Here is a 72,089-nt window from a genome sequence, read left to right on the forward strand (position 1 = left end):
GAACTCATTGAGTCTTAATCACATGATGATGTGAACTAGTTTAGTGACACTAGTAAACTCTTTGGATGTTGGTCACATGGCGATGTGACCTGTGAGTGTTAATCACATGATGATGTGAACTAGATTATTGACTCTAGTTCAAGAGGGAGACTGTTGGAAATATTCCCTGGAGGCAATAATAAATTAGTTATTATTATATTTCCTTGTTCATGATAATCGTTTATTATCCATGCTAGAATTGTATTGATAGGAAACTCAGATACATGTGTGGATACATAGACAACACCATGTCCCTATTAAGCCTCTAGTTGACTAGCTCGTTGATCAATAGATGGTTACGGTTTCCTGACCATGGACATTGGATGTCGTTGATAACGGGATCACATCATTAGGAGAATGATGTGATGGACAAGACCCAATCCTAAGCCTAGCACACGTGCAGTTTGTATGCTAAAGCTTTTCTAATGTCAAGTATCATTTCCTTAGACCATGAGATTGTGCAACTCCCGGATACCGTAGGAATACTTTGGGTGTGCCAAACATCACAACGTAACTGGGTGGCTATAAAGGTACACTACAGGTATCTCCGAAAGTGTCTGTTGGGTTGGCACGAATCGAGACTGGGATTTGTCACTCCGTGTGACGGAGAGGTATCTTTGGGCCCACTCGGTAGGACATCATCATAATGTGCACAATGTGATCAAGGAGTTGATCACGGGATGATGTGTTATGGAATGAGTAAAGAGACCTGCCGGTAACGAGATTGAACAAGGTATCGGGATACCGACGGTCGAATCTCGGGCAAGTACAATACTGCTAGACAAAGGGAATTGAATACGGATTGATCGAATCCTCGACATCGTGGTTCATCCGATGAGATCATCATGGAACATGTGGGAACCAACATGGGTATCCAGATCCCGCTGTTGGTTATTGACCGGAGAACGTCTCGGTCATGTCTGCATGGTTCCCGAACCCGTAGGGTCTATACACTTAAGGTTCGATGACGCTAGGGTTATAAAGGAAGTTTGTATGTGGTTACCGAATGTTGTTCGGAGTCCCGGATGAGATCTAGGACGTCACAAGGAGTTCCGGAATGGTCCGGAGGTAAAGATTTATATATGGGAAGTCCTGTTTTGGTCACCGGAAAAGTTTCGGGTTTTATCGGTAACGTACCGGGACCACCGGGAGAGTCCCGGGGGTCCACCAAGTGGGGCCACCAGCCCCGGAGGGCTGCATGGGCCAAGTGTGGGAGGGAACCAGTCCCAGGTGGGCTGGTGCGCCCCCCACCAAGGCCCAAGGCGCAAGGGAGAGTGGAAGGGGGCAAACCCTAGGCTCAGATGGGCCTAAGGCCCACCTAGTGGTGCCTCCCTCTCCCCCCCTTGGCCGCCCCCCTAGATGGGATCTAGGGCTGGACGCCACCCCTAGGGGTGGAAACCTAGATGGGGGTGCAGCCCCTCCCCTCCCCCTATATATACTTGAGGTTTTGGGCTGCCAGAGACACGGATTCAATCTCCTTCTTGGCGCAGCCCTACCCCTCTCCCTCCTCATCTCTTGCGGTGCTTGGCAAAGCCCTGCTGGAGTACCACGCTCCTCCACCACCACCACGCCATTGTGCTGCTGCTAGATGGAGTCTTCCTCAACCTCTCCCTCTCTCCTTGCTGGATCAAGGCATGGGAGACGTCACCGGGCTGTACGTGTGTTGAACGCGGAGGTGCCGTCCGTTCGGCACTTGGATCTCCAGTGATTTGGATCACGACGAGTACGACTCCTTCAACCCCGTTCTCTTGAACGCTTCCGCATAGCGATCTACAAGGGTATGTAGATGCACTCTCCTTCCCCTCGTTGCTGGTTTCTCCATAGATAGATCTTGGTGACTCATAGGAAAATTTTGAATTTCTGCTACGTTCCCCAATAGAACTATGGTGAAGCCAGATAGAGTGTGAAGAGTGGTGGAGCGGGAGAGAGGAGGTGGATGGGCTCGGGCTGGCGGCGCGGAGAGGGAGGAGGTGGATGGGCTAGGGTTGGGGGACGCCGGCCAGCTTAAATAGCCGAATTTGTCCTTGGGCGGCGAGACAGACCTGCGCCACGTGGCGTTCACACACCCCCATCGGAGGAGACATCCACCGAACACTCGGGTTTCCGGACGATTCCACGTGGGACCCCATTGCCAGTCCGACGTGGCGGATTGATACGTCTCCAATGTATCTATAATTTTTGATTGTTCCATGCTATTATAGTATCAATGTTGGATGTTTTATATGCAATATTATATCATTTTTGGGACTAACCTATTAACTTAGGGCCAAGTGACAGTTTATTTTTTTGTGCCTATTTTTGGATTTCCAAGATATCAATCAAACAAAATCCAAATGCCACAAAACTTTTTGACGACTTTTTTGGACATAAGAGACCCTAGAAGCTCTGGGAGGAGGCCAGAAGGTGAAGGAGTAGGCCACAAGCTACATGGGCGCACCCAGCCTTGTGGGCCCCTCGTTCCTCCGTTTGACCTAATTCCAACTCTATAAATTCTCTAAAATTGGGAAACCAACAGGAATCCACCCAAAATACTTTTTCCGCCGCCGCAAGCTTATGTTCTTGCGAGATCCCATCTAGAGGCCTTTTTTAGCACTCTGCCGGAGGGGGAATCGATCACGGAGGGCCTCTACATCAACCTTGCTGCCTTTTCGATGATGTGTGAGTAGTTTACCATAGACCTACGGGTCCATAACGAGTAGCTAGATGACTTCTTCTCATTGTTTGATCTTCAATACAATGTTCTCCTCGATGTTCTTGGAGATCTATTCGATGTAATCTTCTTTTGCGGTGTGTTTGTTGGGATCCGTTGAATTGTGGGTTTATGATCAGATTATCTATGAATATTATTTGAGTCTTCTCTAAACTTTTGTATGCATGATTTTCATAGTTTTGTATTTCTCTCTGATCTATTTGGTTGGTTTGGCCAACTAGATTGATTTATCTTGTAATGGGAGAGGTGCTTTATGATGGGTTCGATCATGCGGTACTCAATCACAGTGATAGAAAGGCACATGACACATATTTGCATCATTGCCATTAAGGATAAAACAATGGGGTTTATTCACATTGATTGGTTTACTTTGTCTACATCATGTCATATTGCTTAAGGCGTTACACCATTCTTTATAAACTTAATACCCTAGATGCATGCTAGATAGCGGTTGATGTGTGGAGTAATAGCAGTAGATGTAGGTAGGAGTCGGTCTACTTGTTTCAGACATGATGCCTATATACATGATCATTGCCTTGGATATCGTCATAACTATGCGATTTTCCATCAATTGCCCAACAGTAATTTGTTTACCCATCGTATGCTATGTTCAAGAGAGAAGCCTCTAGTGAAAACTGTTGGCGTTCTAGGACGGGGGGTGCCCATACTTGCCTGCCCACGGGCTTGTGCATGACTCCATCAATGGCCTGGTACGGCCCATCTTCAGCAGCAACCACTCAAGAACCTCACGAGGGGCCAAGCCTCGCGAGGCAGACGACACCAAGACCTCCTCGGGAGCAGCCTCACTAGGCTGGCTCCCGAGGAGCGGAGATCTCTATGCAAGGGGCACCTCACGAGGTTCACGTGACGTGAGCCATGACGACCAAGGCCAGGCGGGTGCCAGCGGGCGCAGTGTACTAGTTTCCTCTTTAGTGCTAAAGAGGCAGGTGCAAGCGAGGAGTCCTGAGGCATCAGGCAAAGGTTTCCATATCGGTGCAACAAGACCAAGACCAGCAGGACGGAGGTCACCACAAAACCCACAACAGCGTCACCACCAGAGCCTTTGGCAGGCGAAGACCACCTTTTGTCAAGACTGCTTGTACTAGTTGTCTCCCTTCAAACTTGGCCGTTGTGGGATCCCTTCCCGCCTAACATTTGGGAAGAGAACCAGGGCCTCTATAAATAGGACTAGCCACCACCATAGGGAGGGATCGACTCATCCTGGATCGGATCCATTCCATCTCACATCCATCAGCTCGCCGAGCTCATGAACACCTCTCCTCCTGAGGGTGTTCACCCATTGTACTAGTTCATCCTTAGCCCGTGAGGCAATCCACCAACACCACACTGGAGTAGGGTATTACACCGCAAGGTGGCCCAAACTAGTATAAACCCTTGTGTCTCTAGTTCCTTGGGTTCGTTGCTACGTCTTGGGCTTGTGTTGGTTTTCCCCAAAGAGGAAGGGATGATGCAGCAGAGTAGCGTAAGTATTTCCCTCAGTTTTTGAGAACCAAGGTATCAATCCAGTAGGAGCCCACGCTCAAGTCCCTCGTACCTGCACAAAGCGATAGCTACTCGCAACCAATGCGATTAGGGGTTGTCAAGCCCTTCACGGTCACTTACGAGAGTGAGATCTGATAGATATAATATTTTTGGTATTTTTGATATAAAGATGCAAAGTAAAAGGTAAAAGCACAATAAATAGCAAAACAATATAAAAGTGATGGAGATTGATATGATGAGAATAGACCCGGGGGCCATAGGTTTCACTAGTGGCTTCTCTTAAGAGCATAAGTATTCTACGGTGGGTGAACAAATTACTATCAAGCAATTGATAGAATTGAGCATAATTATGAGAATATCTAGGCATGATCATGTATATAGGCATCACGTCCGTGACAAGTAGATCGAAACGATTCTGCATCTACTACTATTACTCCACTCATCGACCGCTATCCAGCATGCATCTAGAGTATTAAGTTAAAAACAGAGTAACACCTTAAGCAAGATGACATGATGTAGAGAGATAAATTCATGCAATATGAAATAAACCCCATCTTGTTATCCTCGATGGCAACGATACAATACGTGCCTTGCTGCCCCTTCTGTCACTGGGTAAGGACAACGCAAGATCGAACCCAAAGCTAAGCACTTCTCCCATGGCAAGAACTACCAATCTAGTTGGCCAAACCAAACAAATAATTCGAAGAGACTTGAAAAGATAACCAATCATGCATAAAAGAATTCAGAGAAGATTCAAATATTATTCATAGATAGACTTGATCATAAACCCACAATTCATCGGTCTCAACAAACACATCGCAAAAAGAAGATTACATCGAATAGATCTCCACAAGAGAGGGGGAGAACTTTGTATTGAGATTCAAAGAGAGAGAAGAAGCCATCTAGCTACTAACTATGGACCCAAAGGTCTGAGGTAAACTACTCACACTTCATCGGAGGGGCTAGGATGATGTAGAAGCCCTCCGTGATGACGACCCTCTTCTAGCGGAGCTCCAGAACAGGCCCTAAGATGGGATCTCGTGGATACAGAAAGTTGCGGCGGTGGAATTAGGTTTTTGGCTCCTGTTCTGATCGTTTGGGGGTACGTGTGTATATATAGGAGGAAGGAGTACGTCGGTGGAGCACCGAGGGGCCCATGAGGCAGGGGGCGCGCCCTAGGGGGGGCGCCCCCACCCTCGTGACCACCTCTTTGATCCCTTGCAGTAGGGTCCAAGTCTCCTGGATCACGTTCGGTGAGAAAAGCGCGTTTCCAAAGATTTTATTCCGTTTGGACTCTGTTTGATATTCTGTTTATCCGAAACACAGAAATAGGCAAAAACAACAATTCTGGGCTGGGCCTCCGGTTAATAGGTTAGTCCCAAAAATAATATAAAAGTGGAAAATAAAGCCCAATATAGTCCAAAACAATAGATAATATAGCATGGAGCAATCAAAAATTATAGATACGTTGGAGACGTATCAGGCATCCCCAAGCTTAATTCCTGCTTGTCCTCGAGTAGGTAAATGATAAAAAGAGAATTTTTGATGCGGAGTGCTACTTGGCATAATTTCAATGCAAATCTTCTTAATTGTGGTATGAATATTCAGATTAGAAAGATTCAAGACAAAAGTTTATATTGACATAGAAAATAATAATACTTCAAGCATACTAACAAAGCAATTATGTCTTCTCAAAATAACATGGCCAAAGAAAGTTATCCCTACAAAATCATATAGTCTGGCTATGCTCCATCTTCCCCACACAAAGTATTTAAATCATGCACAACCTCGATGACAAGCCAAGCAATTGTTTCATACTCTAACTTTTTCAAAACTTTTTCAATCTTCACGCAATACATGAGCATGAGCCATGGATATAGCACTATAGGTGGAATAGAATGGTGGTTGTGGAGAAGACAAAAAGGAGAAGATAGTCTCACATCAACTAGGCGTATCAACGAGCTATGGAGATGCCCATCAATAGATATCAATGTGAGTGAGTAGGGATTGCCATGCAACGGATGCACTAGAGCTATAAATGTATGAAAGCTCAACAAAAGAAACTAGCGGGTGTGCATCCAACTTGCTTGCTCACGAAGACCTAGGGCAATTTGAGGAAGCCCATCATTGGAATATACAAGCCAAGTTCTATAACGTAAGATTCCCACTAGTATATGAAAGTGACAACATATGAGACTCTCTATATGAAGAACATGGTGCTACTTTAAAGCACAATATATGAGACTTGCTATATCATGGTGCTACTTTGAAGCACAAGTGTGGAAAAAAGGATAGTAGCATTGCCCCTTTTTTTTGGGCCTTCTTTTTTTCTTTGGCCTGCCCCCCTTTTTTTGGGACAATGCTCTATTGAATGATGATCATCACACTTCTATTTATTTACAACTCAATGATTACAACTCGATACTAAAACAAAGTATGACTCTATATGAATGCCTCCGGCGGTGTACCGGAATATGCAATGAATCACGAGTGACAAGTATGAAAGAATTATGAATGGTGGCTTTGCCACAAATACTATGTCAACTACATGATCATGCTAAGCAATATGACAATGATGGATGTGTCATGATGAACTAGATGGTGGAAAGTTGCATGGCAATATATCTCGGAATGGCTATGGAAATGCCATAATAGGTAGGTATGGTGGCTGTTTTGAGGAAGGTATATAGTAGGTGTATGATACCGGTGAAAGTTGCATGGTATTAGAGAGGCTAGCAAGGGTGGAAGGGTGAGAGTGCGTATAATCCATGGACTCAACATTAGTCATAAAGAACTCATATAGTTATTGCAAAAATTTGTAAGTTATCAAAGCAAAGTATTATGCGCATGCTCCTAGGGGGATAGATTGGTAGGAAAAGACCATCGCTCGTCCCCGACCGCCACTCATAAGGAAGACAATCAATAAATAAATCATGCTCCGACTTCATCACATAACGGTTCACCATACGTGCATGCTACGGGAATCACTACTTCAACACAAGTATTCTTTAAATTCACAACTACTCAACTAGCATGACTTTAATATTATCACCTCCATATCTCAAAACAATTATAATGCTTCAATCTTTTCCTAGTATTCAACACACTCAAAAGAAAGTTTCACAAATCTTGAATACCAAGCATATTATTATTAGGCAAATTACCATGCCATTAAGAGACTCTCAAAATAATTTAAGTGAAGCATGAGAGATCAATAGTTTCTTTAAAACGAATCCACCACCGTGCTCTAAAAGATCTAAGTGAAGCACACAGAGCAAAATAATCTAGCTCAAAATATATAAGTGAAGCACACAGAGCAAAATTATCTAGCTCAAAAGATATAAGTGAAGCACATAGAGCATTCTATCAAATTTTAATTCATGTATGGCTCTCTCAAAAGGTGTGTACAGAAAGGATGATTGTGGCATACTAACAAACAAAGACACAAATAATACAAGATGCTCCAAGCAAAACACATATCATGTCGGTGAATAAAAATATAGCTCCAAGTAAATTACCGATGGAAGTGGACGAAAGAGGGGATGCCTTCCGGGGCATCCCCAAGCTTTGACTTTTTGGTGTCCTTGGATTATCTTGGGGGTTCCATGGGCATCCCCAATCTTAGGCTCTTGCCACTCCTTGTTCCATGATCCATCAAAAGAATTCACCCAAAACTTGAAAACTTGACAACACAAAACTCAAAATAGAAAACTTGTGAGCTCCGTTAGCGAAAGAAAACAAAAGACAACTTCAAGGTACTGTAATGAACTCATTATTTATTTATATTGGTGTTAAACCTACTGTATTCCAACTTCTCTATGGATTATAAACTTTTTTACTAGCCATAGATTCATCAAAATAAGCAAACAACACACGAAAAACAGAATCTGTCAAAAACAGAATAGTCTGTAGTAATCTGTAGCTAGCGCAAGATCTGGAACCCCAAAAATTCTAAAATAAATTTTTGGACGTGAGGAATTTATCTATTAATCATCTGCAAAAATAATTAACTAAATAGAACTCTTCAAGTAAAAATGACAGCAGTTCTCGTGAGCGCTAAAGTTTCTGTTTTTTACAGCAAGTTCAACAAGACTTTCCCCAAGTCTTCCCAACGGTTCTACTTGGCACAAACACTAATTAAACACAAAAAACACAACCAAAACAGAGGCTAAATAATTTTATTTATTTCTAAACAGGAGCAAAAATCAAGAAATAAAAATAAAATTGGGTTGCCTCCCAACAAGCACTATCGTTTAACGCCCCTAGCTAGGCATAAAAGCGAGGATAGATCTAGGTATTGCCATCTTTGGTAGGCAATTATTCAATTAGGTATCTACCATCTTTAGGAATTTCTTTATTTTTATTAATTATCAAACTTTTAGGCACAAGATCGAAAAATTCATTTCTAATAAATGGTTCCTTAATGATAGCAAAAATATTGGGATGAATACTTATAGATTTAAGATCAGCAATTTCCTTACTAGATGATTCACCCTTATTTTTAGGAACATACATGAGCTTGGCAATTTTAGTAGGAGGACTAGGAGTATTCTTTACGGAAGAAAAAGTGGTTCCCAAATTTGTAATGATACCCTCAAGTTTATCAATTCTAGTAGAATCTAAGTTCATCTTCTCATTAACTATGGGTTCCTTTTCCTTAATATTTTTCAAAGTCATTCCTACCTTAGATCCATATTGAGTGATTTCACTGTGGATCTTTTTATCTAGATTTTCAATTGATTCAATAGTAGCAACTTTATTTTCAATAATTTCAAGTCTTTGCATAACATGCTCCAAAGTTAACATGGTTCCATTAACCAAAAGAGGTGGTGAGCCAAATAAATCTAACATAGCATTATAAGAATCGAAAGTATGGCTACCCAAGAAGTTCCCCCCGGTAATGGTATTGAGGATATATCTATTCCAAGGATTAATACCTACATAAAAATTGTGGAGAAGAACTAAGGTAGATTGTTTCCTAGTAGATCTATTTTGAGCATTGCAAATCCTATACCAAGCATCTTTTAGATTTTCTCCCTCCCTTTGTTTAAAATTTAGAACTTCACTCTCGGGAGACAACGGAGAAGATATGAGACTAGCCATGACGACAAGCAAACAAACTAGCACACGAGCAAACAAAAAATGCAAACAGAGAGGGAGGATAGAGAGAGAGAGGGCGAATAAAACGGCAAGGGTGAATTGGGGGGGGGGAGAGGAAAACGAGAGGCAAATGGCAAATAATGTAATGCGAGAGATAGGGATTGTGATGGGTACTTGGTATATTGACTTTTTGCGTAGACTCCCTGGCAACGGCGCCAGAAATCCTTCTTGCTATGTCTTGAGCTTGTGTTGGTTTTCCCCGAAGAGGAAGGGATGATGCGGCAGAGTAGCATAAGTATTTCCCTTAGTTTTTGAGAACCAAGGTATCAATCCAGTAGGAGCCCACGCTCAAGTCCCTCGTACCTGCACAAAGCGATAGCTACTCGCAACCAACGCGATTAGGGGTTGTCAAGCCCTTCACGGTCACTTACGAGAGTGAGATCTGATAGATATAATATTTTTGGTATTTTTGATATAAAGATGCAAAGTAAAAGGTAAAAGCAAAGTAAATAGCAAAACAATATAAAAGTGATGGAGATTGATATGATGAGAATAGACCCGGGGGCCATAGGTTTCACTAGTGGCTTCTCTCAAGAGCATAAGTATTCTATGGTGGGTGAACAAATTACTGTTGAGCAATTGATAGAATTGAGCATAATTATGAGAATATCTAGGCATGATCATGTATATAGGCATCACGTCCGTGACAAGTAGATCGAAATGATTCTGCATCTACTACTATTACTCCACTCATCGATCGCTATCCAGCATGCATCTAGAGTATCAAGTTAAAAACAGAGTAACACCTTAAGCAAGATGACATGATGTAGAGAGATAAATTCATGCAATATGAAATAAACCCCATCTTGTTATCCTCGATGGCAACGATACAATACGTGCCTTGCTGCCCCTTCTGTCACTGGGTAAGGACACCGCAAGATCGAACCCAAAGCTAAGCACTTCTCCATGGCAAGAACTACCAATCTAGTTGGCCAAACCAAACGGATAATTCGAAGAGACTTGCAAATATAACCAATCATTCATAAAAGAATTCAGAGAATATTCAAATATTATTCATAGATAGACTTGATCATAAACCCACAATTCATCGGTCTCAACAAGCACATCGCAAAAAGAAGATTACATCGAATAGATCTCCACAAGAGAGGGGGAGAACTTTGTATTGAGATTCAAAGAGAGAGAAGAAGCCATCTAGCTACTAACTATGGACCCGAAGGTCTGAGGTAAACTACTCACACTTCATCGGAGGGGCTAGGATGATGTAGAAGCCCTCCGTGATGATGGCCCTCTTCTGGCGGAGCTCCAGAACAGGCCCCAAGATGGGATCTCGTGGATACATAAAGTGGCGGCGGTCGAATTAGGTTTTTGGATCATGTTTTGATCGTTTGGGGGTACGTGTGTATATATAGGAGGAAGGAGTACGTCGGTGTTGGGTTTCGTAGTAATTTCAAAAAATTTCCTACGCACACGCAAGATCATGGTGATGCATAGCAACGAGAGGGGGAGAGTGTGATCTACGTACCCTTGTAGATCGACAACGGAAGCGTTAACTTGGTTGATGTAGTCGTATGTCTTCACGGCCCGACCGATCAAGCACCGAAACTACGGCACCTCCGAGTTCTAGCACACGTTCAGCACGATGACGATCCCCGGACTCCGATCCAGCAAAGTGTCGGGGAAGAGTTCCGTCAGCACGACGGCGTGGTGACGATCTTGATGTACTACTATCGCAGGGCTTCGCCTAAGCACCGCTACAATATTATCGAGGACTATGGTGGAAGGGGGCACCGCACACGGCTAAGAATATGATCACGTGGATCAACTTGTGTGTCTAGGGGTGCCCCTTGCCTCCGTATATAAAGGATCCAAGGGGGGGGGTGCGGCCGGCCCTAGTAGGAGGCGCGCAGGAGGAGTCCTACTCCTACCGGGAGTAGGACTCCCCTCCCTTTCCTTGTCCAAGTAGGAGAGGGGGAAGGAGAGAAGGAAAAAGGGGGGGGGGGCGCCGCCCCTCCCTCCTTGTCCAATTCGGACTTAGGGGGAGAGGGGGAACGCGGCCTGCCCTGGCAGCCCCTCCTCTTCTCCACTTTAGGGCCATGAGGCCCATTAACCCCCCGGGGGGTTCCGGTAACCCCCCGGTGCTTCGGTTTTATTTGAAACTTCCCTGGAACACTTCCGTGTCTGAATATAGCCGTCCAATATATCAATCTTTATGTCTCGACCATTTCGAGACTCCTCGTCATGTCCATGATCGCATCCGGGACTCCGAACTAACTTCGGTACATCAAAACTCATAAACTCATAATATAACTGTCATCGAAACCTTAAGCATGCGGACCCTACGGGTTCGAGAACAATGTAGACATGACCGAGACACGTCTCCGGTCAATAACCAATAGCGGAACCTGGATGCTCATATTGGCTCCTACATATTCTACGAAGATCTTTTATCGGTCAGACCGCATAACAACATACGTTGTTCCCTTTGTCATCGGTATGTTACTTGCCCGAGATTCGATCGTCGGTATCCCATACCTAGTTCAATCTCGTTACTGGCAAGTCCCTTTACTCGTTCCGTAATACATCATCTCACAACTAACTCATTAGTTGCAATGCTTGCAAGGCTTATGTGATGTGTATTACCGAGAGGGCCCAGAGATACCTCTCCGACAATCGGAGTGACAAATCCTAATCTCGAAATACGCCAACCCAACATGTACCTTTGGAGACACCTGTAGAGCACCTTTATAATCACCCATTTACGTTGTGACGTTTGGTAGCACACAAAGTGTTCCTCCGGCAAACGGGAGTTGCATAATCTCATAGTCATAGGAACATGTATAAGTCATGAAGAAAGCAATAGCAACATACTAAACGATCGGGTGCTAAGCTAATGGAATGGGTCATGTCAATCAGATCATTCACCTAATGATGTGATCCCGTTTAATCAAATAACAACTCTTTGTTTATGGTTAGGAAACATAACCATCTTTGATTAACGAGCTAGTCAAGTAGAGGCATACTAGTGACACTCTGTTTGTCTATGTATTCACACATGTATTATGTTTCCGGTTAATACAATTCTAGCATGAATAATAAACATTTATCATGATATAAGGAAATAAATAGTAACTTTATTATTGCCTCTAGGGCATATTTCCTTCAGTCGGTGGAGCACCGAGGGGCCCACGAGGCAGGGGGGCGAGCCCTAGGGGGGGGCCACCCTCGTGACCACCTCTTTGATCCCTTGCAGTAGGGTCCAAGTCTCCTGGATCACGTTCGGTGAGAAAATCGCGTTTCCAAAGATTTTATTCCGTTTGGACTCCGTTTGATATTCTGTTTATCCGAAACACTGAAATAGGCAAAAAACAGCAATTCTGGGCTGGGTCTCCGGTTAATAGGTTAGTCCCAAAAATAATATAAAAGTGGAAAATAAAGCCCAATATAGTCCAAAATAGTAGATAATATAGCATGGAGCAATCAAAAATTATAGATACGTTGGAGGCGTATCATTCGTCGAGCTAGGCCATGAGATCATTGAGCGAGTGAACTAGGGAGAGAGTGTTCTTCATGCACACCCCATAGTTCAAACCTCAAGGGATAGCCGGAACCCACAACCCGACATTTGGCACGCTAGGTAGGGGTGCGCCGAAGCTTCGTCTCTCTGCCTGCTTCGTCCTGCTCCCATGGCAGGCGCTAGTCCTCTGACAGGGTCGACGGGCGCACGCGGAGGCAGCGAGGGCCTCCGGGTCCTCACCCCCGCCTTGTGGCAAGTGCGGTGTCCGCACAAGTTCAAGCTAGAGATGCCACCTCGCTATGACGGCGCAGCGGATCCAGCGGCCTTCCTGCTGGTGTACTGCTACCTCTTGAGTACTGTGTTGGTTTCCCCTTGAAGAGGAAAGGGTGATGCAGCAAAGTAGCATAAGTATTTCCCTTAGTTTTTGAGAACCAAGGTATAAATCTAGTAGGAGGCCACACGCAAGTCCCTCGTACCTACACAAACAAATAAGAACCTCGCAAGCAACGCAATAAAGGGGTTGTCAATCCCTTCACGGTCACTTACGACAGTGAGATATAATAGAGATGATAAGATAATATTTTTGGTATTTTTATGATATAAATAGGGAAATAAAGATTGCAAAGTAAAATAGATTGGAAACTTATATGATAAAAGATAGACCCGGGGGCCATAGGTTTCACTAGTGGCTTCTCTCAAGATAGCATAAGTATTACGGTGGGTGAACAAATTACTGTCGAGCAATTGATAGAAAAGCGAATAATTATGAGAATATGTAAGCATGATCATTGATACGTCTCCAATGTATCTATAATTTTTGATTGTTCCATGCTATTATATTATCTATTTTGGATGTTAATGGGCTTATTTTTACGCTTTTATATTATTTTTGGGACTAGCCTATTAACCGGAGGCCCAACCCAAATTGATGTTTTTTTTGCCTATTTTAGTGTTTCGCCGAAAAGGAATATCAAACGGAGTCCAAACGGAATGAAACCTTCGGGAGCGTTATTTTTGGAACAAACATGATCCAGGAGACTTGGAGTGGATGCAAAGAAACAATCGAGGAGGCCACGAGGCAAGGGGGGGGGGCGTCCACCCCCTGGGCGCGCCCTCCACCCTCTTGTGCCCCTCATTGCTCCACCGACCTACTTCTTCCTCCTATATATATCCATATACCCCGCAAACATCCAGGAGCACCACAAAACTCTATTTCCACCGCCACAACCTTCTGTACCCAAGATATCCCATCTTGGGGCCTTTTCCGGAGCTCCCCCGGAGGGGGCATTGATCACGGAGGGCCTCTACATCAACTCCATGGCCTCTCCGATGATGTGTGAGTAGTTTACTTCAGACCTTCGGGTCCATAGCTAGTAGCTAGATGGCTTCTTATCTCTCTTTGGATCTCAATACAAAGATCTCCTCGATTCTCTTGGAGATCTATTCGATGTAATCTTCTTTTGCGGTGTGTTTGTCGAGATCCGATGAATTGTGGGTTTATGATCAAGTTTATCTATGAAAAATATTTGAATCTTCTCTGAATTCTTTTATGTATGATTGGTTTATCTTTGCAAGTCTCTTCAAATTATCAGTTTGGTTTGGCCTACTAGATTAATCTTTCTTGCAATGGGAGAAGTGCTTAGCTTTGGGTTCAATCTTGCGGTGCTCGATCCCAGTGACAGAAAGGGAACCGACACGTATTGTATTGTTGCCATCGAGGATAAAAAGATGGGGTTTACATCATATTGCATGATTTTATCCCTCTACATCATGTAATCTTGCTTAAGGCGTTACTCCGTTCTTACGAACTTAATACTCTAGATGCATGCTGGATAGCGGTCGATGTGTGGAGTAATAGCAGTAGATGCCGAATCGTTTTGGTCTATTTGTCACGGACGTGATGCCTATATACATGATCATACCTAGATATTCTCATAATTATTCGCTTTTCTATCAATTGCTCGACAGTAATTTGTTCACCCACCGTAATACTTATGCTTTCTTGAGAGAAGCCACTAGTGAAACCTATGCCCCCCGGGTCTATTCTCCATCATATAAGTTTCCATCTACTTTATTTTACAATCTTTACTTTCAATCTATATCATAAAAATACCAAAAATACTTATCTTATTATTATCATCTCTATCAGATCTCACTCTTGCAAGTGGCGGTGAAGGGATTGAAAACCCGTTTATCGCGTTGGTTGCGAGGTTCTTATTTGTGTGTGTAGGTACGAGGTGACTCGCGCATGGTCTCCTACTGGATTGATACCTTGGTTCTCAAAAACTGAAGGAAATACTTACGCTGCTCTACTGCATCACCCTTTCCTCTTCAAGGGAAAACCAACGCAGTGCTCAAGAGGTAGCAAGAAGGATTTCTGGCGCCATTGCCGGGGAGATCTACGCCAAGTCAAGACATACCAAGTACCCATCACAACTCTTATCCCCCGCATTACATCATTTGCCATTTGCCTCTCGTTTTCCTCTCCCCCACTTCACCCTTGCCGTTTTATTCGCCCTCTTTTCCTTTCGCTCTATCTTTCCGTTCGCCTCTTTTTCCTTCCTGCCTTCTGTGTGCTCATTCTTTTTGCAATCTGTTGCCATCATGTCTGAAAATCGGGAGGTTATCGTTGATAAGGATAATAATATGGAAAATTTTGATGCTATTGATGATCCTCTTGAAAATCCTACTACTTTACACACTAAAAAGTTTCGGATTGGTAGCGGTAATATTATTGGGAAGGGAGTTATTCAAGATTTCTTTACTTGTGCCGGTGCTTTGCCCACCATGACTGGATCTATCCTTCATAAAACTAGTAGTCTCGCAGATGCTATATCTTCGCTCATAGTTGAACTCGAAAGACAATTTTTGCATATGCATCCTTCCATACAAAGGGTTTTCCTAGAATTTTCTAATATTGAGCATTCTTCTGTTAAGCGAGAAGCAACCATATTTTTAGCTCATGAGTTCATATTTATAATAAAAGAAGCCAATGAAATTTTTGCGCATTATAGGGTGGATGCTGGCCGTCCTCCCATAGAAGCGATCCTTTTCTATCAAGAAGACATTATGCGTTTACGATCTTTATATCATGTTGCTTTTAATGAAAACCTTAGAAAAAAGGTTCCTACTGATGCTCTTGTTAATAGGATCTCTGAACTTAATGATAATTTTTCCATCCAGAACAATGGGCTAGGTTTTTCCCTTGAACAAAGGCTCATGACTTTTTGCCAAAAGAATGCTTATAATGATGAATTGATTGTGCCATTAAATTTAGCCCGAGCTTGATTTTGGGGACTTTTGTCCCATTAAATTTAGCCCTTTTGATTACTTTTGCTTGCCACAAAGAAAGCTTGCTGCTGAAGTAGGGAGTATGAGATGAGCTTTCGCGATACCTTATCATTATCATGGCAATACCTAGATTTATACTCGCTTTTATGCCTAGCTAGGGGCGTTAAACGATAGCGCTTGTTGGGAGGCAACCCAATTTTATTTTTATTCCTTGCTTTTTGCTCCTGTTTAGTAATAAAAAATTTATCTATCCTCTGTTTTGGTTGTGTTTTTTGTGTTTAATTAGTGTTTTTGCCAAGTAGAACCGTTGGGAAGACTTGGGGGAAGTCTTTTTGATCTTGCTGGAAAAAACAGAAACTTTAGCGCTCAGGAGAATTGCTGCCATTTTTTATTGGAGAGTGCTATTTAGTGAATTCTTTTTGCAGATGATTAATAGATAAATTACTCACATACATAAATTTATTTTAGAATTTTTGGGGTTCCATAAGTTTGCGTTAGTTACAGATTACTACAGACTGTTCTGTTCTTGACAGATTCTGTTTTTCATGTGTTGTTTGCTTATTTTGATGAATCTATGGCTAGTAAAAGAGTTTATAAACCATAGAGAAGTTGGAATACAGTAGGTTTAACACCAATATAAATAAAGAATGATTTCATTACAGTACCTTGAAGTGGTGTTTTGTTTTCTTTCGCTAACGGAGCTCACGAGATTTTCTTGTTAATTTTTGTGTTGTGAAGTTTTCAAGTTTTGGGTAAAGATTTGATGGATATGGAACAAGGAGTGGCAAGAGCCTAAGCTTGGGGATGCCCATGGCACCCCAAGGTAAAATACAAGGACACCAAAAAGCCTAAGCTTGGGGATGCCCCGGAAGGCATCCCCTCTTTTGTTTTCGTTCATCGGTAACTTTACTTGGAGCTATATTTTTATTCGCCACATGATATGTGTTTTGCTTGGAGCGTCTTGTATGATTTGAGTCTTTGCTTTTTAGTTTACCACAACCATCCTTGCTGTACACACCTTTTGAGAGAGACACACATGAATTACAATTTATTAGAATACTCTATGTGCTTCACTTATATCTTTTGAGCTATATAGTTTTTGCTCTAGTGCTCCACTTATATCTTTTAGAGCACGGCAGTGGTTCTATTTTATAGAAATAATTGATCTCTCATGATTCAATTATATTATTTTGATAGTCCTTTAGAAAAACATGGCAATTTGCTTTTAGGCATAATAAAAACTTTCATATAAGTGCATCGAATACTAAGAGAAGTTTGATACTTGATGATTGTTTTGAGGTATGGAGATGGTGATATTAGAGTCATGCTAGTTGAGTAGTTGTGAATTTGAGAAATACTTGTGTTGAAGTTTGTGATTCCCGTAGCATGCACGTATGGTGAACCGTTATGTGATGAAGTCGGAGCATGATTTATTTAGTGATTGCCTTCCTTATGAGTGGCGGCCGGGGACGAGCGATGGTCTTTTCCTACCAATCTATCCCCCTAGGAGCATCCGGATAGTACTTTGTTTCGATAACTAATAGATTTTTGCAATAAGTATGTGAGTTCTTTATGAATAATGTTGAGTCCATGGATTGTACGCACCCTCACCCTTCCACATTTGCTAGCCTCTCTAGTACCGCGCAACTTTCACCGGTACCATAAACCCACCATATACCTTCCTCAAAACAGCCACCATACCTACCTGTCGGGGGTTGGGTGCGACATATGCCAATGGATGGCTTATCATGGTGGGAGCGAGTAGAACATCGCCGGTGTCTGGAAACGGGATGAGGCGTAGACACGTACGCCGACGAACTTTACCCAGGTTCGGGGCTTTCCTAGGAGATAACACCCTAGTCCTGCTCTGCGGGGTCTCCGCATGATCACTAAGGCGAAAGTGAGTATAATGGTGCTCCTCGAGCTGTATCTATGGACAAGAGGAGGCTAGGCTAGCTCTCTTCCTTCTCTAAGGTCTGGTTTTGTTCTAATGGGTCCGAACCATTTGCATGGGTGCCCCGGGGGGTTTATATAGGCCTACCCCCGGGGGTACAATGGTAAACCGATTGGACGTAGGGCCCAACTGTCAGTCTCTCCGCCCGCCGGCTTCTTTGCTGACTGCTGGGGCCTGCCGACTGGTCTGGTACGGATCCGACAGGCCGTACCCACCGCTTGCGGGTCTTGCTGGCTGCCGATTACTGTAGCCGTGCCTCTAATGACGCAGGCTTGGTCATGGGGTCGTGGCTACAGCCCTGCTACCTGGCGGGCGATTACTATTGCTGATGTTAGGGATGACACGGCAACAGTGCCTCGCCGGACGGAGATCTCCGCTGGTATGACGCACTGTGGCCTAGCCATCCCATAAAAAGGGGAGGGAGTGGGCTTTATTGTGGCCACTCCCGTCCCATCCCCCCCTATGAGGGCATGGGCTTTGTTGGTGTGGTGGGCCGACTCCCCGTGGCCGGCTTCTCTGGGAGCCGCATGGCGGGAGTCGGCCCGTCTTGACCTCGCCTCTAGGACTCGGCCGCATGCGGGCAGTCGGCTGTTCCTTTAGCCGGCCTCTGGAAGGCGGCTCTCCATCCTGGTGTCTTGAGGGGCGCAGTCAGCCCCGATGTCTTGAAAGGTTCTGGGCCTCGGGTTAGCCTACCCGTGGTCCATTACTCCGACAGTAGTCCCCGAAACTGGTGAGGTGCCGCGGACGATCAGCCGAGGAGCCTCAGCAGTTTCTTTCTCCGAGTGCTTGAGGTGAGACCTCATTTGACTTCTGCCGGGCCGACTGGTAGGAGTCGGAGTCGCCTGACCTTGACTAGTCCAGAAATGCTTTTGAATTCCCCGGCGGGAACTCGGTAGCGTATGAGCTAAGCTTCCCGACCGCCACCCACTCTGTGCCCGCCATGTGGCAACCAATGGCCGGGCCAGCCCGCCTATCCCTCCGCGAGATGGGACATGTCTGCAGGCGCGGCCCGCCACTACCACGCCTCATCGCGCGAGCGGATCTGCTGCGGCCATGGGGGGCGGCTGAGGTTCCCACGGAATTATCGCGCGCAGTAACTTTGCATGAAAGACGTGGGGGCGTGGAGTAGTGGGCGCAGTAAATCCCACTACTGCCCCCTCGGCTTCGCAGCCCACTGGGCTATAAGTAGGGGGAGGAGGGGAAGCGGTGGAGCACGCGCGTCCCACCTCCCCACTGCTTCTTCTCCTTCTTCTCCCTCTCCGTTCCTCGAGCCTCGTCGAACATCGCAGCGGTCCGCTCACGATGAGCTTTTCCTCCACCGTTACGCCCCCGGCGGCGCACTCCAGCACCTGGGATGGTTCGGAGGTCCACGAGGATCACATCGACTTCCTCCGCAAGACGCGTCGACTGCCCGGCGAGGACCTCATGAGGGTCCGCCTCGCACGGAGGGGAGAGATCTCGCCGGCGCCGCAGGAGGGCGAGCGGGTCGTCTTCCGCTCGCACTGCCTGCGCGGCCTGGGCCTGCCGGCGAGCAACTTCTTCCTTGAGTTCTACGGACTCTAGCCTCACCACCTCACCCCCAACACGGTGGTGTTGCTGTCCGCCTTCGTAACCCTGTGCGAGGGCTTCATCGGTGTTCTCCCCACCATGGAGCTCTGGGGGGAGTTCTTCTTCTCCAAGCTCGGCACCCAAGCCGCGGGCGTGCCAGCTCAGTGCGGCACGTTCATCATCGTGCAGAGGTCGGGGGCTGACAACCTGTTTCCCTCCATCAAGCTGATCAAGTCGGTGAAGATGTGGCAGCGATCGTACTTCTACGTGAAGAACGTCTCCGCGGAGGGCGACTGGATCAACCTGATGGCCTTTGTAGCCGGCCCGCCGGCTGGGAGGCAACCCAACCGGGCCCGGACATTGATGCAAGCGGGAGCCGGTGCCGTTGTGCGGCTTCGAGTACTGGCGCAGTCGGAGGGCCTGACCGGGCCGGACTTGCTGGCCGCCTTCATGGCCCGCCAAGTGCTCCCTCTTCAAAGTCGCCCCCACATGATCTGCCAGATGAGCGGGCACCGGGACCCGAGTCGGATGTGCACCAAGGAGATGCCTCGCGAGGAGGTGGCCTATATGGTGAATTATCTGGCGAGCTGCGACCTCCGAGAAGAGTGGCAATTTGGCAAGGAGCCGTATTCACGTGCCGCCCCTCCGCCTCTGATGAGTCGTTTCCTTTTTCTCTTTCTCTCTGACTTCTTCGTTGCCGAGTCCATTTTGTCCGATCTGACCAGCCGACTTTGGCTAGAACCCCCTCCTCCAGCCAGCAGCCGGCACCGCAGGGCCGGACCGCGAATTCCTCCCCGACCGGGCGGAGAGTGATGTTGATGACCCCGACCTGGGGGCGGCGGCCCTGGAGGACGACACCGAGGGAGGAGGCGGTGCAACGGGCGGCCCGAGACTTGGGGCCAGTCTCGAGGACTGGCCCGATGATGACGAGGAGGTCGTCCCACGCCACCAGCCAGGAGCCAGCCAGTCGGGCACGGGCTCGTCAGCTCCGCCGGATGCACAAGGCGGCGGCAAGAAGCGCAGGGCCGGGGCGAGCCTGTTTGGCAGCCGGCCGGAGAAGCCCAAGGGCTCAGCGGCGGCGAACAAGCGGAACGAGGCGGCCACAAAGGCCAACCGCTTCCGCAAGGTGGCGAAGACGCCGCATCTCATTTCACCGTAAGCACCACCTCCCCTCGTATCTTCATATTTCTTTATTGCGTCTGTCTGAAATTTCTTTACTTTGTTTTCTGGCTTTAGGGCCCCTCTCTCTCTTGAGAAGTCGGCCGCCATCTCCGTCGTGAAGTCGGCGAAGACCTCCTCCACCACCCGGCGGGTTGACCCCACCGCCGACCTTCGGGAGGCGACGGAGCGGAACGCGCGGGAGGTGCGTGAGGAGCGGGAAGCCGCCCGCCTGAAGAAGGCGGAAGCCGACAAGGCAGAGGCTGCCTCTCTGAAGAAGCTGGCGGAAACCGAGGCCGCCGATGCGGAGAAGAAGCGCGTGGAAGAAGCCGCGCGCCACCAGTCGACAGTGTTTGTCGTCCTCTTGAACTCTGCACCGCCGCCACCGGAGTTCTCGACGCAGACTGGGGAAGCCAGTGACGAGAACCCGGTCATGGAGAGGGACGCCGACGTCACCGCTATGCCGGAGGTCATTGTGCCGCCACCACCACCCTCCGGACGCACGCCAGGCGGACAACCGGCGGATCCGCCAGTGCCGCCAACTGGAGGCGCAGCGGCGACGGGCCTGGCCCTCGAGGTCGGTACGCCGACGCACCGCTGTCTCGCGAAGGCGGCCTTAGCGCCGCGTCCTCTGGATACAGGCGCTGCGAGCTCCTCGATCCCGGACACCAAGGTGTCGAGCGCCGCGCCCACCGGGTGCGTGCGGGGAGGCGGGACGGGCCCGTTGAACCGGGCGCTCATGGGCGTCCAAGCCAAGCTCCGGGCCGAGGGCGACGCCATCAAGGAGTGCACCAAGGCATACCTGGCGTCACGAACGGCCATCCGGGTACGCATCCTTTCTTTGCTTTGCTTCCTTGTTTTTTTTCTTTGTGGGGGCGCGCCAGCGCACCCACTGGGTGTAGTCCCCGAGTTTCGGGCCGGCTGCTGAGCAGGCGGCTCGAAACTCTAATCGGCGAGTTCCAAGTACTAATGTTTTTTTCTTAAAATTTGATGCAGGATTACCACAATCTTTGTGTGACCTCCTTCAATGCCAATGTTGAGGAGCTGGCCAAGCGGACTGCCGACTTGTCGGACAGCTGGGGTGAGTTTTCTTCTTTCTCTGCGGGGGCGCGCTGGCGCACCCGCGGGTTGTAGTCCCCGAGATTCGGGCCGACTGCCGAGCAGTCGGGCCGGATCTCCCTGGCAACCCTTCTTCTTTGCTGATGACTGACATCCCTCCCCCTCTTTTTTCAGAGGCCAACGCCGCCCTTTAGTAGCAGCTGGGCGAAGTCAAAACCGTGCTCCGCATTAGGGAGGAGGAGTGCGGCCGGCTGGCTACGCAGCTGGCGGAGCAGAAGGAGCTGCTCTAGAGGGCCCAGAAGGAGGCGGAGGACAAGGAGACCGCCCTTCTTGCTGAATTTGCGTCCGAGCGCTCCTCCTGGACCGACAAGGAGGCGACGCTGGTCTCCGGCTTCCAGGCGATCGAAGATCTTGTTGATGGTGAGCTTCCATTTGTTTCCTTTTCCGGGCTGCCGACTGCTAGTCAAGTCGGCCTTAAATTTTTAACTTTGTTTCTTTGCTCTTCTTCCTTAGCAGACTTCTTGCCCGGCCATTCTGACGCCGCCAATCAGGCCATCGAGGCTAATCGTGAAGCACGGACGGCGGATGGCACATAGGTCGCCTCCGACGCCCCCCGAACTCTTAATGAGCAGATTCTGAGCATCGAGGCCCGTCTTCGGCCAGCCCACCGGATGCAGCGCCGGCTTCAACGTGTCGGCACCCAGGAGATTGCCGCCCTGTGGCCGGACATGCAGGCGCCACGCACCCCCAGTCGGACTGCTGACTGGTTGGAGGTGGTAGCCGGCCGTCTTGAGGCCTGGAAGGGCTCTGTAGCCCGGGCTGGAGTCCGCCGGGCCTTGGAGTTCGCCAAGGCATGGTATCCTGGGCTGAGTTTAGCCCAGTTAGCCACGTTCCGGCTGGAAGCTCAGGCGGAGCTGGCAACAGTGGAGGACGATCTCGTCAGGCGCGCCACATCGATCGCTGAGTACACCGAGACCAGTGTCTTCGTCCCAGAGCGGGCTAAGAATGGCGAGGAGGCGCCGCCGGAGTGGTTCAGGCTGAACCCGGACGATGGCGAGGACTCGGCGGAGGTGATCGACTCTAGTGGCGAAGAGGAAGGCGAGGAGGAGGAAGGAGACGAGGAGGAGGCGCCAGAGGTCGAGGCAGACGGCCAACCCCAGCCCGACTGCGCCTCCAGCAATGAGCCGCGCACAACTGAGCCAGCTATCGCTAGGGGTGATCAAGCGGAGACCAACCAGCCGACTGCCCCGCCAACTGGCACCGCTAACCCCTCTGGTCCTCCGAGTCCGTCCGCGGCTTCCTAGGCTGCCACTTAATCTTTGTTTTTCCTGCTTAGTAGTCTCAACAAACTTGTTATTTTGCACAATTCCACCCACTGGGTGTGGGTGTATCTTGAACTCCTATTTGATGATTCGGCCCAGGGCCTTTCTTTGTAAATATTTATCCGCGTTCTATCTCTTCTTGCTTATTGCTCTTTGGCTTTTTCCTTTGCTGCCTTCGCTTGGTTGCCGTTTGACTAGTCGGACAGCCGCTCTGCGGACTGCCTCTAGATCAAATATTTGGCTTCATTGGAAGGCAAGTACTTAGCCATTTAGAGTTTTTAGCAAGTTAATTTAGAAAACGGCGAGACGGCTGCTCGAGAGTCGGTTGCAAAAGGGTTGGAAACCGGCTTAAGCTATGTGCATGCTTTGAGTCCTTAGCCATTTTTCATATGGACACCCATTCTACCTTACTCCTGCTTGCCAGTCAGTTGCTCTACGATCTGCGGCTTCTAACAGGAGACGGCTTGAGTGCCACACACTACTTGTCCGGCTGCAGGAAGTCATTTCATAGCTCAAGACGGCAAGTCCCCAGGCCGACTAGTCGAAGCCGGTGCCAAGCGATAAAGAATAACATACTCATAGGCATAACTCATTATCATAAAGATAAAAGAAGGCAGTCCCCGAGATCTTCTCGAGGGGCCCGAAGTCTTCGTACTTTAATACAAAAGGTAGCGTGATACATACTGCATTAACTGTAAAATCTTCGGAGGAGATTTGCATTCCATGGTCGCTCCGTCTCCTTGCCGGAGTAGTCTCTTTTGCGTGCTCAAGGCTTCTGAGCGTCGATCAGGTAGTAGGAGTCACTGCCCAACACCTTGCTGATGATGAAGGGGCCTTCCCAAGGTGCCGAGAGCTTGTGCTGGCCAGCTGTTCGCTGAATCAGCTGAAGCACAAGGTCTCCTTCTTGGAAAGATCGCAACTTGACCTTCCGATTGTAGTATCGGTGTAGGCTCTGCTGGTAGATGCTGGACCGGCTGAGTGCCAACAGCCGGCCCTCTTCCAGCAGTTCGACGCCGTCTTGACATGCTTCCTCTGCTTCCTCCTCGGTGTACATGGTGACTCGAGGGGAGTCGAACTCTATGTCCGTTGGAATGACGGCTTCGGCACCGTAGACGAGGAAGAAGGGCGTGAAGCCGGTTGACTTGTTTGGAGTCGTGCGCAGGCTCCAGAGGACGGCTGGCAACTCATCAAGCCAGCAGCCTGCCGAGCGCTCCAGAGGCTCAACCAGCCGGGGCTTGATGCCGGATAGGATTAGGCCATTTGCTTGCTCTACTTGGCCGTTGGACTGCGGATGGGCAACATACGCTAAGTCCAGTCGGATGCCCTGCGTTGCGCAGAAACGAGCCAAGGCACCCTTGGCAAAGTTTGTGCCGTTGTCGGTGATGATGCTGTGTGGTATGCCATGCCGAATTGTGATGTCAGAGATGAAGGTCACAGCAGTCGGACCATTCAAACTCTTGATTGGCTTTGCTTCTATCCATTTGGTGAACTTGTCCACTGCAACAAGTAAATGAGTCAAACGACCTTGCGCCGTCTTGAATGGTCCGACCATGTCCAGGCCCCAAACAGCAAAGGGCCAGGCAATAGGAATAGTTTTGAGTGCTGAAGCCGGCTGATGAGGCTTAGAGCGGAACTTCTGGCACCCCTTGCATTTTTGGACTAGAGACTTGGCGTCCTCAAGAGCAGTCGGCCAGAAGAAGCCATGGCGGAAAGCTTTGGCGACGAGTGCTCTTGAAGGCGCGTGATGGCCACATTCGCCTTGATGGATGTCTTTGAGGATTGCTTGGCCTTTCTCTGGCTCCACACATCGCTGGTGAATACCAGTGACGCTGCGCCTTACGAGCTCTCTATTGATGATGGTGTACGCTGCCGCCCGGCATTGCACTTGCCGAGCCGAGATCTCATCGGCTGGCAGCTCTTTGTTCGCCAAGAATTTGAGGATGGGTTGGGCCCATGAAGGTGCTGTAATTTCTGCAACCGCCAAGACTGCGACTTGAACGAGGGTGGGTGGGCCGGGAGGTGGCGGGTTGGAGTCAGCAGCCGCTTGCTGCGTCGTTGAAGTCCCCGGGCAGATTGGCGCAGTCTCCGGGCCGGGTTCTGAAGTCTCCGGGCTGGCTGCCACAGTCCCTGGGCCGGGTGCGACTGCCACGATCCCCGCGCCGTCTGCCGGAACACTCACGCTGTCTGCGGGGGCTCTTGAGTCGGATCCGACTACTTCAGGAGGCGGCGGCATGAAAATGGAGTCTGACTCCGGTGATGGCTTGATGGACGGCTTGAGGAGGCGCTGAAGGGCGACGCCGGACGGTATCGCCTGATGGGTGGAGCCAATTTGCGCCAGGGCATCTGCTTGGTCGTTGTCGTTTCTTGGTACGTGGAGAAACTCGCATCCCTCGAAATACCCACTGAGTTGCTGTACGAGGAAGTGGTAGCTTGCCATGTTTGCGTCCTTGGTGTCCCAATCGCCTGACGACTGCTGGACCACCAAGTCGGAGTCACCATAACACAGGATCCGGCGAATGCCAAGCTCTTTGGCTAGCCGGAGCCCATGGATGAGTGCCTCGTACTCGGCGACATTGTTGGAGGCGGCAAAATGGATTTGCAGCACATACTTGAGCTTGTCTCCCTTGGGAGAGGTGAGGACGATGCTGGCTCCCAAGCCGGCGCACATTTTGGAGCCATCGAAGTGCATTCGCCAATGGGTGGAGTCGGGTGCTGGTGGTAGATACTGGGTTTCGGCCCAGTCGACGAGGAAGTCGGCCAGCGCTTGTGAATTGATGGCAGTGCGAGGTTGGTAGTAGATGGTGTAGGGGGCCAAATCTATGGCCCACTTGGCCACTCGTCCTGAAGCGTCTCGGCTGTCGATGATTGTCGGTGTCAAAACCGGCGGATCTCGGGTAGTGGGTCCCGAACTGTGCGTCTAGGCCGGATGGTAACATGAGGCAGGGAACACGATGTTTTACCCAGGTTCGGGCCCTCTTGATGGAGGTAAAACCCTACGTCCTGCTTGATTAATATCGATGATATGGGTAGTACAAGAGTAGATCTACCACGAGATCAAGGAGGCTAAACCCTAGAAGCTAGCCTATGGTATGATTGTTGTATATGGAGTTGATTGCCTACGGACTACAACCCTCTAGTTTATATAGACACCAGATAGGGTTAGGGTTACATAGAGTCGGTTACAATGGTAGGAGATCTTGAATATCCGCATCGCCAAGCTTGCCTTCCACGCCAAGGAAAGTCCCATCCGGACACGGGACGAAGTCTTCAATCTTGTATCTTCATAGTCCAGGAGTCCGGCTGAAGGTATAGTCCGGCTACCCGAACACCCCCTAATCCAGGACTCCCTGAGTAGCCCCTGAACCAGGCTTCAATGACGATGAGTCTGGCGCGCAAATTGTCTTCGGCATTGCAAGGCGGGTTCCTCCTCCAAGTCCTTCATAGAAGATTGTAAACACCAAGAGTAGTGTCCGGCTCTGCAAAATAAGCCTCCACATATTGCCATAGAGAGAATGATATTAACACAAATCAAATCTGCTGACGTATTCCGCAGTGCGTCATCACACTACAGCCAAGTCCTTTACTCGAATCGTTTTCACTTTTCCACCTCAGCGTGTTTTGTGGGGCGGTTTCCTTGGCACGTCTTGTCAAAGCAGAGATCGTGTGCCCCTGTTTTACGGGATTGTCATCAATACGGATGTGGGTAACCCAATCGTGCCCGTTAGCATGTTTTCTTGATTAAAGGCGAGTCCCAATCGGTTACGGGGAGGGCTCCTGGTATTCAACCTCTTATAAAGAGACCAGGGCCTTACTCCTTTTCTCCAATCCCAAAACAAGCTCGCCCATCGCCTCGAGTTCCAACACCCTAGGCTCCAGATTCCGGGCACCTTAGACCTTCAACAATGTCCGGTTCCGACCTTCAAGGCCGATGGGTGCCCTCCTCCGTCACGGAGGAGGACGTGCTAAAGTTGAGAGAGGCTAAGTTCTTGACCGCCGAAATTTCGCACAGGTTGCCTGCTCAAAGGCAGGCTATCCCCAGTCCCCAGCCCGGTGAGAGCGTAGTGTTCGTGTCTCACTTCCTTCGGGGGTTAGGCTTCCCGATGGACCCCTTTGTGAGGGGACTGCTATTTTATTACGGGCTGGAATTCCATGACTTAGCTCCGGAGTCCATCCTCCATATCTCCTCGTTTATCGTTGTATGCGAAGCATTCCTTCGTGTTACCCCTCACTTCGGAATATGGATCAAGACTTTCAAAGTGGAGCCGAAGATGATCAAGGGACGACATGCAGAGTGCGGAGGCGCTGTTATAAGCAAAAATGCTGATGCTCCATGGCCCGAGGGCTCTTTTCAAGAGGAGCTAGGCTTGTGGCAACGAGAGTGGTTTTATATCACCACTCCCCGGAGCACCAAGTGGGTGGCGCTTCCTGCCTTTCGCTCAGGTCCCCCACCACGGCTAGCGTCATGGGTTAACAGAGGGTTAGATTGGGGTTTGCCCAAAGACATGCCCTTGTTACAGGGCCGACTTAAGGATATCTTGGAAGGAGACCTCAGCTTGGTCAAGGTGACGCAGGTCATGCTGATTCGCCGAATATTGCCCGGCAAACGTCGCCCCCTTCGCATGTGGGAGTTTAATCCAGAGGGACCGCGAGCTCTCCAGAACTTTATGGGCACAACGCCTGCGGAGATGTATAGACTGTTCTTCGGATCACAAGAGATGTGTCCGGATTTAACCGAGGACGCAGGCCTAAGCTGCAATCGCCCAGATACTCAAGTAAGCAACCTTGTGCCCGGACCTTCTATCCGTATAATTGTCATAAACTTGCCCCTAAAAGAGCCATCCTTTTAAACAGGAGTGGATAGCGAAGGCAAAGCTGATCAGGTGTCCGGCTCCCCTTCCTGAAACCAGGCCGGATCCCGTGCTGGTCAGGATGCTAGAGATAATGCCTTTGGAGGGGGAGGACAAGGAAGCTATGGCCTCCTCGAAGGAGGCTGCTCCGAAGGGAGGAACCGACAATTCCTCTCCTAAGGGGAAGAAGAGAGCCGCCTCTGACGACCCGGAAACCATGGCCTCGAAGCGGGGGAGAAAATCCTCGTCAAAGGGTCCGACAGCAGGGAGTTCCTCGGCCGGACTACGCCCTCAAGGGGATCAGCCCTCCAGCGAGCCGTAAGTGGAGAAAAGATTTTCCTTTTGAGGGATGAGGGAAATCCTTGATTTATATCTGAGAAGATTAACTAAACCTTTACCTTGTAGCTCGGACCTCAGCCCTTCTCAGCAGAGCTCGTCTTCGGGGGATCTCCTTCCGGAGATGATGGAGAGCAGGACGCCTCCCCCTGTCGTGCCGCCTAGCGAGGCGGGCGACCCTGAGGTGTCGTCGCGGAGGGTTTCTCCAAATCCGGCAGGGGCGGAAGGTGGCTATGCGGCCCCCTGAGGTTCTCCGCGTGCGCCTTCGAAAGAGGTCATGGGACGAGCCCGACACCGTCTGGTGCTCGGCCGGAGGAGCTAAAGATTCTGCTGGGGCGAGCTTCTATCTCAGAGGAGCACCGTGCATTGATGGGCACGGTGATTGAAAGGATTTCATCCGTAGAGAGTGGATTATATGAGGCCGCCAAAAGTTTACTGACGGGTTTCGAGGTACATTAGATAATGTATACTTTTGTCAGTTGCGCATGAATAAGATGCGCCCTGTGTAGATAGTAGCCCCTAAGACTCTGCGCATCGTCAAGAAATGACAGCACACGGAGGATCATAATCCCAGGTCTAAGATGTTGCCTTCGAATGTAGGCGGCAGGGTGTCCAGAATCGAGCCGAACTGACGATTTTGCCGAACTAAAGCGGCAACTGGACGTGGCAGATGCCGACATCATGCTTGTCAATAAGCAGCTTGATGAGGCTCAAGGTATGTAATTCCTCGGGCGGCATCAGGTAAGAACAGTTTTATGCCTATGTCTTACGATGTGTGTGCTTGACGCAGATGGTGCGGCCGCCGTGGAGAGTCTTAGGGCAGAACTTGCCCGAGTTAAAGAACAAGCCAGCAAAAGTGATGCGGCCACCAGGGAAGCCCTTGAAGAGCTGAGAGCCGAACAGGCTGCTCATTGCCGAAGCAAGGAAGAGATGGCCGAGATGGCCTAAAAGTTAAAAAGCGCTACAGACCATTGCAGACTTCTTGAAAAAGAAGACCAGGCGAAATAGACAGACTTGGAGAAGGCCGTTGCCAATGCCAAGGACGCGCGCTCTGCAATGAGAGCTACGAAGGAGGAGCTGCGTCAGGCCGAACAGATTGCGGCTGGAAAGCCCTTTATGCTGCGAAGGAAATTTTGTGATCCGAAGTTTGCTCCGTTGGACCGGATGTGGAGTGCGGAGGATACCTATCTGGACTTGGCAGCGAGTGCTGCTAATGCGACCGAACACTTTCAAGATCAGAAAGATCGCGAAGTGGAAAAGCTTTTCTGGTCGCAGTTTCACAATCCAGGGCGTCCACTGGCAGTGGATGATCGTTTGGCTCAATGGGCCGAACTGAATAGGTTGTCTGGACTCGCCATGAAGTACGTCATGGGTCACCTGTGGCCGGGGAGATCGGAGCCGAAGAGTTATTTCAGCTTAGTGCAGCAATTCCTTGACGCGGTGCCGCGTATAAATGCAATGAAGAGGTCAACATGCATAGAGGACGCTAGGATGGCTCTTGCCCGTTTTAAGACATACTGGGCAGAGATGGAGACCACCGTTGTTGCGTCCCGAGATTCGGACAAAAGCCGAGTACCCTCCGAGCACTATTTTCAGGAAGTTCTTGAAGGCGCTCGTGTAATAGAGACGTAGTGCCCGAAAGATGCTATGTTATGATAGCATATGTAATTATAAAGTAATATTTTGATAAACTGTAGTGGCCTTTTTTTATACTTGTGCCTCCAAGTATTGGGAACACCTCCTGTGTGGCCGTTTTAAGATATATATATATATATATACATATATATATATATATATATACAAAATCTAAAAGATGGCAGTCGTTGGCTTCAGCCCCCACGCACATAGTGCGGGGGTGCTCGCAGAAGACGCATTTTCACACTTAACCCAACGTCTTGGTCCTACAAAGGAGGTGATAGCGTAGTGGGCCAGGCAACCGGACTATAATGCTTTAACACTTTCACTTAGCCATAGGAGTTTGACAATGAGACTATTTAGGTAGCCCCTTGGTGGCAACTGCGCTCGTCCGAGTTCGGGGCGCGTATGTGCCTGACCGGGAAGCGGCCCTCCGTTAAAGCGGAGGAATCCGATAGATTCCGATAGGTCATCGAGTGGCTGACCAGTCTCACACTACATCATGACAGTCAGTTTTCGGCTTTCTCTACTGAGGTGCTCGCCCGGCCGAACCGGGGCACAATCGCAGTAGTTCTCCTGGTGCTACCTTAGCCGATAGAGCGGAACATAAGGTAGCCGAACTCAGGAGTCGGGCAACCCAACATTTGACCAAAGACATGATTCGGAGCTGATGCATATAATGCCAAAACTCGCGACGCCGAACACTCCCTAAGGTGTTTGGTCTTTATGAGTGCGTGCGAAACAACACTCTTTATTAAAAAAGCCCCTAGTGTCCAGGTACGTGCAAAAATTCTGACGTGGCCACATGCTAAGACGCCAGCCTCCTCCTTGGTTATATCAGAAAAAACCAGGGGATGTGTAGCAACAAGAGACAGTAAAAAAGGTTTACGCAGGGTCTTAATCTAAAAAGAATCCTTTAGGACGGGTCCCTACTGCACGTCTGCACCTTTGTCTCCATTGTGCCGTATCCTGGACGGGCGCCGCACGACGTTCATCTGCAAAAGAGAGGAACTGAGTTGAAAACGGGTCGTGCCAAAAAGGTTTAAAATAAACAAAGTATAAAGTAAAATATATAAGATTGAGCTTTATTGTCTCTTATTGTATATGTGTGGAGCCCCTAGTGCGGGGGTATATGGCCACTAGGCCTGCATCAATGATGATTTTGCACCGAACTCGTCTATCCGCGTCCGTGGTCTTGAATGACCTATTTCGAAGTTTTCTGGCCGGTGAGGCCATTTTGCTGTGGGGCTGTCAAAGCAGCCGCACAGTCCTCCGCTTGGGGAGGCGCACTTTAGTGCTTCCCCTTCAAAGAGATGATGCCTCATGGACCGGGCATCTTAAGCGTAAGAGATGCATAGTGCGGTATTGTGTTAAAGCGAGCAAAAGCTTCGCATCCCAGTAGTGCTTGATAGCGACTTGAGAACGGGACGATATGGAAGGTCAGCTTTTCACGGCGGAAGTTATCGGCAGAGCCAAATATGACTTTGAGCTGGAGAAAACCCATACAATGGGTGTCCGGACCAGGTATTACCCCTTGAAAGGAGGTTTTGCTGCGGCGGATTCTTGCTGGGTTTATCCCCATGTGCTGGATTGTATCCTGATATATCAGGTTTAGTCCACTGTCGCCGTCCATAAGGACATTTGAAAACTGGAGTCCGCCAATTATTGGATCGAGTATCAAGGCAGTCCAGCCTACATTCTTGATATTTCTAGAATAATCTAGCTGATCGAAGATGATCGGTTTTGACAACCAGTGGCAGGACCCTTTGGGGATGGGCCATGTGGTGTGTACCTTTACGGGCGCCGCACGTTTCGTTATGTGAAGTGAGTTCACTGTTTTTACTTCTTGTGGGAAGTTCTTTTGTTTCCTGGTGCTCTGCTTTTGGGGTTCGTCCTCGTCTTCGCTTGGTGTGTCGAGCCCCTTGTGTTCGGCATTGAGTCTGCCGGATTGTTTGAAAACCCAACAGTCTCTGTGGGTATGGTTAGCAGGCTTCCCGGGAGTACTATGTATCTGACATATCCCGTCCAGGATTTTATTTAGGTTGGATGGATCACCCTGTTATCCTGGGGGGGGCGATTTTGCCTGATTTTGTCGTGAGCCTTTGAATCCGGCATTGACTGTCGTGCTCTTCGGACTTTTGTCCTTAGTCTAGCGACGGTCCTTGTTGCGTCGCTATTTTCCGTTTCCATCCCTAATTTCGGATGTACTTGGGTCGCTGGGGCTGCACCTTGCCAACCAGCTGTCCTCCCCTGCACAAAAGCGGGTCATGAGGCTTGTTAGTGCGGCCATTGTTCTTGGCTTTTCTTGGCCGAGGTGTCTGGCGAGCCATTCGTCTCGGACGTTATGCCTGAAAGCTGCTAAGGCTTCAGCGTCCGGACAGTCGACTATCTGATTCTTTTTAGTGAGGAATCTATTCCAGAACTGCCGAGCTGATTCTCCGGGTTGTTGAGTTATGTGACTAAGATCGTCTGCATCCGGAGGGCGGACATAGGTCCCTTGAAAGTTTGCTCGGAAAGCATCCTCGAGCTCTTCCCAGCTTCCAATTGTGTTTTCGGGAAGTCTTTTAAGACAATGCCGGGCTGGCCCTTTAAGCTTAAGGGGTAAATATTTTATGGCGTGGAGATCATCTCCTCTAGCCATGTGTATGTGGAGGATATAATCCTCGATCCAAACTCCAGGGTCTGTTGTTCCATCATATGCCTCTATGTTTACGGGTTTGAATCCCTCTAGAAATTCATAGTCCAGGACCTCATCGGTGAAACATAGGGGGTGTGCGGCGCCCCTGTATTTGGGTGTGCCGGATTCTGATGATGCCTTCATAGTGTTGCTTATGAGAGCTTGCTTTCTTGGCCCATAAATGGACCTGACTGGGCCATGATGCGAATCCTTAAGTGGGTCGCATGCCGATTTAGGTGCGGCGCCGCTTGCTGCTTTATGGGGGCGTCTATCCGACCGTGTGGCTTTCTCATTTTTTGAATGCGAGGGCTCTAGGGCCTCTTCGTCGAATTCAGGCAGTAGTTTTCTTTTCGGATAGCTTTTAGTGCGGCGACTGTCGCTGTATTTATCTGCGGTATTGATTACTTTGCTCCATCTAATCCAGAGTGCATCTTCCGCTGTTTTTAGCTTCCGCTTCTGCTTTTTTAGGCTGCGTGCAGTTGCAATGAGCCTCTCGTGGAGATTCTTCTACTCCATAGGTTTATCCGGCGTGAGGTCGTCCGGAATGCCGTTTTCGCCGGAGGAGGGATGTTCAGTTTCTCTATCCGTGTTGCCCTGTTCGGACGATTGCTCTAAGGCCTGCTTGTCGTCTACCGGCTCGTCCTGCTCTATGGCTGGGTTTTTGTTGAGGCGGGGCTTGGGTCGGCGTTTACGCCGATGCTTTAATTGCTTTTCGGGGGGTCGATCTCCCGTCCCATCCCCTTTTTACTCGTTGTTGCTTCCTTTAGGGGTATCCACCGTGTACACATCGTGAGATGAGGTGGCTGTCCAATGCCCTATGGGCGTTGGTTCGTCGGTATCTCCTGCATCGTCATCCATGCTGTCCATGTCTCCGGAGTCGAAGTTGAGCACGTCGTTTAAATTGTCGACAGTGGCTACCAAGTGGGTGGTGGGTGGGCTTTGAATTTCTTCATCGTCCGTATCCCATCCTCGCTGACCGTAGTTCGGCCAGGGCTCTCCTGATAAGGAGAGAGACTTGAGAGAGTTCAGGATATCGCCAAAAGGCGAGTGCTGAAAGATGTCTGCGGCGGTGAACTCCATTATTGGCGCCCAATTGGATTCGATTGGCAGGGGCGCGGGGGGTTCGGAGTCTGGGGAGGAGTCCGGATCCTCGGAGTCACGGGTCGTGCAGAGTGCGGGGCTAGCGTTCGGCTTGATTGCTTTCGGGATCGCAACCCCCGAGGTGACGTCCAACCGCTCATCCTCGATTGTCGCAATAGGCTCCGAGTTAGGGGTCGGAACCGATGCATGTGCGGCCTCCAGGACACTGTCCGGGGGCAGAGCTAGATCATGCCCCTCGAGATAGTGCGGCGCGCTTGGCCGTGGCTCGAGCCCGTCGAAGATCAAGTCTCTGCGGATGTCAGCCATGTAGTTTAAGCTTCCAAACCTGACTTGATGGCCAGGGGCGTAGCTTTCGATCTGCTCCAAGTGGCCGAGCAAATTGGCCCGCAGAGCGAAGCCGCCGAAGACGAAGATCTGTCCGGGGAGAAAAGTCTCACCCTGGACCGTATCGTTGTTGATGATCAAAGGAGCCATCGGGCCTAAAGGCGACGACACAGAGGAACTCTCGATGAAAGCACCAATGTCGGTGTCAAAACCGGCGGATCTCGGGTAGTGGGTCCCGAACTGTGCGTCTAGGCCGGATGGTAACAGGAGGCAGGGAACACGATGTTTTACCCAGGTTCGGGCCCTCTTGATGGAGGTAAAACCCTACGTCCTGCTTGATTAATATCGATGATATGGGTAGTACAAGAGTAGATCTACCACGAGATCAAGGAGGCTAAACCCTACAAGCTAGCCTATGGTATGATTGTTGTATATGGAGTTGATTGCCTACGGACTACAACCCTCTGGTTTATATAGACACCGGATAGGGTTAGGGTTACATAGAGTCGGTTACAATGGTAGGAGATCTTTAATATCTGCATCGCCAAGCTTGCCTTCCATGCCAAGGAAAGTCCCATCCGGACACGGGACGAAGTCTTCAATCCTGTATCTTCATAGTCCAGGAGTCCGGCTGAAGGTATAGTCCGGCTACCCGAACACCCCCTAATCCAGGACTCCCTCAATGATCTCAGCCAGAGGAGCCGTGCAGACCACCGTGATTGGATGCTCTTGGAAGTAGGGCTTCAATTTTTTGGCAGCAAAATGCACACCATAGCACATCTTCTGGTAGTGGGGGTAGTTTTGCTTGGCGGTCGACATTACTTCACTCAAGTAATATACCGGTCTCTGAACTGGTAATGCTTTGCCTTCCTCCTTGCACTCTACTACAATGACCGTGCCGACCACTCGGCTGGTGGCGGCGATGTAGAGGAGCATGGGCTCCTTAGGAGTCGGAGCCGCCAGAACAGGTGGAGTCGCCAGCATCTTATTTAGTTGGACAAATGCTTCGCCCGCCTTGTGGTTCCACTCGAAAAAACTGGTCTTCTTCATGAGTTGGTACAGGGGAAGGGCCTTCTCGCCCAGCCGACTGATGAATCGGCTGACGGACGCCAAATAGCCGGTGAATTTTTGTACGTCCAACAGCCGGCTGGGTACCTCCATCCTTTCAATCGCCTTGATCTTCACAGGGTTGCATTCTATGCCGTGTTCGGAGACCAGGAAACCAAGGAGCTGGCCGGCTGGTACTCCGAAGACGCATTTCTCCGGGTTGAGCTTGATCTGGAATCGGCGCAAGTTGTCGAAGGTCTCCTTGAGGTCTTCCAGCAGTGTTCCACGCTTCTCCGTCTTTACCACCACATCATCCATGTAGACGTGAGCATTTCTGCCGAGCTGCTTGAGGAGACACTTCTGCATGCATCGTTGGAAGGTGGCGCCGGCGTTCCTCAAGCCGAATGTCATGGTTAGGTAGCAGAAAGCTCCAAACGGCGTGATGAAGGCAGTCTTCAGCCTGTCGGCTGGGTTTAACTTGATCTGGTGATACCCTGAATATGCATCCAAGAAACTCAACAACTCGCATCCGGCTGTGGAGTCTATCACTTGGTCGATCCTTGGCAAGGCGAACGGGTCCTTGGGGCATGCTTTGTTGAGGCTTGTGTAGTCAATACACATTCGCCATTGCTTGTTCTTCTTCAGTACCAAGACCGGGTTGGCCAGCCATTCTGGGAAGAATACTTCCATGATGAAGCTGGCTGCGAGTAGCCGGGCTATCTCTTCTCCAACAACTCTCCTCTTCTCTTCTGACAAGCGGCGTAAAGGCTGTCTGACTAGTTTGGCATCAGGTCGGATGTGTAATTTGTGCTCGGCGAATTCCGTCGGGAGACCTGGCATGTCCTTGGGGGACCATGCAAAGATGTCTCGATTCTCAAGGAGGAAACGACGAGCTCGCCTTCCTATTTACTGCCGAGGTTGGCGCCTACGACAGTGTACCTCTCTGGGTGCTCCGGGTCCAAAGGTATCTTCTTTGTTTCCTTGGCCGGCTTGAACGAACCCTCAGCTTCTGACTCTTTGGGATCAGGCAACATTTCTGGCTGCTTGCCTGCCATCGCCACAACTCGATCTAGCAGCCGCTTCCCAGCTGCGATCATGAGGGACCCGGCCAGCCGACTGCTCTCTGATGCGCAGGCAGATGACTTCTTGTAGTTGCAAGTTATGGTCAAAATCCCTTTGGAACTCGGCATCTTCATCTTGAGGTAGGCATAGTGGGGGACGGCCATGAACTTGGCCAGGGCTGGCCGGCCAAGCAGTGCATGGTATGGGCTTTCTAGGTCCACCACCTCGAACCATATTGACTCACGGCGGAAATGATCTTTGTCTCCGAAGAGGACGTCGATCAAGATCTTGCCGATTGGCGAGCAGGAAAGGCCAGGGACTATGCCGTGGAACACCGTCCGGCTGGACTGCATTTGCCTCTGCCTGATTCCCAACTTCTCCATGGTGTCTTTGTACAAGATGTTGATGCTGCTGCCGCCGTCTACCAGGACTCTGGAAAAACGAGCAGCTCGCTTGTCCATGGCAAAGGTGGCGTCCAAAACCAAAGCATTGGAGCCGGGTCTGGGCATTACTTCGGGGTGGTCAGCTCGACTCCAGCTGATGGGCTTCTCAGACTAGTGCATGAACTCAGGTGTGTTAGAAGCTACTGTATTCACCTCCTGCTGCTGCAGCCGTCTGCTGCGTTGATCGTCGGCCACACTGGTGAACACGACGTATGCTCCCTGCTCTTCTGGGTACTCGTCTTGCACTGTGCCGACGGATCTGACTGCTGGCTGTTTGGGCGGAGGGGGAGGCGGCTGCCCAGCAGGTGGGGGAGGCATAAGGCCGTCTCCCTTGGAGATCCTGGTGAGCCAGTGGCATTTCTGAGTGGTGTGGTTGGACGGCTTCGCACCACTGTGGAACTTGCAAGGTCCATCCAGAGTCTGCTCATATGAGAAAGCCGGCTGCTAGTTGGACTTGCCTCCCTTTTGACGTCTGAGTGGAGGCTGCCCTTCCGGCTGTTGGTCTTCAACTGTTGCCACCTGCCGACTGGTGGAAGTCGGCGAGGGGGGGGGGGCTTTATGCCTGTGGTCATTCTGCTGCTGACGCCGACTAGTGTCCTCGGCTGGGGTTCGGGGAGCCTGAGGAGCCACCTTGCCGGTTGCGCTGACTTGAATCTCCATCTTCATGGAGGAATCGGCCGTGGCGTATTTGTCTGCTATGATCAGCAGCTCGTCGAGGGTTTCCGGCTCATCGCAGAGAAGCTTGTGCTTGAGGAGGGTGCCCTCTTGGCATCCTGCAGTGAAGTACTCATTACCTGCACCTCGTGCACGCCCTCGCAAGAGTTGCGGAGCTTGGCCCAGCGCGTGAGGTAGTCGCGAGTTGACTCGCTGGGGCCTTGCACGCACAAGGAGAGCTGGTGGGGTTTGGGAGGTCGCTTGTACGTGCTGGTGAAGTTGCGGACGGAGGCGTCGGTGAAGTCGACCTAACTGTTGATGCTGCGGGGCCTTAAGCTGTTCAGCCATGTCCGGGCCGTGCCCTGGAGCATGAGTGGAACGTACTTCACAGCAACACGCTTGTTGCCGTTTGCTATGCTGACGGCCGTGGAGTAGTCGACCAGCCAGTCCTCCGGCTTCACGGAGCCGGTGTACTTGGGTGTGTCTCTGGGGAGCGTGAACTCTTTGGGGAAAGGCTCATCTCGGATGCGGGGGCCAAAACACGGCGGACCCAACTCATCTTCTTCCTCAAGCGCCAGGGATCGGTGGAGACGATCGATCCAATGGCGGGCATCGTTCTCACCGACTCCCTCTCGGCGGCCAAGGTGGTCGCCGAGTGTCGGGTGATCAACAGGCGGCGGGGAGACTCTCCTTTCCCTCCGAGGGGGAGGAGGCGGGCACTCGTCCCGTCGTTCCACTATTCTTGGGCGGCCGTCTCGGTCGCACTCTATGGTGATGCGAGTCCGCCTGCGACTGGCAGCCGGCTCCTTGTCTTTCCTTCCGCAGACGCCGCCAGTGGGCATCCGAGACTCCACGCATTGGTCTCGGTGCGGAAGCAGGTTGTCATTCCGTCGGCGTGGCGCATCAGTGTGGCAGCCGGCCTCGTTCTGCTCAGCAGCCGCGTCAAGGAGTCGCTGCACGCGCTCCGTCATCAAGGATGGTCTTCGCCCTTGAACTTGTCTAGCTCGTCCGCCGCCACCTGGGCGGCTCGAATATTCTCCGCAGATGTGGCATAGACGGGGCGATTCACCCCGAACAGATCGCCGATAGCCGCACCGCACTGCTGGACAGTGCCAAGGCGGCTAGGCCCAGCTGGAGCCGGCGTGCCGCCCACCGTGCGGTCCATCTCGCGTAGGTAGGCTTCTGACAGGCGTCTCATGTTGGCAAACTTTTTGGCGCCTTCGACTAGCTGAAGGGGGCGTGCCTCCAGCGTCTCGGTGTCGGCATCTTCAGGGATGGGCCATGCCAGGTCTTGCAGCGCCGCATGGAGCAGGTCGTGATCACCCCCGTCGGAGTGCTCACCATGATCGATGACAAGCACTTCCGTGACGGTGCTTCCGTCACTCTCCGCGCGAGGAAGCGGCTCGTCGTAGACCACCACATTGGTGGGGAACATGTCAAGCAACACTGTGTTGGAGTCGACCAACATCGAATCAGTGGAGCCTACGGACTCCAAGTCCCCAGCTAGCTCGTTGGCAACGTGAAGTTCAGCGCCATGCAGCGCGTCGGTGCAGACTCCGTCTGGCGTGCCGGGCTGGCTGCGCTCTCTAGGGAGGAAAAGGGTTCCCGTCCAGAACAGGTCTCCGGACGACGGTGCACCAGGCCCCACGGTGGGCACCAAATGTCGGGGGTTGGGTGCGACATGTGCCAATGGATGGCTTATCATGGTGGGGGCGAGTAGAACGTCGCCGGTGCCTGGAAACGGGATGAGGCGTAGACACGTATGCCGGCAAACTTTACCCAGGTTCGGGGCTCTCCTAGGAGATAACACCCCTAGTCCTGCTCTGCGGGGTCTCCGCATGATCACTAAGGCGAAAGTGAGTACAATGGTGCTCCTCGAGCTGTATCTGTGGACAGGAGGAGGCTAGGCCAGCTCTCTTCCTTCTCTAAGGTCTGGTTTTGTTCTAATGGGTCCGAACCCTTTGCATGGGTGCCCCGGGGGGTTTATATAGGCCTACCCCCCGGGGGTACGATGGTAAACCGACTAGGCGCAGGGCCCAGCCGTCAGTCTCTCCGCCCGCCGGCTTCTTTGCCGACTGCTGGGGCCCGCCGACTGGTCTGGTACGGAGCCGACAGGCCATACCCGCCGCTTGCGGGTCTTGCCGGCTGCCGATTACTGTAGCCGTGCCTCTAATGACGCAGGATTGATCATGGGGTCATGGCTACAGCCCTGCTACCTGGCGGGCGATTACTGTAGCCACTTCCCGTCTCGTCTGGTTAATGGTGCGTGGGACCCGTGGGAGGGGCAGGCCGACTTCCGGGGGCCAGCTCCCTTCGGGTCCGGCTGGTGGCGCTCTTTCCGTCTTCTGGACTCTCGCTGACCGGTAGGGCCCATCATCTGTAGACCGTACCGACAGGCCGTCGTGGGTGCAGGACTCTGCCTACTATTGCTGATGTCAGGGATGGCACGACAACAATGCCTCACCGGACGGAGATCTCCGCTGGTACGGCGCACTGTGGCCTAGCCATCCCATAAAAAGGGGAGGGAGTGGGCTTTACTGTGGCCACTCCCGTCCCATCCCCCCTTATGAGGGCATGGGCTTTGTTGGTGTGGTGGGCTGACTCCCCGTGGCCGGCTTCTCTGGGAGCCGCCTGGCAGGAGTCGGCCCGTCTTGACCTCGCCTCCAGGACTTGGCCGCATGCGGGTAGTCGGCTGTTCCTTTAGCCGGCCTCTGGAAGGCGGCTCTCCATCCTGGTGTCTTGAGGGGCGCAGTCAGCCCCAATGTCTTGAAAGGTTCTGGGCCTCGGGTTAGCCTATCCGTGGCCCATTACTCTGACACTAGGGCAATGTCATATTGCCATAGCCATTCCGAGATATATTGCCATGCAACTTTCCACTGTTTCATTGGTATGACGCGCTTCATCAATGTCATATTGCCATGCATGATCATGTAGTTGACATCGTATTTGTGGCAAAGCCACCGTTCATAATTCTTTCATACATGTCACTGTTGATTCATTGCATATCCCGGTACACCGCCGGAGGCATTCACATAGAGTCATATTTTGTTCTAAGTGTTGAGCTGTAATTCTTGAGTTGTAAGTAAAAAGAAGTGTGATGATCATCATTATTAGAGCATTGTCCCAGTGAGGAAAGGATGATGGAGACTATGATTCCCCCACAAGTCGGGATGAGACACCGGACGAAAAATAAAAAAAGAAGGAAAAGAGGCCAAAGAAGAAGAAGAAAGAAGGCCCAAATAAAAAAATGTGAGAGAAAAAGAGAGAAGGGACAATGTTACTATCCTTTTTCCACACATGTGCTTCAAAGTAGCACCATGATCTTCATGATAGAGAGTCTCCTATGTCGTCACTTTCATAAACTAGTGGGAATCTTACATTATAGAACTTGGCTTGTATATTCCAATGATGGGCTTCCTCAAATTGCCCTAGGTCTTCGTGAGCAAGCAAGTTGGATGCGCACCCACTTAGTTTCTTTTGTTGAGCTTTCATACACTTATAGCTCTAGTGCATCCGTTGCTTGGCAATCCCTACTCACTCACATTGATATCTATTAATGGGCATCTCCATAGCCCGTTGATACGCCTAGTTGATGTGAGACTATCTTATCCTTTTTTTTGTTTTCTCCGCAACCACCATTCTATTCCACCACAGTGCTATATCCATGGCTCACGCTCATATATTGCGTGAAGATTGAAAAAGTTTGAGAACATCAAAAGTACGAAACAATTGCTTGGCTTGTCATCAGGGTTGTGCATGACTTAATATTTTGTGTGATGAAGATAAAGCATAGCCAGACTATATGATTTTGTAGGGATAACTTTCTTTGGCCATGTTATTTTGACAAGACATGATTGCTTAGTTAGTATGCTTGAAGTATTATTATTTCTATGTCAATATTAAACTTTTATCTTGAATATTTCGGATCTGAACATTCATGCCACAATAAAGAAAAGTTACATTGAGAAATATATTAGGAAGCATTCCACATCAAAAATTCTGTTTTTATCATTTACCTACTCGAGGACGAGCAGGAATTAAGCTTGGGGATGCTTGATACGTCTCCAACATATCTATAATTTTTGATTGTTCCATGCTATTATATTATATATTTTGGATGTTAATGGGCTTATTTTTACACTTTTATATTATTTTTGGGACTAACCTATTAACCGGAGGCCCAACCCAAATTGGTGTTTTTTTTCCTATTTTAGTGTTTCGCCGAAAAGGAATATCAAATGGAGTCCAAACAGAATGAAACCTTCGGGAGCATTATTTTTGGAACAAACGTGATCCAGAAGACTTGGAGTGGACACCAAGAAATAGTCGAGGAGGCCACAAGGCAGGGGGCGCACCCACCCCCTGGGCGCGCCCTCCACCCTCGTGGGCCCATCGTTGCTCCACCGACCTACTTATTACTCATATATATATATATATATATATATATATATATATATATCCATATACCCCGCAAACATCCAGGAGCACCAAGAAACCCAATTTCCACCGCCGCAACCTTCTGTACCCAGGAGATCCCATCTTGGGGCCTTTTCTGGAGCTCCGCCGGAGGGGGCATTGATCACGGAGGGCCTCTATATCTACTCCATGGCCTCTCCGATGATGTGTGAGTAGTTTACTTCAGACCTTCGGGTCCATAGCTAGTAGCTAGATGGCTTCTTCTCTCTCTTTGGATCTCAATACAAAGATCTCCTCGATTCTCTTGGAGATCTATTCGATGTAATCTTCTTTTGTGGTGTGTTTGTCGAGATCCGATGAATTGTGGGTTTATGATCAAGTTTATCTATGAACAATATTTGAATCTTTGAATTCTTTTATGTATGATTGGTTTATCTTTGCAAGTCTCTTCGAATTATCAGTTTGGTTTGGCCTACTAGATTAATCTTTCTTGCAATGGGAGAAGTGCTTAACTTTGGGTTCAATCTTGCGGTGCTCGATCCCAGTGACAGAAAGGGAACCGACATGTATTGTATTGTTGCCATCGAGGATAAAAAGATGGAGTTTACATAATATTGCATGATTTTATCCCTCTACATCATGTCATCTTGATTAAGGCGTTACTCTGTTCTTATGAACTTAATACTCTAGATGCATGCTGGATAGCGGTCGATGTGTGGAGTAATAGTAGTAGATGCAGAATCGTTTCGGTCTATTTATCACGGACGTGATGCCTATATACATGATCATACCTAGATATTCTCATAATTATTCGCTTTTCCATCAATTGCTCGACAGTAATTTGTTCACCCACCGTAATACTTATGCTTTCTTGAGAGAAGCCACTAGTGAACCTATGGCCCCCGGTCTATTCTCCATCATATAAGTTTCCATCTACTTTATTTGGCAATCTTTACTTTCAATCTACATCATAAAAATACCAAAAGTATTTATCTTATTATTATCATCTCTATCAGATCTCACTCTTGTAAGTGGCCGTGAAGGGATTGACAACCCCTTTATCGCGTTGGTTGCGAGGTTCTTATTTGTGTGTGTAGGTACGAGGTGACTCACACGCGGTCTCCTACTGGATTGATACCTTGGCTCTCAAAAACTGAGGGAAATACTTACGCTGCTCTACTACATCACCCTTTCCTCTTCAAGGGAAAACCAATGCGGTGCTCAAGAGGTAGCAATCATGTATATAGGCATCACGTCTGTGACAAGTAGACCGACTCCTGCCTGCATCTACTACTATTACTCCACACATCGACCGCTATCCAGCATGCATCTAGAGTATTAAGTTCATAAGATCAGAGTAACGCATTAGGTGAGATGACATGATGTGGAGGGATAAACTCAAGCAATATGATATAACCCCATCTTTTTATCCTCGATGGCAACAATACAATACGTGTTGTTTCCCTTTCTCTCACTGGGATCGAGCACTGCAAGATTGAACCCAAAGCTAAGCACTTCTCCCATTGGAAGAAAGATCAATCTAGTAGGCCAAACCAAACTGATAATTCGAAGAGACTTGCAAAGATAACCAATCATGCATAAAAGATTTCAGAGAAGAATCAAATATTGTTCATAGATAGACTTGATCATAAACCCACAATTCATCAGATCTCGACAAACACAGCGCAAAAAGAGTTACATTGAATAGATCTCCAAGAAGATCGAGGAGAACTTTGTATTGAGATCCAAAGAGAGAGAAGAAGCCATCTAGCTAATAGCTATGGACCCGAAGGTCTGAGGTAAACTACTCACACATCATCGGAGGGGCCATGGAGTTGATGTAGAGGCCCTCTGTGATCGATGCCCCCTCCGGCGGAGCTTCGGAAAAGGCCCCACGATGGGATCTCTTGGGTACAGAAGGTTGTGGCGGTGGAAATAGGGTTTTGTGGTGCTCCAGGATATTTTCAGGGTATATGATTATATATAGGAGGAAGAAGTAGGTCGGTTGAGCCACGAGGGGCCCACAAGGGGGAGGGCGCGCCCAGAGGGGTAGGCACGCTGATACATCTCTGTCGTATCTACTTTTCCAAACACTTTTGCCCTTGTTTTGGACTCTAACTTGCATGATTTGAATGGAACTAACCCGGACTAATGTTGTTTTCAGCAGAATTGCCATGGTGTTATTTTTGTGCAAAAATAGAAGTTCTCGGAATGACCTGAAAATCAACAGAGATTATTTTTCGAATATATAAAAAATACTGGAAGAAGAATCCACGTAAGGGGCCCAGACCCTGTCCTCAAGGGTGGGGCGCGCGCCTACCCCCATGGGCATGCCCCCTGCCTCGTGGGCCCCGTGACGCTCCACCGACCTCAACTCCAACTCCATATATTCGTGTTTGGGGAGAAAAAAATCAGAGAGAAGGATTCATCACGTTTTACGATATGGAGCCGCCGCCAAGCCCTCAACTCTCTCGGGAGGGTTGATCTGGAGTCCGTTCGGGGCTCCGGAGAGGGGAATCCGTCACCATCGTCATCATCAACCTTCCTCCATCACCAATTTCATGATGCTCACCGCCGTGCGTGAGTTATTCGATCGTAGGCTTGCTGGACGGTGATGGGTTGGATGAGATTTATCATGTAATCGAGTTAGTTTTGTTAGGGTTTGATCCCTAGTATCCACTATGTTCTGAGATTGATGTTGCTATGATTTTGCTATGCTTAATGCTTGTCACTAGGGCCCGAGTCCCATGATTTCAGATCTGAACCTATTATGTTTTCATGAATATATGTGAGTTCGTGATCCTAACTCGCAAGTCTATAGTCACCTATTATGTGTTATGATCCGTTAACCCCGAAGTGACGATAATCGGGGTACTTACCGGTGATGACCGTAGTTTGAGGAGTTCGTGTATTCACTATGTGTTAATGCTTTGGTCCGGTACTCTATTAAGAAGAGGCCTTCATATCCCTTAGTTTCCAATAGGACCCCGCTGCCACAGGAGGGTAGGACAAAAGATGTCATGCAAGTTCTTTTCCATAAACACGTATGACTATATTCAGAATACATGCCTACATTATATTGATGAACTAGAGCTAGTTCTATGTCACCCTATGTTATAACTGTTACATGATCGACCGCATCTGACATAATTCTCCATCACCAATACAATGCCTATGAGCTTTTCCATATATTGTTCTTCGCTTATTTACTTTTCCACTGCTACTGTTACAATCACTACAAAACCCGAAAATATTACTTTTGCTACCGTTACTTTTTGCCACCGTTACCACTACTATCATATTACTTTGCTACTAAATTCCTTGCTGTAGATATTAAGTTTCCAGGTGTGGTTGAATTGACAACTCAGCTGCAAATACTTGAGAATATTCTTTATCTCCCCTTGTGTCGAATCAATAAATTTGGGTTGAATACTCTACCCTCGAAAACTGTTGCGATCCCCTATACTTGTGGGTTATCAAGACCATTTTCTAGCGCCGTTGACGGGGAGCATGGCTCTATTCTTTGAGTCACTTGGGATTTATATCTGCTTATCATTATGAAGAACTTGAAAGATCAAAGAACCAAGATTTTTCCCTCAACTACAAGGGGAGGTAAGGAACTGCCATCTAGCTCTACACTTGATTCACCTTCTATTTTGAGTAAACTTGCGACACCTACACATGCTATTAATTCTGATATGTCGCATGTTATTGATGATGCCACTTCTGCTATGCATGATACTTATGATGAAACTACTTCTATGCTTGATACTACTGTGCCACTAGGTGAATTTCTTGATGAACAACTTGCTAGGGCTAGAGAGAATGAAATTACTGAAACTGATAATATTGATGAAAGTGATGATGAAGATTCTCCCCCTAGATATGAATTTCCTGTTGTGCCTGAGGGTTATGTTATGGATGAAGAAACTGCTAGAGACTTTCTTGCCTGCAATGATAGAAGTGATCTTAAGAAACTATTAGCTAAGCTGAGAGAAAAATCTCTGAATGCTAGAATGAAATATGATCCCGCTTATGCTACTTCACCCATCTTTATTACTGATAAGGATTATGATTTCTCAGTTGATCCTGATATAATTACTTTGGTTGAATCTGATCCTTTCTGTGGCTATGAATCTGAAACTATTGTGGCATATCTTACTAAATTAAATGATATAGCTACCTTGTTCACTAATGATGAGAAAACTCGCTACTATTATATACTTAAATTGTTTCCATTCTCATTAAAGGGTGTGATGCTAAGATATGGTTTAATTCTCTTGATCCTGGTTGTGTGCGTAGTCCCCATGATATGATTTACTACTTCTCTGCTAAATATTTCCGCGCTCATAAGAAACAAGCTGCTTTAAGGGAAATATATAATTTCGTGCAAATTGAAGAAGAGAGTCTCCCACAAGCTTGGAGGAGGCTTCTCCGATTACTTAATGCTTTGCCCGATCATCCTCTCAAGAAAAATGAAATACTTGATATCTTTTATAATGGACTAACCGATGCTTCCAGAGATTACCTAGATAGTTGTGCTGGTTGTGTTTTCAGGGAAAGAACAGTTGATCAAGCTGAAATTCTATTGAATAATATGTTGACCAATGAAAATAATTGGACACTTCCTGAACCAACTCCTAAGCCAACTCTGAAGAAAAGGGGTATTCTATTTCTCAGTCCCGAAGATATGCAAGAGGCAAAGAAATCTATGAAAGAAAAAGGTATAAAAGCTGAAGATGTTAAGAATTTACCTCCTGTTGATGAAATACATGGTCTTAATTCATCACCTATTGAAGAAATACACGGTCTCGATAACCCAACACAGGTAGTAAAGGTAAACTCTCTCTATAGATATGATAAAGCTGAAATCCCTCCTGCTAAGTTTGCTAGCCAATGTTTGGATGAATTTGATAACTTTATAGTTAAGCAAGAAGATTTTAATGCTTATTTTGGTAGACAAATGAAATGCAATGATTATATGATTGAACACTTGAGTGATTATATGGCCAGTGTTAAAGGTGAACTTAAACTTATTAGTAAACATGCTTCTATGGTTACCACCCAAGTAGAACAAGTACTTAAAGCTCAGAATGATTTGCTCAATGAATTAAATAGTAAGAAAAATGATAATGCTGTTAGAGTTATGACTAGAGGTGGTAAAATGACTCAGGAACCTTCGTATCCCGAGGGCCATACTAAAAGAATTGAGCAAGATTCTCAGAGAATTAATATTGATGCACCTAGTCCTTCTAAAAGGAATAAAAAGAAAAATGATAGGACTTTGCATGCTTCTAGTGAACCTGTTGTTGACACACCTGAGAATCCCAATGATATTTCTATTTCTGATGCTGAAACACAATCTGGTAATGAACATGAACTTAGTGATAATGTTAATGATGATGTTCATATTGATGCTCAACCTAGCAATAATAATGATGTAGAAATTGAACCTGCTATTGATCTTGATAACCCACAATCAAAGAATCAACGTTATGATAAGAGAGATTTTGTTGCTAGGAAGCACGATAAAGAAATACAACCATGGGTTCAGAAACCCATGCCTTTTCCTCCTAAACCATCCAAGAAAAAGGATGATGAGGATTTTGAGCACTTTGCTGAAATGATTAGACCTATCTTTTTGCGTATGCGTCTGACCGATATGCTTAAAATGAATCCTTATGCTAAGTATATGAAAGATATAGTTACTAATAAGAGAAAGATACCGGAAGCTGAAAGTTCCACCATGTTTTCTAATTATACTTTTAAGGGTGGAATACCAAAGAAACTTGGAGATCCAGGAGTACCAACTATACCATGATCCATTAAAAGAAACTATGTTAAAACTGCTTTATGTGATCTTGGAGCCGGTGTTAGTGTTATGCCTGTCTCTTTATATCGTAGACTTGATTTGAATAAGTTGTCACCTACTGAAATATCTTTGCAAATGGCTGACAAATCAACTGCTATACCTGTCGGTATTTGTGAGGATGTTCTTGTTGTGGTTGCAAACGTTACTATTTTAACGGACTTTGTTATTCTTGATATTCCCGAGGATGATAGTATGTCTATTATTCTCGGAAGACCCTTTTTGAATACCGCAGGGGCTGTTATTGATTGTACCAAAGGCAATGTCACTTCTCTTGTTAATGGTAATGAGCATACGGTACACTTTCCAAGGAAACAACCTCAAGTCCATAGTATCAATTCTATTGGAAAAATTCCAACAATCACTATTGGAGGTTTTGAATTTCCTCTTCCTACTGTTACAAAGAGATATGATATTCTTATTGTTGGGGATGTGCATATCCCCGTTGAGGTAACATAGTGTTATTCGAAATTTCTCCAGTTCCATGTTATTCGGAATGAGTTTGTTAGCAAGACTTGATCAACCTTGTTAGTGGATTCCTTTTGATGAGCATGAGATGGATGAATTTAGAAAACATAACTCTTTGTACCCTCTTTTTACTTTTTGTTATGTAAATTAAATAAAGCAAAAATAGTATTTTTTGTCAGTTTTCTGAATTATCCGTGCAATAAAAAAATACCTCAAAAATAAAAGTTCTCCAAATGCCCTGAAAATTTAATATGATTTTTTCTGGAATATTTGAGAATATCTGGCACCGAGAACACATCAGAGGGAGCCAGCACCTGGCCACGAGGGTCCAGGGCGCGCCCCCTGCCTCGTGGGCCCCTGGTAGCCCCCTCCACTTATTCCAGCCACAACACACTCCTTCTTCCTCCCAACAAAATCACCAACCAGCTCAAGCACGAGTTCTAGCTCATCTTGCTGCCATTTTTGATATCCTAGCTCAAAGCTCCATTCACAAAACTGCTTTGGGGGATTGTTCTTTGGTATGTGACTCCTCCAATGGTCCAATTAGTTTTTATTCTAGTGCTTTATTCATTGCAAATTTTTGCTGCTTAGGTGACCCTGTTCTTGAGCTTGCATGTCAAATTTATATGGTCAAAAGTAGTTTTAATGCATGATATTGCCTCTAGGCACTTGTAGGAGTAGTTGCTATCAATATTGTTGAGTTTGGTTCACTTTTATTTTGAGTTGCTAAAAATTTCAGAAAATTTCAGAAAAAGATGAAGAGATTTTTGAGGGGCTCATCGAGCCGAAGCTCGAAGGATAAACAAAGTGAAGAGAACAAGAAGCCCAAGTATAATCTCCCTCGTACTGCGGAGGTTCGGCCGTGTGAATGGCCTTGTGATGATTTCTTGAGAGCAGTCGGGATTTATGATGATTTCTATGAGTTGGCTGAGAATGTAGGCCTCACCGACTTCCTCCGTGACCAACGCGAACAACAAGTACCTTGTTCTGCCGGAGGCCATTCACGCCTACCGAAACCCCACACCAGCTACAGAGCCAGAGCCGGAACCACAATTTGATCTGCACCGGCAGTCTGTTTATCAGTGGAATCCGGAAGAGATCGCCAACCAGTAGCACCAATGGATCCTTCTCAGTACGACCCCAACTACAACTTTGGATATCCGCCAGGCCAGCCATGGCAGTAGTCCAACTTAGGCCAAAAGCCTAAGCTTGGGGGAGTACGTACTTCTCACCGACATTACATTCCTATTCACACACTCATGCTAGTTGTCAGTGCTCATACTTTCTCATTGTAATATCCATGCTAGTTTATTTCCCTTTTTATGCTTCCTTCTTGTGTGTTTGATAAACCTTAATAAAAAATAATTAGTTATAGCTTTTAGTTAGTTTACTTTCCATGCCTGTAGTAGTAGTAATTAAAAATAAAACCCAAAATGATTTCTCATTCTTCTTTTGCTTGTTGGGAGCTTTCCCGTGTAAATAGTTTCTTTTCTTTTCTTTGGGGGTCGAGAGGAGAAGAACATAATGAAAATGTTGAGTGGCTCTCATATGCATTATTGTTGATCTAACAAAGAGCCCATATTACCTTGTCTTCTCTTTTGAATTGAATGCTTGCAGATTCCAGCTTAGTCCAATGCACGTGCACTATTATTATTATCCACACTATTCGGTCATGCAAGTGAAAGGCAATAATGATGATTATATGATGAACTTATTGAGATGAGAAAAGCTGGTATGAACTCGACCTCTCTCGTTTTTGTAAATATGATTAGTTCATCGTTCCCGATTCAGCCTATTATGAAAGAAACATATTTGCAATGACAATTAGAGATTGTAGTTGCTTATGTCATGCTTAATTAGCTAGGAGCTTATAATGGTTTACCTTGCGTGCCAACATGCTATTAAAATGGTTGTGATGTGGTATGATAGGGTGGTATCCTCCATTGAATGATTCGAGTGGCTTGACTTGGCACATGTTCATGCATGTAGTTGAAACAAAATCAACATAGCATCTATGATATTTATGTTCATGGTGCACTATATCCTACTCATGCTTGCATTCGGTGTTGATTAATTTTAATGCATGTTCATGACTGTTGTCGCTCTCTAGCTGGTTGCTTCCCAGTCTTTTTTCTAGCCTTCACTTGTACTAAGCGGGAATACTGCTTGTGCATCCAACCCCATAAACCCCAAAGTTGTTCCATATGAGTCCACCATACCTACCTATATACAGTATCTACCTGCCGTTCCAAGTAAATTTGTATGTGCCAAACTCTAAACCTTCAAATAAACATTATGTTTTGTATGCTCGAATAGCTCATGTATCAACTAGGGCTGTCTGTATATTCCATGCTAGACAGGTTATTCTCAAGAGGAGTGGACTCCGCTCCTCACTCACGAGAAAATGGCTGGTCACCGAGATGCCCAGTCCCATGCTTTAAGCAAATCAAATCAAAATAACTACAAACAAAACTCCCCCGGGACTCTTGTTAGTTGGAGGTACTCGTTGTTTTGAGCAAGCCATGGATTGATGCTTGTTGGTGGAGGGGGAGTATAAACTTTACCATTCTGCTTGGGAACCGCCTATAATGTGTGTAGCATGGAAGATATCGAGATCTCTCGGTTGTTATGTTGACAATGAAAGTATACCGCTCAAAATATTATTCATCCCTATTTCAAAACCGAGCTTTGGAACCTCTACAAATCCCTGTTTCCCTCTGTGAAGGGCCAATCTATTTACTTTTATGTTGAGTCATCATCCTCTTATTAAAAAGCACCAGTTGGAGAGCACCACTATCATTTGCATCCATTACTGTTAGTTTTGAGTATGACTTGACTGGATCTCTTTTACCATGAATTACAATGTCTAGTCAGTCCTTGATCTTTAAAGGTGCTCTGCATTTATGTTTTGCGGTCTCAGAAAGGGCTAGCGAGACACCATCTTGTTATATCATATTATGATTGTTTTGAGAAAGTGTTGTCATCCGAGATTTATTATTATTGCTCGCTAGTTGATTATGCCATTGATATGAGTAAACATGAGACCTAAATGTCATTGTGAATATGGTTAGTTCATAATCTTTGATGAAAGCCTGAATGCTGGCTTCACATATTTACAACAACAAGAGCAAACAGAGTTTGTAAAAGTTTTTCTTTATCACTTTCAATTTATCAACTGAATTGCTTGAGGACAAGCAAAGGTTTAAGCTTGGGGGAGTTGATGCGTCTTCGTCGTATCTACTTTTCCAAACACTTTTGCCCTTGTTTTGGACTCTAACTTGCATGATTTGAATGGAACTAACTCGGACTAACGTTGTTTTCAGTAGAATTGCCATGGTGTTATTATTGTGCAGAAATAAAAGTTCTCGGAATGACCTAAAAATCAACGGAGATTATTTTTGGAATATATAAAAATACTGGAAGAAGAACCACGTCAGAGGGTCCACACCCTGTCCACGAGGGTGGGGGGCACGCCTACCCCCTAGGTGCGCCCCTTGCCTCGTGGGCCCCCTGATGCTCCACCGACCTCAACTCCAACTCCATATATTCTTGTTCGGGGAGAGAAAAAATCAGAGAGAAGGATTCATCGCGTTTTACGATACGGAGCCGCCGCCAAGCCCTAAACTCTCTCGGGAGGGCTGATCTGGAGTCCGTTCGGGGCTCTGGAGAGGGGAATCCATCGCCATCGTCATCATCAACCTTCCTCCGCCAATTTCATGATGCTCACCGCTGTGCGTGAGTAATTGCATCGTAGGCTTGCTGCACGGTGATGGGTTGTATGAGATTTATCATGTAATCGAGTTAGTTTTCACTACTAGGGAAAACCCTAGCAGTAGCGCTGGTTTTGTGCTCACTAGTAGCACGGGTAGGTGCGCTACTAATAAGGCGCTACAGCTATTGCTTAGCAGTAACGCGTGCCGCATGCGCTACTGCTAGGACAAATAGCTGCAGCGCTTGTTCACTCCCACGCTGCTGCTAATGTAACTACTGGCAGCGTGTTTTCTTTCCATCGCTACTAGTATTGTTTTTTATTTTTTTATTTTTAGTGTATTTATGCGCCATCGTACAAATATTGGTACAATACTAGTTATGAGGTTTACATCATTATGTCCATAACAGTGTGTCAAATGAAGGTGGATTAGGTTCAAGTGGAGGCAATATGTGGTGCATGTCAAAAGTATACTACTAATCCAAACTTGATCTAGTTTGGACTAGTAGTACTTTCGATGTGCACCACATGTTGCCTCCACTTGAATCTAATCTGCCAGCACAAAATATTTAATCATCATCATAATCATTAGCACCAACAATATTTATTTAATCACCACTAACACTAGCTAATAATAATCATCAGTCATTACCACCAACACTAGCTATTTTATCAACATAGTAATAGTGTAGCACATCATCATCCTCAAACTCATTTCTAGCTAATCACTCCTGCTACTCTCTCTTAGGTAAAACAACATAAAACATGTGTAGCTCTCCTCCTTGATCAAGTTGGAGCATGCAGATGAACCTGTCTCCTAATTTTGGGTAGCACATCTGTTTGCTGCCCCCTAGTACTTGTCTGCGCTCCCTCATCACATATCTGGTCTAGTCTTGCACTATTAAGCATTCATCGCTGATCTTGAATGCACTAAAGTAACATACATGATATCTTGGCCGTAAGCTAATAATACTCATGGTACCTTTAGTCTCGATCCCATAAGGCACAACATTCATCAGGAGTCCCTGTTGAAGAACATCGTATGGTGACATACTTAGCAATGAAGTTTAGCTTCACAAATAATGTATGGAAAAGATGCACTGAGGACAAATAGTAAAAATCTTACCATCCTTCCTAAATAGATGTGACCGTAGTTCATGACGAACACTATTGGTCGCACGTTTTTAGTACTAAGATTTCTAAGTCCAGGAAGAAAATTTGTCATGACGGTATCAAGATCCTCAAGCCATGAAACATAATGACTTAGCTCCTCGCAGTTTAGGTCAGCCCCGAGACAGTAGTAGGTCCTGTCTACCAAGCGCTGGACATGTTTGCTTGCACCGAAATAAGCTGACAATACAAATTAGTTGTCAACTATTTTTGAATAAACAATATCAAAGACATAAATATGGTTGAGAAACTTACATTTTGGTGTAACTGGAGGCGTCTGCACATCGACCCAGATGTCGGTATTACCTTCAATATCATCTTCCGGACGAATATCAAAGGTGATAACCATATCAGGCTAAAATGCATAAGTCTTGCATTGTGCTCGCCATGTTTTGCATCCAAAATAGGTGTAGTCGTCTGAATTGTATAATTTTGCATGGAAAATATAACCATGGTCGGTCTTCAAATAAACTTTCTTTACCTCCATAGTATGCCTGAAACCTATCTTATCCAATACAAAAACTCTTGCATGGCAGGGGATACGCTAGTAGAATAGTAAAAAATATATAAGTTGAAGCAAATGAAGCAGATGTCATGCTTAATTACGAAAAAAGACTTGTCGTTGTGACTTACTGTATCCACTTCGAAGTTCTCGTCCAGCTTGATGCTGAAGCGCCTATCATCATCTAGGAAGATTCCGTCGCACAGGCCGCGCTCGTCTTTGCAGTATTTGCAAATACCGAAATCCTTTTTGTCGTCAGACATTTCCTATGTTCATAGTTAAAACATTAATTGAAAATCGATAGAAGACAACTACCAGGATACTCAACACACAAGTCCGGGGCACTTGATATTTCCTACATATTCTGGCAAAAGTCATGCAAAAATTCACGGAAAAATCTGGCATGACCTTTGCTAAAATAGGATATATTGAGCGCCTGAAATTTGCCAGAATGGAAATGAATCAACACTCCAGCAAAACATAGGCCACTCGGAGGTGTAACCTGCAAACATGACCGGCCACTTGGATATTGAGCAACACAAGATATACATTTCAAAATATCTTATAAGACTCAAATTAGCATGCATTCAATAAGCAAAAGTAAATCATCTCATGCGTCCGTACATCATCGAATATTATCACTAATACATCCCGAATAGTGTCATACATATAACATCACTAGTACAACTAAAACCCTAGCACACGATGGGTATCGGGGCGGGCGGTGGACACCTACAGAGAAGGAACCATCACGGGATCATAGCTCCAGTGAGATCCCTGGAGAACCTGCCAGGTATTGGAGAACCTGTGCTCCAACGCAAACAAGTAGCAACGGACGTGCGCGTCCTCCTCACTGACACGGTGACGCACCACATCCGCGGAGTCCTTGAGGCTCTGGACCGTCACTGGCCCACGCGACCGCCACCAAAGAAGGTTCAGGTCAACGACAGGCTGGCTCCTCACCAACCTGCGCCCCCCGGTAGGTAGCGCCTCCCAGTACCACCCCGGCGGAGCCCAGTCCCGGACATGGCCCATCTAGTCAAGCAGGTGTCGTCCTCCGCCGGCTCGACGATGAGGATGAGGGATAGGCATCGTCCACGTCGATGCGGGAAAATTGCTTTAACTAAAAAAATAGCAACAAGTTCTTACTAACTAGTTCTATTAATTCAACTAGTTCTTACTAAAAATAAACTTACTATAAATAAAAATATTCTAGTACCTAATTAGTACCTAGTTCTTACTAACTAATTAGTACCTAAGAACTACTGCCCTAATTACCATCTAATTTGATGAACCTATAGGGGTGGAAAGTGGTAGCGGATATTCCAATTATCCAACTATAAAGTGAAATAAGTGGTCAAATTTTACTCGTTTTATGATTCATCTTAGAAATTCGATTCGTTTCCACCCTTACATGAACCCTAACTCATTTGAGCCGCATCCGCATCCGATTCGTTTCCACCCTAACTAATTTGATGGAGGTAGAAACCCTAGGCAGAGGTAGGGGAGAGGGAGGAGCAGGCGTGCTCACCTCGGGTGCCTGCGATGAGGGAGGGGCAGGTGGCGTCGAGGTCGTGGTCAGGGCTCCGGGGCGGCGTTGAGGTCGGGGGGGGGGGGGGGGGGGCGGCGTCCGGGGTGGCGTTGAGGTCGGGGTCGGGGGCGGCGTCCCGGGCGGTGTTGAGGTCGGGGGCGGGGCCGGTGTTGAATCTGGGGTCGGGGGCGGCGTGGGGAGAGCGCGCGGCGGCCGAGGGGCGATGACGGTGGTGAGAGTGGAGTTGATTTGGGGGATGAAGTGGCCGTGGGGAAGGATGAACCACGTGGTTAAGTCAGAAGTACCAGTAGCGCGTTCCAGAAAGGGCGCTACTGCTGCGTTAGCTACAGCACGTTCTGGAATACACGCTGCAGCTATAGCAATTTTCTGCAGAACCCGCTACTGCTATTCCTTTCTCCTTTTTTCCCTTTTTTCTTTTATTTTTCTTTACATTTTATTTTTTCCCTTTCTCCTTTTTCTATTTCTTTCATTTTCATTTACTTTTCTACTTGTTTTTCACTTTATTTTATTTCGGTTAGCAGCAGCGCTTTACACGTAAGGGCGCTGCAGCTAAGGAGATTAGCAGTAGCGCTGGGCCATTATACGCGCTACTACTAGGTTGGGCTAGCCATGTGCGCCCAGTTCAAACATAGCAGCAGCGCTTTTCGCTAGTACGCGCTACTGCTAAAGTCATAGTAGTAGCGCGGTTTATTTACGCGCGCTGCTACTCAGTAGCAGCAGCGCTTGATTTTGTACAACGCTACTGGTAAAATTATGTGTATAGACTTTTCCCTAGTAGTGTTTGTTAGAGTTTGATCCCTAGTATCCACTATGTTCTGAGATTGATGTTGCTATGATTTTGCTATGCTTAATGCTTGTCACTAGGGCCCGAGTGCCATGATTTCAGATCTGAACCTATTATGTTTTCATGAATATATGTGAGTTCGTGATCCTATCTTGCAAGTCTATAGTCACCTATTATGTGTTATGATCCGTTAACCCTGAAGTGACAATAATCAGGATACTTACCGGTGATGACCGTAGTTTGAGGAGTTCGTGTATTCGCTATGTGTTAATGCTTTGGTCCGGTACTCTATTAAAAGGAGGCCTTAATATCCCTTAGTTTCCAATAGGACCCCGCTGCCACGGGAGGGTAGGACAAAAGATGTCATGCAAGTTCTTTTCCATAAGCACGTATGACTATATTTGGAATACATGCCTACATTATATTAATGAACTAGAGCTAGTTCTGTGTCACCCTATGTTATAACTGTTACATGATCGACTGCATCTGACATAATTCTCCATCACCGATCCAATGCCTATGAGATTTTCCATATATTGTTCTTCGCTTATTTACTTTTGCGCTGCTACTGTTACAATCACTACAAAACCCAAAAATATTACTTTTGCTACCGTTACTTTTTGCCACCGTTACCACTACTATCATATTACTTTGCTACTAAATACCTTGCTGCAAATATTGAGTTTCTAGGTGTGGTTGAATTGACAACTCAGCTGCAAATACTTGAGAATATTCTTTGGCTCCCCTTGTGTCGAATCAATAAATTTGGGTTGAATACTCTACCCTCGAAAACTGTTGCGATCCCCTATACTTGTGGGTTATCACGCGCCCCCTGCCTCGTGGCCTCCTCGGTTGTTCCTTGACATCCATTCCAAGTCCTCTGGATCACGTTTGTTCCAAAAATCACATTCCCGAAGGTTTCATTCCGTTTGGACTCCGTTTGATATTCCTTTTGGGCGAAACACCGAAATAGGCAAAAAACAACAAAGTGCACTGGGCCTTGGGTTAATAGGTTAGTCCCAAAAATAATATAAAAGTGTATAATAAAGCCCATTAAACATCCAAAACAGAATATATAATAGGATGGAACAATATAAAATTATAGGTACGTTGGAGACGTATCAAGCATCCCTAAGCTTAATTCCTGCTCGTCCTCGAGTAGGTAAATGATAAAAACAGATTTTTTGATGTGGAATGCTTTCTAGCATATTCTTCAATGTAATTTCATTTATTGTGGCATGAATATTCAGATCCGAAAGATTCAAGACAGAAATTTAATGTTGACATAAAAATTATAATACTTCAAGCATACTAACTAAGCAATTATGTCTTCTCAAAATATCATGGCCAAAGAAAGTTATCCCTAAAAAATCATATAGTCTGGCTATGCTCTATCTTCACCACACAAAGTATTTAAATCATGCACAACCCCTATGACAAGCCAAGCAATTGTTTCATACTTTTGATGTTCTCAAACTTTTTCAATCTTCACGCAATACATGAGCTTGAGCCATGGACATAGCACTATATGTGGAATAGAATGGTGGTTGTGGAGAAGACAAAAAGGAGAAGATAGTCTCACATCAACTAGGCGTATCAATGGGCGATGGAGATGCCCATCAATAGATATCAATGTGAGTGAGTAGGGATTGCCATGCAACGGATGCACTAGAGCTATAAGTGTATGAAAGCTCAAAAAGAAACTAAGTGGGTGTGCATCCAACTTGCTCGCTCACAGAGACCTAGGGCATTTGAGGAAGCCCATCATTGGAATATACAAGCCAGGTTCTATCATGAAAAATTCCCACTAGTATATGAAAGTGACAAAATAAGAGACTCTCTATCATGAAGATCATGGTGCTACTTTGAAGCACAAGTGTGGAAAAAGGATAGTAACATTGTCCCTTCTCTCTTTTTCTCTCATTTTTTTATTTGGGCCTCCTTTTCTCTTTTTTATGGCCTCTTTTTTTTCGTCTGGAGTCTCATCCCGACTTGTGGGGGAATCATAGTCTCCATCATCCTTTCCTCACATGGGACAATGCTCTAATGATGATCATCACACTTTTATTTATTTACAACTCAAGAATTACAACTCAATACTTAGAACAAAATATGACTCTATGTGAATGCCTCCGGCGGTGTATCGGGATTGCGGTGAATCAAGAGTGACATGTACGAGAAATTAAGCATGGTGGCTTTTCCACAAATACGATGTCAACTACATGATCATGCAAGGCAATATGACAATGATGATGCGTGTCATAATAAATGGAACGGTGGAAAGTTGCATGGCAATATATCTCGGAATGGCTATGGAAATACCATAATAGGTAGGTACGGTGGCTGTTTTGAGGAAGGTATATGGTGGGTTAATGGTACTGGCGAAAGTTGCGCGGTACTAGAGAGGCTAGCAATGGTGGAAGGGTGAGAGTGCGTATAATCCATGGACTCGACATTATTCATAAAGAACTCATATACTTATTGCAAAAATTTATTAGTTATCGAAACAAAGTACTACACGCATGCTCCTAGGGGATAGATTGGTAGGAAAAAACCATCGCTCGTCCCCGACCGCCACTCATAAGGAAGACAATCAATAAATAAATCATGCTCCGACTTCATCACATAACGGTTCACCATACGTGCATGCTACGGGAATCACAAACTTTAGAATAAGTGTTTCTCAAATTCACAACTATTCAACTATCATACTCTAATATTACCACCTTCATATCTCGAAACAATCATCAAGTACCAAACTTCTCATAGTATTCAATGCACTTTTTATGATAGTTTTTATTATACCGATCTTGGATGCCTATCATATTAGGACTAAATTCATAACCAATGAAAATTACAATGCTGTTTTAAAGGACTCTCAAAATAATATAAGTGAAGCATGAGAGATCAATAATTTCTAAAAAATAAAAACACTGTGCTCTAAAAGATATAAGCGAAGCACTGGAGCAAAATTATCTGGCTCAAAAGATATACGTGAAGCACATAGAGTATTCTAATAAATTCCGATTGATGTCTGTCTCTCCCAAAGGGTGTGTACAGCAAGGATGATTGTGGTAAACTAAAAAGGAAAGACTCAAATCATACAAGATGCTCCAAGCAAAACACATATCATGTGGTGAATAAAAATATAGCTCCAAGTAAAGTTACCGATGGACAAAGACGAAAGAGGGGATGCCTTCCGGGGCATCCCCAAGCTTAGGCTTTTGGTTGTCCTTGGATTTTACCTTGGGGTGCCTTGGGCATCCCCAAGCTTAGGCTCTTGCCTCTCCTTGTTCCATAATCCATCAAATCTTTACCCAAAACTTGAAAACTTCACAACACAAAACTTAAAAGAAAATCTCGTGAGCTCCGTTAGTAAAAGAAAACAAACCACCACTTCAAGGTATTGTAATTAACTCATTATTTATTTATATTGGTGTTAAACATACTGTATTCCAACTTTTCTATGGTTCATAAACTCTATTACTAGCCATAGATTCATCAAAATAAGCAAACAACACAGGAAAACAGAATCTGTAGGTTTCGAATACTTCTAGAACCCCAAAAATTCTAAAATAAATTTCTGGAAGTGAGGAATTTATCTATTAATCATATGCAAAAATAATTAACTAAATAGCACTCTCCAGTAAAAAAATGCCAACAAATCTCGCGAGCGCTAAAGTTTCTGTTTTTTACAGCAAGATCGCAAAGACTTTTCCCAAGTCTTCCCAAAGGTTCTACTTGGCACAATCACTAACTAAAAGCATAAAACCATATCTAAATAGAGGCTAGATGAATTATTTATTGAATAATAGAAAGGAAAAAATATTGGGTTGTCTCCTAACAAGCGCTTTTCTTTAAAGCCTTTTAGCTAGGCAAAAGATTTCAACGATGCTCACATGAAAGACAAGTATTGAAGCACAAAGAGAGCATCATAAAACACGTGACACACACATCTAAGTCTAACATACTTCCTATGCATAGGCATCTTATAGGCAAACAGATTATCAAGGCAAGAAAAAAACTAGCAAATGCAAGGAAACGGAAAGAAACAATAGCAATCTCAACACAACGAGAGGTAATTTAGTAACATGAAAATTTGTACCACCATATTTTCCTCTCTCATAATAATTACATGTAGGATTATAATCAAATTCAACAAAATAGCTATCACACAAAATATTTTCAACACAATCCACATGCATGCAAAGTTGACACTCTTCCAAAATAGAGGGACTAACGTTAAATAAAGTCATGACCTCTCCAAACCCACTTTTATCAAAAACTTCATAAGATTGAACATTCTCCAAATATGTGGGATCTGAAGTTGACACTCTTCCAAACCCACTTTCAATAATATTGCAAACACTATTATCAATCTCATATTCATCATGGGGATTAAATAAATTTTCAAGATCATAAGAAGAATCACCCCAATCATGATCATTGCAACAATTAGTAGTCATAGCAAAACTAGCATCCCCAAGCTTAGAGTTTTGCATATTATTAGCACAATTGACATCAATAGAATTTATAGTAACATCATTGCAATCACGCTTTTCATCAAAAGAACTATCAAGTATGGGTGCAATTGCAACGATCTCATGTTTAACATAAGGAGCTATAGCAAACTCATCTTCACAAATATTGCCATCATGGCCACAAGAATAGCAAGCATCATGTTCATCAAGGGATATTTCAATCAAATCATCGGAATCATAATTATCTATAGATTCATGCATATCATTATTTCTTTCGAAGCAATGGTCATTTTTTTAATAAATTCTTTGACATAGACATTATGAGCATAGTTTTCATGGCAATATTTAAGTATGTCAAAATTTTCAGATTCGTAGTGGGTAACATCATACTTTTCAATCAAAGAAGCAACTTCATAAGCACCCTTAAAAGCAAACAAATTCTTCAATTTGTTCGATATCATAGTAACTATAAACACCCTTTGCATAAGAAGATACGATTTCATTATCATTAAACTCACATAGGTAGGGGAGGTGTTTTTTAGGGTTCTTAGAGCAACAAGTAAGATCACAAATTTCAAAAAGATTCCAAGCATAACATAGCAATCTGTTTATTTGATCCCATAAGAGTCCCCCTTTTTCAGACAAACGGTGACGCACAAAATGAGCATGCTCATCTAAAGATATCCCATCAACTAGGCTAGTTGGGGTTTCAGCACGAGCGCATAAGGATCGAAGATAATCCAAGTAGAACACTTTAAGTGGATCCATATCAATAGATTTTTAGCAAGCAAAGATGCAAGCAAATAGAAGGCACATGGAAACATGAGCAAACAGAAGGACGAACGGAAGAGGGGCGAAGAAAATGGCAAAGGTGAAGTGGGGGAGAGGAAAATGAGAGGCAAATGGCAAATAATGTAATGCGAGGGATAAGAGTTTGTGATGGGTACTTGGTATGTCTTGACTTGTGTGTAGACTCCCCGGCAACGGCGCCAGAAATCCTTCTTGCTACATCTTGAGCACCGCATTGGTTTTCCCTTGAAGAGGAAAGGGTGATGCAGCAAAGTAGCGTAAGTATTTCCCTCAATTTTTGAGAACCAAGGTATCAATCCAGTAGGAGGCCACACGCAAGTCCCTCGTACCTACACAAACAAATAAGAACCTCGCAACCAACGCGATAAAGGGGTTGTCAATCCCTTCACGGTCACTTACGAGAGTGAGATCTGATAGAGATGATAAGATAATATTTTTGGTATTTTTATGATATAGATAGGGAAATAAAGATTGCAAATTAAAATAGATTGGAAACTTATATGATAAACAATAGCCCGTGGGCCATAGGTTTCACTAGTGGCTTCTCCCAAGATAGCATAAGTATTACGGTGGGTGAACAAATTACTGTCGAGCAATTGATAGAAAAGCGAATTATTATGAGAATATCTAGGCATTATCATGTATATAGGCATCACGTCCGCGACAAGTAGACCGACTCCTGCCTGCATCTACTACTATTATGCCACACATCGACCGCTATCCAGCATGCATCTAGAGTATTAAGTTCATAATAACAGAGTAACACATTAGGTAAGATGACATGATGTAGAGGGATAAACTCAAGCAATATGATATAAACCCCATCTTTTTATCCTTGATGGCAACAATACAATACGTGTCGTTTCCCTTTTTGTCACCGGGATCGAGCACCGCAAGATTGAACCCAAAGCTAAGCACTTCTCCCATTGCAAGAAAGATCAATCTAGTAGGCCAACCAAACTGATAATCCGAAGAGACTTGCAAAGATAACCAATCATGCATAAAAGATTTCGGAGAAGAATCAAATATTGTTCATAGATAGACTTGATCATAAACCCACAATTCATCGGATTTCGACAAAGACACCGCAAAAAGAGTTACATCGAATAGATCTCCAAGAAGATCGAGGAGAACTTTGTATTGAGATCCAAAGAGAGAGAAGAAGCCATCTAGCTAATAGCTATGGACCCAAAGGTCTGAAGTAAACTACTCACACATCATCGGAGGGGCCATGGAGTTGATGTAGAGGCCCTCCGTGATCGATGCCCCCTCCAGCGGAGCTCCAGAAAAGGCCCCAAGATGGGATCTCTTGGGTACAGAAGGTTGCAGCGGTGGAAATAGGGTTTCGTGGTGCTCCTGGATATTTTCAGGGTATATGAGTATATATATAGGAGGAAGAAGTAGGTCGGTTGAGCCACGAGGGGCCCACGAGGGGGGAGGGCGCGCCCCCTTCCTCGTGGCCTCCTCGGTTGTTTCTTGACGTCCACTCCAAGTCCTCTGGATCACGTTTGTTCCAAAAAATCACGTTCTCAAAGGTTTCATTCCGTTTGTACTCCGTTTGATATTCCTTTTCTGTGAAACACTGAAATAGGCAAAAAACAAGAATTTGCACTTGGTCTTGGGTTAATAGGTTAGTCCCAAAAATAATATAAAAGTGTATAATAAAGCTCATTAAACATCCAAAACTGAATATATAATAGCATGGAACAATCAAAAATTATAGATACGTTGGAGACGTATCACGTATGAGGAGGCTGTGCTCGTAGCCGGAGGTGATGACCAAGTCCTGGCCAACTAGTTCCCCATGGCCCTTGCTGGCGTGCCGCGCGCCTGGTTGCTCAACCTGTCGGGGTCCTCTATAGCCTCCTGGGAGGAGCTGGGCAGCCTCTTCATCACGCGCTTTGCGGCACAGGCGCCCCCCGCTGTAGCAGCCCTCCTTGGTGGTTCGCAGGCACTGCCCAAGGGTCGTCACGTCAAGCAGTTCGTCCGCGAGATGGGCGCCGCCCGCGTGAAGAAGGGGGCACCCCCGAGATGGGCGGCGCCCCAGGCCGACATCACCTTCAACTCAGAAGACCGTCCAGCAATCACCGCGGGCTCGGGCGCGTTCCCGATGCTCTGCACGCCCACCATCTGCAACGTAGCGGTCACCAAGACCCTCATCAACGGAGGTGCCGGCCTTAACATGCTCTCCATGGAAGCCTCCAGCTTGCTCCATGTGCCGCTCGGCCAGCTCCGTCACACCAGGCCTTTCTCCGGAGTCAGTGGTGGTTCCACCAGCACCCTGGGGTAGATCCGCCTCCCCGTCATCTTCGGCACCCGCAACAACTACCACACCGAGCTTATCGACTTCGACATCGCCCGCATCGGCCTCCCGTACAACGCCATCCTCGGGTACCCTGCCCTGGCTCAGTTCAAGGAAGCGACTCACCCTGCATACAACCTCATGAAGATGCAGGGGAGCAACGGTGTCCTCGCCGTGGCTGGAGACACCAAGGAGGCCCTGACGACCCTCAACCTCGTCTTCAGGGCCGCGGCGGCGGTGCACCCCACTGGTGAAGTAGCCCCCAAGACCCAAGGGGCTGCACCGGCGAAGAAGAAGTAGTTATTCTCGCAAGATCGGGCCAAGACGAAGCAAGTACCGGTCGAGGATGACGGAGCCTCGGGAGCCACCTTCACCATAGGCGCCAACCTTGACCCGGATCAAGAAGAGACACTGGTGGAATTCCTGCGCGCGAATAAGGAGGTATTCACCTGGGAGCCCAAGCAGCTGGTGGGGGTCCCAAGGGGAGTAATCGAGCACCACTTGAGGGTGTGCCCCAATGAGTGCTCGGTGAAGCAGAAGGCGTGACGACAATCCATAGAGAAGCAGTCCTTCATCATCTAGAAAACCCGCAAGCTACAGGTGGCAAGTGTCATCCACGAAGTCTAATACCCGGAGTAGCTGGCAAACCCCGTCGTCGTGCCCAAGAAGGGAAGGAAGGAACGCATGTGTGTGGACTTCACCAACCTCAACAAGGCCTGCCCTCAGGACCCGTTCCCGCTTTCGTGCATTCATCATATTGTCGACTCCATCACCGAGTGCGACCTGTTATGTTTCCTAGATGCCTTCTCAGGATACCACCACATCAAGATGGTGGTGGAGGACGTAGAGAAGACGACATTCCTAACCCTGTGCGGGGTGTACTCCTACACCTGCATGCCCTTTGGGCTGCGTAACGCTGGGGAGACCTTCCAGTGGCTGATGAACATCGCCCTAGGCCAACAACTCGGGAGGAATGTTGAAGCCTACGCCGACGACATTGTGGTAAAATCTCGAGAAGCTAGGACCCTCATTCAGGATCTGGAGGAGACTTTTGCCAGCTTGCGCAAGGTAGATTTGCGGCTCAACCTAGAGAAATGTGTGTTTGGCGTCCCCTCCGACAAGCTACTGGGTTTCCTCGTGTCGCACAGGGGGATCGAGGCGAACCCGGAGAAGGTCAAAGCAATAGAAGACATGGGCCCGCCGCAGACTCTCAAGGAAATGCAAAAACTCGTGGGCTGCATGACCTCACTAGGGCGCTGCATCTCCAAGCTGGCGGAGCACGCCCTCCCGTTCTTCAAGATGATGAAGAAGAAGGGCACGTTCAAGTGGACTCCGGAGGCCAACATGGCATTTCAAGATCTCAAGAGATACCTAACCAGCCTACCGGTGATGGTAGCGCCTCGTCCTCTCGAGCCCCGGGTGCTTTCCTGGCTGCCACACCTCATTCTGCTAGCGCAGCGCCGGTGGCCATCCGGGAAGAGCGCCAGGTGAGCGAGTCCTAGATTATGGGGTCCTCGGGTGTCCGGGCTATGTGACGTGGGCCGGTCAGGTGGGCCGTGAAATTACAAGAATACTTACGACAAAGAATGCGGGAAAAATGGGAGTAAAGGGATATAACTTACCCAGCTTGGAGGATTGTACATGGAGAATCCATCCCGTGGCTTGATGCGGGTAAACTCCTCTTCCTCTCCCTTGAACAATTTGGACAGAATTTTTGCTAAGGCGGCAGCATTGTCCGGACCCTTACGCCCGCAGCGGGGGGCATCATCCGCCCCGGTAAAACACCACAAGGGGTGCCATGATATTGAAGTGGTTGCACTCCCCGCATTATGCAAATTGACATAACTTCGATTACTGTAAATCCTGATTGAGCCAGTACTTTAATCCAGTTCATCAGATAGAGGACTTCTCCATTGACTTCCACCTGGGGGCTCTGTGGGCGCCAACTTCGGCGTTTCTTCAGAGGAGCATTGTTGAACTCAGGAAGACCCCGCCGAGAAGGGTCTGGAAGGGGAACGTCCTCCATATAAAACTATTCTGAAGGCAAGTCTTCGGACGACTTCTTCAGGGTACCGGACAGGTATCCGGTACCGACGATGCGCCATATTTCGGCTCCGCCCACTTGATAAAGTGACCCCCTCTGCGTGCGAGGGACGAGGCAAAATAGCCTTTTCCACAGCTCGAAGTGATCCTCGCAGCCCAGGAACAACTTGCAGAGAGCAACATAGACGGTGATATGTAGAATGGAGGCAGGGGTGAAATTGTGTAATTGGAGGCCATAGAACTCCAGGAGCCCGCGGAGGAATGGATGAATTGGAAATCCGAGTCCCCTTAATAAACAAGGAACAAGGCAGACCTGTTCCCCCATAGAGGGACAGGGAAAGCTCTCTGCTTGCTCCCCGCCATTATAGGTGGCAAGCCCGGCTCGAACGGGCACCATATACGCCGGAGGTAGAAATCCCTTTTTCGGTGTCAAAACCGGCGGATCTCGAGTAGGGGGTCCCGAACTGTGCATCTAGGCCGGATGGTAACAGGAGGCAGGGGACACGAAGTTTTACCCAGGTTCGGGCCCTCTCGATGGAGGTAAAACCCTACGTCCTTCTTGATTAATATTGATGATATGGGTATTACAAGAGTTGATCTACCACGAGATCAGAGAGGCTAAACCCTAGAAGCTAGCCTATGATACGATTGTTGATGTGTATGTTGTCCTACGGACTAAAACCCTCCGGTTTATATAGACACCGGAGAGGGTTAGGGTTACATAAAGTCGGTTACAATGGTAGGAGATCTGAACATCCGTATCTTCAAGCTTGCCTTCCACGCCAAGGAAAGTCCCTTCCGGACACGAGACGGATTCTTCAATCTTGTATCTTCATAGTCCAGGAGTCCGGCGGAAGGTATAGTTTGGCTACCCGAACACCCCCTAATCCAGGACTCCCTCAGTAGCCCCCGAACCAGGCTTCAATGATGATGAGTCCGGCGCGCAGATTGTCTTCGGCATTGCAAGGCGGGTTCTCCTCCAAATTCCGTGTACCTGTTTGAATAAAGGCCGGTTTCTTGTAGATGTTATGCTCCTTGGCTTCTATGCCCAATAATGGCAGTTTTCCACGTGCCAAACGAATATGAAAAGTCTGAGTGTTTTTACGCTCACACCCCTAGCCGCATAAATGAGTTGCCCTTTTTAAGGGGACGAGGATTTAGATCCAATCCACATCTTCTCCCCTCCACGAGTGTTCACCAGAGCGCATCCGACAAAGGTCCATTCCACCATGTCCAGCCGCCGCAACTCCTCCGCTCGCCCTTCTAGCCCTAAGCCTGGATATTGGGAGAGATGTTCTACTCCACATAGCGAGCTAGTGACGCTTCAAACCAAGGGATTTCTCCCCCGGCCTATATGGTCCCGGTCCGAGCCGGTCTTGCCGTCTATAACGGTGGAGAGCAAGCAGAAAATGCCCCTAATCCATCCAAAGGAGAGCGGGTGTGCCTTGTCCCTTACTTAATAAGGGGGCTCGGATTTCACATCCACCCGTTTCTCTGGGGGCTGCTGGAGTTCTATGGCCTCCAGCTCCATCATCTCACGCCTGCCTCAGTATTGCATATCGCGGGCTTTGTAGCCCTCAGCGAGCTGTTCTTGGGTATCGAAGCCCATTTCGGACTGTGGAAGGAGCTATTTTGCCTCGTGCCCCGTTCCAAGAAAGGGTCAATGTATCAAGTGGGCGGAGCCAAAGTATGGCGCATCGCCGGGACCGGATATCTATCCGGAACCCCAAAGAAGGCGTCCGAAGATTGGCCCTCGGAATGGTTCTATATAGAAGACGTCCTGCCGCCGGATCCTGTCCGGATCGGCCTCCCAGTGTTCGATAGTGCTCCTTTAAAGAAGCGCCTAAGCTGGCATCCACGGAGCCCTCGAAGGGAAAGTGACAGGGACATCGTTTATCTCATGGGCCGAATAAGATTGTTGGCCCATTCCAGACTAACCATGATCGGAGTTATGGCCGAATGCATCATGCGGGGGGTGCAGCCGCTTCAGTACAGAAGCCACCCTCTATGGGATTTCAACGGGGAGGACGACGCCACCCGCTACGGCCGTAAAGGGCCAGATTCAGTTGCCGCTCTATTAAAGATCTTGTCCACTTTGTCCAAGGGAGAAGAGGAGGAATTTCTCCGCGTCAACCCATAGGGTGGATTCTCTATGCACAATCCCCGAAGCTGGGTAAGTGGTCGCATTTACTAGCTCATCCATTTAGTGTTCCCATTGTTAAATACTTAGTCTAATGACTTCAATGCAGGAACAGCGATGGGCCGTTAAGGACATAAGCAGCCCGCCTCCACAACCCGAGGACCCAGGACGGTCTCTCGACCCGGCCTCTCAAGAGGATCCGGACATATCCGTGGAGCTGATTGATGGAGTGTTCCATCAATTGAGCGAGGACAACGCCTTGGTGGCCATTACGGCCGATTACCCAGGGCTAATCCGAACACCCCAGGTACCTGAGACCGAAGTCCCTGTACCCCGGACAGGGGTCCATCCACGCGTGTTCAATTTCCTGATTGCAACCGAACTTTGCAGGGGAGGTTTCTGAGGCAAATGGCCGAACCTGCAGCGATAAACCAGCCAGGGGCCACAGGGCCCCATGGGCAGAAAAGAGGTGTAGTCCGGACCGAGGCATCAGCGCAAAGGTATGGCGCACCTCTTTATCCCAGTTGTTATACCTTCGAGGCACATTTGACACTCGTGCCCTTTTTCAGGACAAAGAGACCTCGCCGGACTATATCCGGAGAGGCTGCTAATCGTGCCTCCACCAGCCAGGCTCCAAAGCCTGGTCTAGGGGTGGAAGCGAACGCAAGGCGTGTGCCAGACGTTCCTCTGACGGAGGATGCGGACGGGTTATCTGCCACCAACTCTGAGGTGGAAAGTGCCATGAACCACAGGCGTCGCCGGACAATTCTTCGCGACGCTTGCTTCTCCCAAGAGGCATTAGATGCCTTCAATTCGGGAGATGCACACCTCCGTGCCGCTCAAAATGGTCTAGCCAGAGCCATGGAGCAATATGTAAATGTCAGGACCCCGACTCGATGTCACATCGATCTAGCTAGTAACACCTCATATCACTTTGCGGCCTCACGCACGGTATCCCCACGGGTGTCGTCTTACCTTTTCCCGGGACCGTTTGCGCCTTTTGGCTCACGTATATGATAGTGTCGCTAGCATCCATATGATAAAGAGCCCGGGCTGACATGACTAGTCGTAAACCCAAAGTGGCACAGACTTACAGGGACAGGCATTCATGACCCAGCTTCGAACGTGTCGGTCATCAGCAAGTGGGTCCGGGTTGTAGCACTGGGCTAGCAGGACTCCGGTAAACCGGGCTGTAGCGGGCTAACAGGACTCCGGTACTCAAAGTGTGACATTTCCCCGAAGGGACAGACACAGGAACGAAGAAGGACACATGCCGGCCAGCCTAAGTGTTCCAGAGCAGTAGCAAGCTACCATGGCTCAGCGGTAACACTAGGAGACATTTCCCGGTAAGAGAGGCTACTAAAGATAAACAACTAGATAGTCAGATCCCACACATACCAAGCATTTCAATCATACACACAATATGCTCGATATGTGCAAATACAACGAAGCATCACAACATGACTCTATGACACAAGTACTTTATTTAAGGCTCAGTGAGCCATACATAACATACACAAAGGTATGGGTCTCACGACCCCACATACAAGTCATACAGTCATACAAACCAGCAGCGGAAGTAACTTGTCTGAGTACAGACAACTAGTAAAATAAAAGAGGCTTGGAAAGCCTAGCTATACTACGTGGTCCTTCACAAGCTCAGGGTCACCACCTGGGTCTTTAGCCTACTCGTTGATGTCAACGTCTACATAGAACCCATCAGAAGGGGTTGCAGCGTCTTCTGTAAAAATGTAGATTATAGCAACATGAGTACAAAGGTACTCAGCAAGACTTACATCAGATCCTACATACATGCATAGTATCAAGAAGGGTTGGTGGAGTTATTGCAGCAAGCCAGCTTTGACTCTTGGCTAGGCTATTCTACGATACTCCAACTGAAATGGTTTTGCGCACACGAGTCCACTACTCACCACTTCAATACACTACCGAGGATCCACCTCCGTCTTCCTACGGAAGAGCCATCCTCGGCACTCACACTTATCTTGAGGCTTTTAGTAGTTTCCATTTACTTGTCTATGAACTGTATAGGCAACCAAGTAGTCCTTTACCGCGGACGCGGCTATTCGAATAGATCATGTTAACCCTGCAGGGGGTACTTCTTCATACACGCTCTCACCACTTACCGTCGTTTACACGACATGTACTCGGCAACCTTCAAGCGGAAGCCCAACGTGGGTGTCGGCCACGACCTACCTAATCACCTAAGCCTCCAGTCCAGGTTTATCGCCTATTCAGGTTCCATCCGCAGGGAGTCCGGCCGAGGTTTCCCATACGGCCCCGAACGATGTGAACAGGGTTCCCGAGATACCTAACGGGTATTCGGTACACCCGGCCACGTACCTACCGCATCACAGCCCACCCCTACGGTCAGCGCTGTCCACGGCCTCCAGTAGGCTACAAACACCAGAAACTACTTGCAACTCCTGGACGGAGAACTAGGGTGAATAAGAAGCCGAGAGGGTCCATTGGTTTCGGGCCCAATGCATGGTAGTAGCTGATTCTTAAATCACACATACAGATCTCAGTGCTTAAGGTCGGCTTCAATGAAACAACCCACCATGTACTCCTACATGGCCTCTCATCGATACCTTTACCAAATCGTGTTCACCACACCACTCTCATTACCAACATAATCATTTCACTCCAGCCCATCACCCCGATGAACCAGACCTGACACGACTCTAAGCATAGCAGGCATAGCAAGGTAGGAACAACACATACATATGGCTCAATCAACTCCTACACATGCTAGTGGGTTTCATCTAGTTACTGTGGCAATGACAGGTCATGCAGAGGAAATGGGTTCAACTACCGTAGCACACAGCAGTTTGAATCGCGTTGTCTTAATGCAGTAAAAGAGAGCAGGAGCGAGAACATGGGATTGTATCGATATGATCAAATGGTTGGTTGCTTGCCTGATGGTTCGATGCACGGATACGGTTCTTCGTTAGGGTAATCACGGTACTCCTCGGGGACAGATCCTGTCGCAAAGGACATCGATACACAAGCATCACCAAACAATGTGCAACAATATGATGCATGCATGAAACATGGCAATATGAGTGTGTTGGGCTAATGCAACTAAAACCAGAAGTGTTTGAACAAATTTGAATCAAGGATTCAAATTTCAAATTCAAATATGGCCTTTTAAAGTGCCTTTTCTTGTTCTGCTTAAAACATCAATTTAACTTGTTTGATCATGCATGAAAATAGTACAGATGGATAGATTGGATTTTTCTGATCATTTTTCATATATAATTTGTCCAATTTGGAGTTACAGAATAAAAGTTATGAATTTTTGAAGTTTAATTAATATTCTGGAATTTCCTGATTTAAATTAAATCCAGAAATATAATTATTGCGCCAGCATGACGTCAGCATGACGTCAGTGGTCAACTGTGGCTGGCTGAGGTCAAACCTGACGTGTGGGGCCCACACGTCAGTGACAGGGGGGTTAAACAGGATTAAATTAATCCTAATTAGGGTTAGTGGCGCTGGGGCCCACTGTCAGTGTCAGGGGGGGGTTGACTAACAGTAGTTAGCGCTAACCTAACCACCTGGCCGACAGGGCCCACGCGTCAGTGACCCTGGGGGGTCAAACCCCAGGTCGGACAAGTCAAACCCCACCGGCGACATGACGCCGGCGAGGTCCGAGACGGCGGCGAAAGTGCTTTTTGCCATTCCGGCAACCAAATGGACGGCGGAAGGCATCTACGTGTTGCTGAGGTTGAGCCGCGACTATTGGTGGTGGTGGTTGGGCTCGGGGTGGCCGGAGTTGACGGCGGCGAGCTCGGCTGCGGCGGCCGGAGTTCGGGTGCGGTCGGGATCAGTGTTGCAGGGGGTTTGGGGAGGCGTTGGTGCGTGCTGCGTGCTCCTGGTGAGGTGGGGAGCACGATGGTGTGCTCGGTTGGGCGCTACGGCGACCGTGGCCACGACGGCGACATCGCCGGCGGCGTGGAGCTCTCGGCCAAGGTGGGGCTAGGGCCTAGAGGTCGGGAGAGACCAGGGAAGAAGGGGGAAACGATCCGGGGGCTCACCGCGGAGCTGCAGGGATGGTTAGCGGGCTCGGGGACGCGCTGGTGACGGTGAATTCGACGGCGACGACGGTCGGAGCCCGAAGAGGGGAACGGCGACGTGGCGGCGATGCAGGGCTTCCGGGGAGCTGTGGAGCGGTGGGGAGGAAGAGGGAGTCGAGGCGGAGCTCCTGAGCTAGTCGGGGGAGCGAGGGGTGGTCGGAGACGGTGGCTATGGCGAACGGCGGCGACGGTGGTGTTCGGCCGTGAGAGAGAGAGAGAGGGAGCAGCACGGGAGAGAGAGAGGGATAAGGCCAGGGGATCGGGGCGGCACCGAGAAGAAGCGCCGCGGCGTCGCGCTGGCGAGGGAGGCAGGCAGACGGGCTGGTGGCGTGGCGCTCCGGCCGTGCGCGCGCGCCGGCCACACGCCTGGCCGACTGGCGCCAGGAGGACGACGGCGGTGG

Source organism: Triticum aestivum, chromosome 5A (genome assembly GCF_018294505.1).
Source record: "Triticum aestivum cultivar Chinese Spring chromosome 5A, IWGSC CS RefSeq v2.1, whole genome shotgun sequence".
In the NCBI taxonomy this organism is placed as follows: domain Eukaryota; kingdom Viridiplantae; phylum Streptophyta; class Magnoliopsida; order Poales; family Poaceae; genus Triticum; species Triticum aestivum.